At 48.8% G+C, this 58,841-nt stretch overlaps 1 protein-coding gene across 1 annotated transcript; it reads right to left on the bottom strand.

The window, feature by feature from the left end:
• Positions 1-32,026: 32,026 nt before the first annotated feature.
• On the bottom strand, positions 32,027-35,409 carry LOC136498547 (probable WRKY transcription factor 14). Its single transcript, XM_066494453.1, has 3 exons — positions 34,611-35,409; positions 33,712-33,852; positions 32,027-32,865 (listed from the first exon to the last, which is right to left on the bottom strand). The coding sequence occupies exons 1-3, from the start codon at positions 35,249-35,251 to the stop codon at positions 32,175-32,177; spliced, it is 1,473 nt and encodes a 490-aa protein (XP_066350550.1). The 5' UTR covers positions 35,252-35,409; the 3' UTR covers positions 32,027-32,174.
• Positions 35,410-58,841: the final 23,432 nt, after the last annotated feature.

Raw genomic sequence — 58,841 nt, 5'->3', positions numbered from 1 at the left:
TCGGCTAAGTACCAGCAGGCGTTGCGATGGTACCACAGCTGACGGGTGCGGGGTAGAGCCTTCAACGTCAGGGACCTCATCCTCCGCCTTGTATAGAGCAACAAGGACCGCCACAAACTCTCACCGCCCTAGGAGGGGCCCTACATCGTCGCGGAAGTACTTCACCCGGGCGCCTACAGGTTGAAAACCATCAACAGCGAGGTCTTCACCAACGCCTGGAACATTGAGCAGCTACGTCGTTTTTCCCTTAATTAAACGCATGTTTCTTCCTTATCAGTTTTTGTCATTACGAAACCTCGATCCTTAGTGACATCCGACCCCTGCAGATTGCGAGGGGTCAGGCCTCACTCGGGGGCTGACATGAATAATACAAGTATGCTTGCAAAAACTTCATGTGTTGTATTTGCAAACATTCTCTAAGTTTTCCATTCTTCTCGTAAAAAAGTCCTAAGGACTAAGATTTTAGGAACAAATTCTGAATATAACTGGTAGGACTGCGGGAGATCCATGCCCCAGAGGCTGCGACCTCTTTGCTCACCAGCGCGATCAGAATTAATTCGCCCGCACTCCTAGTTTCTTACGACTTAAACCATGGGAAGGGTCGGAGGACACGAAAACCTTTTTTACAGAAAGAGGAAAGGCTGTTTGCCGTAACAAAAGATGAAAATTTATTCATTTTTGCACAAATTCGCCACTTACAAAGTGATTTCATTACAAAAAGGACTAATATACTTGTAAATTCAGAGGACTATTTACTTAGGGGCTCCACCACAAATTCATTCAATTACAGTCTCTGCCTAGCTTTACTACAAGTATTGCTGCGGTCGTCGCGCCATGCTCTCCATCGGCAACGCCCGGGGCATGTACATGGGCCAGTGCGTCTACTGTGGCCGCCGCACCACGCTCTCCATCGGCGGCATCCTACCACTTTGCGGGGTCCTCGAAGGTGCCATCACCTACAGTGTCGAGCTCCACACAGGCAAATGCAGCGCCTCCACCAGGGCGTCCAGGGACCACGACATCATTGTCAGCCGCAACCTCGACAGTGACACCTCCACTGGGGCGTCCAGGGACTACGACATCGTTGTCAGCTGCAACCCCAATAGCGACGCCTCCACCGGGGCATCTAGGGACTACGCCATCATCGTCAGCCACAACCCTGACAACGGCGTCAGGGTAGGAAACGCCTCCTACCAAAGGAGGGACACAGCGAACGATGGCAAAGTCAATGACGTACGGCGCCCTCCAGCGCTCCCTCTCCTTCGGTAGCAGTGACTCCTCAGCAAGGGCAGCTCGCACCATCTCATCTACGTTGGATGACCTTCGGCTCAACATCACGCTCCAGATTCATGAGCAGATCTATGAGTTTTCTCTCCCCCTGGCATCACCCTCTCTTACTTAGGAACCGAGGCATTTGGTGGAAAGGAACGAGGAAAAGGGGTGGCGGCTCAGAGGTTGGCAAGGAGGTGGGATGAAAACTCTCCCCCCCTATTTAAAGAAGGGGCTCAGCAGCTGAGGAAAGGCAAAAGGTTCGGCCGAAAAGATCTCTGCCTTCCCCTATTCAATACAAATGTGAAATCAATGCCGACAGGAATCTGAGGTGACGCGCTAGAAACGACGGGACACGCTCAGATCGATGGGATGCCGCCTGGTAAGCCAGAACATCACCCGGGCATGGCCCACCACTAACGTGCCCTGGACGCAAGAGCTGGGGCACACTCACCTATAAGCGACTCTCCGCTTCCCCAGGCAGGACTAGGGACGATCCAACAATGGAACCTCCATCCAGAGGGAGGCCCAACGGCCCCCCTGGGTCGATCGGTCGGCCCAAACAAAACAACGAACGACCAGCCGTAAGATAAGCACCCTTGTTTATTTACTTTGAGTATTGAATTTTTTGCCAAGCTTCTGACCCTAGCAATGGCAGGGACACGGACATCGCTCGGGGGCTGTCGAGGGTGCATGTTTGTTTAAACACCCTCTTAGCCCGATCTCTCCTTACATTTGGGAAATCAATGGGGCATGGTGTGTGGGAATTTAATGGTGAATGCAACTGGGCAAACCACTAGGCCCTACGCTCCGTTGGCTGTAGAGTCTTTTTGGTTCACTAGCATAATCGCGTTCATAGTTCCACATACTGCTAGCTTTGGCTCCCACCTTCCCAAAAGGACTCTAGAGGGGTCCACCTGTAGAGTCCCTTCCTTCAGGGGAAGCTGGTAGGTCACTTAAAAATCAATCGCAAAAACAGAACTAGTAGTACTTATGTAGTTTATGCCGGCCTCGTCGGAAACATCAGACCCAGAAACCTGTGTCGAACACATCTGGTAGGAGCTTCCCATCACTCGTGCTACCAAGGTAACGTTACTGACCCTGCCTTTATTTCGATTAAATTATACATTCAAACATTACATATGCAAAACGTTGCATCCCAATGCTTCATGTCACGTCATGAAACAGCCGTCGCCTCATTCGATATGGGTGGCAACAGGTCGAGGTTTGAAGGCTGGCCCGCGAAGGGCTCGAGGCCGCCTCATGCCAAACAGAGCTAAGGAGAAATAACTGAGATGAGCCCAGCGGCCCTACCCGACCCCGCTTAGAAGCGGACAGGGACGTCTCAACCTTTTCTCATTCGATTCTAACCCCGAGCCAAACCCACAGAATCTCCATCGAGTAGAGGCCATCGGGCCACCTGAGCCTATCGAACGGCTCAGGCATCTGCCGGGAGGCGGGTTAAGAAGTTGTGGACTGCCACCAGAAGGCTATGCCGACCCCATCAGTAATTGATGGACCCAGATTCCACATGAACGTACCCATTAGCGAGCTCATTGAGCGCGATACTCGAGCCGTCGAGGCAAGTGTCGCTTACTCAGCCCCTTTAATTGTGAAAATCGAGGATGAGGTAACGCAAATTGTGGTCGACCCCTATCAGACCCTGACAAGGCTCGGGGGCTCGAGCTGCTCAATACAGGGACACAGGTTCGAAGGCCCTCCCTTGCTGAGCCCATAGAATCCCATTTGGGGAGTTCTATTGGAAGGCAGGGCGGGGAATAGTGTGACACCATCCAAGGACTTCGCTGACCCTATCACAAAAACCACGGAATGGGATTCCATCTGAATGTTCTGGTCTCTAGTAACACCCGACCCCAGCAAATGCAGGGGGTCGGACCTTACTCGGGGGCTGGTTAAGGTACGACTACCTCCCTTCCTCTTTTCGAAACAATCATTACATCAGATTCCCTCCTTGCGTCAAGACCAGCGGCAAGATTTGGAGGAACAGATTGGTAAGACCGCAAAAACCAAACGACTAGACGGCTACGAGAAGGTGAAATCAAACAAAATTAAATTACGAAGCAAAATCACGAAACTGCGTCTAGATTCGAAAATACCGACACTTGTTCACATATTACATATAAGTTGTGCTCAAAATTATTCGACTAACTACTCTCACAAAGGGAGAACCATTTCTTTCAGATTATCTGCTAGGTTTTTCGCAAGGGCAGCCACCACCTTCTCAATTGCCTCTAGCTCATCATCCTCATAGGTAGGCGGGAAACCTTCGCTCATCACCTCTAGGTTGATCTCCTTCTCGTAATGAGCATGGGCGACGGTGAAGGCCTAGGTGATCCCGGCGTGAAAAGCACTTTCCTCAAGCTGGCCCACCCGATCCATGATACTAGCGGCATGGGTCGCAAGCGAGCTGGTCCCCTCCTCTTGTGCCACCTGTAGGTTGTCGTAGACCGCCAGAACGGCGAGGGACAGGAGATCATATTCATCACCTTTGACTTGAAGAAGCTGCCGCGCCTTGGCAAGATTGGTGCGCAAACTGGTAGAAACCTCTTCAGCATCCAACCGTCGGGTCACCTCGACTCCAAGATCCGTGTGGCATGCCTTGGACTCCCGACATGCTTCGTCGCACTCTTGGGTCGTCCGCTCAATCACTGCGGCATCCTGGTTTGCCTTCTCCTGCAACATCGTGGACCTCTCCTCAGCCTTTAGCTTGAGGTCCCGCTCTATCTGTAGCTCTGCTAGGAGCTCGCTGGCTTTCTCACTAGCCACGGCATTCTTCTGCAGCAGCTCGTCTCACTCCTTTTGGAGCCTAGCGATCTCCTCCTCATCCAGCTTTGTCCTCGCCGACAAGTCCTCAAACATCCCGTGGGCATCCTCCACATCCTAACACGCCTGGACCTCCCGCTGCTGGGCGGCAGCAAGCTGCGCACCCACATCTCCTCGCAGCTAAGCCTCCTTGGCAAGGCGATCCCATTCCACCTTCTGTTCACGAAGGAACTGGGATTTGCTCCGACTACGAGCAACGATGACCTAAAAAGAAGACTAGTATAAAAATACGAAAACACAAAAGTACTTGAAGGAGGAAAACAAGGAAGAACAAGCAGATACCTGGCTAGTAGGAACGACAATTTCACGCAGGGCCCCTCTATCCTGGTCCAGGGCATTCATCATTGTCAAAAACCCAAAGTCGAGACTTTCCCGCTCCATGCTCTCGGAATGGTTGTCGAGCGTGAAAAGGGCCGACGTTGGGTTCTGAGCGTCCATCCACTGAAGCAGCGGCTCGCCCCACATAGGGTGCGGCTGCCTCCCGACAAAGGGGCTAGAGGTAACTCCCTCCTGGTCCTTCGCACCACCGCCATGACGCCTGAGGGCCCTCCGATTGGATCCTCCTCCTAGGCCGCTTCGAGCGCCACGGGCGGATCCACATGGGCCCCCGATGGCGCAGATTGCACTACGCCCTCGAGCGCCACCGTGGCTATGCCCGGCTGATCCTGGCTTAGCGCGGTCATGACCACCTCCACCGGCGATATGCGACCCTCGATCGACTATACCACGCCTGCCACAGAGGATGCCGCCTGCTTGGCAACCACTGAGGGCGCGGGCGCCACCATAGGTGCCATCGGATCGGCCAACACAGCTCCAACATCGGCACCACTCCTACCCGAAACAGGGGCGACGCCAGGTGGCGCCATCCGTCCCACTTGAATGGTGAGGCTCTTCTTAGGCGCCAGCCCCAGGGAGTGACCCGTCCGCAAGAACCTACACAAAGGTAAAAGCCATTAGGTCAAAATAGAAAGGAAAAAAAGATGAAAATAGGGGAATCAGCGGCTTACGCTGATGCCTTCGGTCGGTGGAAGCATTTTGGGGACGGACCCCTAGATCCCTGCCCCGACTTGTCTGGGCGGGACCGTTTCGAGCCTGCCCCCTGCTCTGAGGCAGGGGGGCTCATCTCCCTTACCTCATGGGGTGTGGCACCAGAGCCACTCCCCTCCACCATCTCATGGGGCGTGGCACCAGAGCCACTTCCCTCCACCACCACCTCGGGGTCGACGGCGGTAGGCCTACCTTCCCCCATCCACCGATCCTCGGCCAGCACGCCATGCGAAGCGGCAGACTCTCCGGCCTCCACCGACCTCACCGACTCACTGCCCTTCGCGTGGAACAGGAAGGGTCCCTGCATGGACGGGTGGGCACTCGTCAGCGTGTCCTCATCCTCCAGAATGTCCCAATCCACATCGACGGCTACCTCGTCATCATCGTCGTTGTCATCATCACTGCTCACGTCCTCTCTCCGATCCCATGTTTCCTACTTCAGTAGTCTCTTCTTCTTCATCTGCTCCCTTGCATTCTTGTCCTGCTCGGCCGTGAGTCAATTCGGCGCCGCCATGGCCTTGTCCTTTGGCAGCGGAACCAGACTGTCTTTGAAGACTAGCCCCCCTAGCTGGTACTGATGTCGTAAAAACGAGTATAAAAATGGAGATTCAGGAAAAAGAAAGAGCACGGGAGAAGAAGGCTTATGAATTCAAAGAACCCAGGTTCCAGCCGCATTGGGAGATGTCCGGGCACTGGATACATAATGTTGAGGACACCGCTTGCGGAATCCTTCATCAGCTCCATCGCCTCCTTAATGCGCCGTGCCACTTCCGAGAAAGGGAGCACCTCGTCAACAAGCACCATCCCCTCGAACGACATCCCGGGCATCATCCGATGCAGGGGTAGCGCACGCGCCATCAGCAGCGCCACCCTCCTCGCATGATAGGCGCCGATAATCCTCACCCCCTTTACGCCCCATTCCTTCAGGACTTGGAGGGTGGAAAGAAGGTCGGAAAGGTGTTTCTTGTCTTTGAACTGGATGCCCCAAGCCCATGACTCCGAAGCCTCTTCAATAAGGCACCCGGTGTACCTCGGCAGGGTGGCACTCACATCATCCCTGACATAAAACCACTGTGAGTGCCATCCCTTGTTAGGGGTCACCAGATGCATGAATGGGTAGCCCCTCGAGTAGGTATGGCGTAGATAAATGCTGGCACATCCCATCGGCACATTCACCTCCTTCCCCCTGATCCACCTCTTCGACAAACTGACGGTAAAGAAATACCGCCATAGATCAAAATGGGGATCGATCCCCAGGAAACCCTCACACAGGGCAACAAACGCCACCATATGTTGAACCCTGTTGGGAGTTAGATGCTGCAGCTCCACCTCATAATAATCCAGTAGCCCCCGAAGGAATCTATGCGCGGGTATCGCAAATCCCCGCTCATGGAAGATGGCGAAAGATACGACATACCCTTCGGGCGGTGCCGGCTCACCCTCGTTACTAGGTAGCAGCCACTCCTGGATAGTAGATAGTGGATGGAGAAGGCCATGGCAGACGAGGCCCTCCAAATGCTGAGAGGTGATGCTAGATCTGCCCCACAACTCTATTAAAGCGATTGGGGAGAAAGGTGGGCGCGAGCTCGACGGCGGCTACAAGGCAGGCACAAGCTTGACGGTGGTTGCAACACGGATGCAAGCCGGTCGATGGAGGCGGTGCGGGCACAGGAGGCTAGGGCGATTGGCGGTGGGTGTTTTAGACGCAAAGGCAAGGGAGCAAAGTATGGAACCTTGGGGGCGAACCCCGTGGTTTTATAGGGGCGACAGACGCGAGAAGGGCAACCATTCGCCTCGATCTCTGAGCCAGCCACGCGCACCGCCGCGTCATGTCGTGGGACACACGCCCATAGTCCCTATCCTCTCCCACCAAAAATCACGGTGGACGATTCGCCTTCCCCAGGCGAATTCGGACTCTCTACCCACTTGGGAAACGTAGGTCACAAAGATTTTTTTCTCTTTGGCCCACCTAGGGCCTAGAAGCTTGGTGACCAGCCCAACTGAGGATGGGTCCATGAATGATCCGAAATCAAGGGCGCAAGTATTACTAGGATCTCGGTCCACGGTCAAGCCCTAGTTAGGTCAGCCCTGAATGAGATCCCCGCGAACAAGATACCACGACCCCCTCAAAAAAATATCCAGTTGACGAAAAACTAAGTCCTTCAGCCTTACCCATGAAGGGTCCAATACAACCCCCCGGGCGACCCTACTCAAATCACCCAAGGGCTCGGGGGCAACACCCATCGGGTGCGCTCGCGCACACCCTCTGGCAAAGTAACTCCGACGAAATCAAAAACACACTCTAGGCGGTTCTATCCGAATCACCTAGAGGCTCAGGGGCTACTATTGGGAGACCTAATACTGGGGTACCCCAGGAGGTGGAACCAATAACCATCGAATGTTAAAAACTTCTGGACGGACAAGGATGCCGCTATGTTCCTTGCCCGAATGATGGAGGTTTGGTCCCGTCTCGCCCGACGCCTTTGGGCCAGCCCTGCCTCGCCTAAGGGCTAAGGGCTAGTCTCCTGCCTCACTCGACATCTTTAGGCCAGCCTTGCCTCGCCCGAGGGCTAAGGGCTAGCCTCCATTCCACCCGACGCCTTTGGGACAGCTCCGCCTCGCTCGATGGCTGAAGGCCAGTCTTCGCCTTACCCGACACCTTTGGGACAGCTCCGCCTCGCCCAAGGGTTGAGGGATAGATTCCGCCTCACCCAACCCCTAGGAGGTGGGCTCGGTCACGCCCAAGGGATAAGGACTGGACTCTGTCTCGCCTAACGACCGAGGACGAACCTCGCCCCATTCGATGTCCAAAGACTGGTTTCATCTTACCTGATAAACTCTCCCTCGTCCCCTCATGATGATGGGTACAGAGCAAGACAAGACGTTTGGGTCAACCACGGCTTCAAGGACCATACCCTACACCCCGGTAGGAAAGGTACTGCCAGGGAGCGACTGGATGGGTGCTTTAGACCCTTCTAGGCACCGCAGAGCCCAAAAGGTATTGCAGGCACGTGCTCCTCCCCCTATAGAGTTGTAGGCGCCGCCTTCAGCTCTGGGACACGGAACCCAATGAAGATATACGACAACCGCTATGCTCTAGAAAAGGATTTGTGATCTCCACAAAGGACGGACATGCCGTCACCACGTTATGGACCCTAAGGGAGTGGCACCCGCTTCCCGACCCCTCGGGTGCACCCAATCAAAGGACCTTGCCCACAGCGCTACTCCAGACCCTGACCCCATGTCCCTTCGATAGAGACTCATAGGAGCTAGATGGCGTGCGAAGCAAGGCTGGGCACGGTTCATAAGTCAAAACCACTAGTACTGTAACCCATACCCTGAGTAGGGCAGTATTCTGCAAACATCCTGACATTCTATAGGGGCATCAACAGTATTGTAGGCGCTTATCATCCTTTCACACCCATTAGAATGGGTAACCGAGCTAGGTAGATGTGAGCCACAAGGCTAGGTGGAGTACGCATCCTAAGTCCTCACCCTTGTAAAGCCGTCCCCTTCATCTATAAAAGGGGATGCGCTTCCTCCAACAAGGAGAGACCGAATGACAGGAGACACACATAGAGTCAAGCTGCTACCAAGCTCTTGGCCTCCTTTCGACCCTTCCATCAGAGACTTGTGACCTGTCCCTCTCTCGATCGTTTGTATCCCCTACTATGAACCATTCATGGTGCTAATAACACGAGCAGCAACAAACTAGACGTAGGGATATTCAGCCCGAACCAGTATAAATCTTGTGTCCTTTAGCGCACCATCCGAGCCTAACGCGCATTACTATAAATTTACTTGCCGGTGCTTGTATGAAACATTGACAGTAGTTGAGTCCTATAAATAGGGAACACTTGTAACAGTACGGGAGGTTGGAGCATGAATTAATGAAACCCTAGTTTTCCGTGTCATTTCCCTACACGCCCACCTATCATGCCTATCCCCCGAGCCTTCGCCTGAGGGTGATGCCTAGCGGGTGGAGGCCCCTATCTCCCCCGCACTGTCTGAAACCGCTAGTCTCAACATTGGCACCCACCGTGGTTTTGCCAAGGCAAACCAACGATGGCAGGGAAAAGAAAAACCACCACCAAAGCAGCAACGACCACAGGTTAGAGAGGAAGGCCTAGGCGCACCACTCGTAGCACTTACGCAACCTCGCCAGCAGAGGATGACATCAGAGCAGACACCTAGGGTCAACCACCGGAGCCCCAAGAACCAGAGATTCAAGATCCGGAGGCCCAACCAAATTCAGGCACAACACTCAAGCAAGAACTACAATAGCTGCGAGCACAGTTGCAAAGAGCACAACAAGAGAGGGACAGGATGGCAGCAGCATTCACAGCTAATCAGCAAACTACTCAAGCGTCAGCCCAAGCAGCAGAAATAAGGTAGCAGTTGGCAGTCCTACATTCTGAGATGCTAAGTATGCAGCATGCAGTACGAGCGTCAACCTCCGCAATCCCAGCCTCCGCAGCAACAACTCCGCTAGCGATCAGCTCGACCATGATGCCATCTCAAGTGATGTAGAGGCCTATCAATCCCAAGTCCCCACTCTCTGAAGGCATACAACAGTCGCCATGGCCAACGGCGTACAAGCCAATCACACTACCAAAGTTTAACGGCAAGACAGACCCCCATCAGTTTATTATGAGTTACGAGGCAGCAGTAGCCTCCGCCGACGGAGACGACGCCATCTTGGCAAAGTCATTTGTCATTGTAGCCGAAGGCGATGTGTTGGCTTGGTATTCTATGCTAAAACCAAGCATAGTCTACTCTTGGGAAAACCTCTAGGACAAGATATTGGCAAATTTTAAGGGGCTAACAGCACAGTCGTTGACTTCCATAGATCTGTTCTAGTGCAAGTAAATGTAGGGAAAGACACTACATGACTACTTCTAGAAATTCGTGCAACTAAAGACGAAGGCACCAGATGTCCCAGACAAGATTACCATCGAAGCAGTGATCAAAGGCCTCCGAATTGGGCCATTCGCAGCACACCTAGCAAGAAAGAAACCAACTTCCATACAACAGTTATATGACGAGTTCAAGAAATACTACAGATCAGACAATGACCTCCGGAAAAGGCTAGAGGAGCAGGGTCTTAACAGACAGCAAAACAGCAGCAAAAACACCCAGTAAACCTATAATAACCAGAATGCATCAAATCAAAAAAATAGAAAAAGGATCACCTCCGCCTGGTAAACAACGTAGCAGTCCAAGGCCCAGCGAAATACACAGATTGGTCCAGAGTCCCAATCACCTTCACAAAAGAAGATCTCCAGCTAGAGAGCTACCCTCACACAGATGCAATGGTAATCAAGACCAATATAGTAGCATGGGAGATAAGCAGAGTACTGATTGACACTGGTAGTTCAGCAGATATCATCTTTGTAAATACCTTTAACCAAATGAAGCTCAGCAGAAATCAACTACAGCCCTCTGAATCCCCTTTGATAGGATTCAGAGGTAAGCAGACATAAGCATTAGGAAAAATCTCACTCCCAGTGTCGTTTGGAACCCAAGCAAACACTAGAACCGAGTACATAACCTTTGACGTTGTCGATCTGTATTACCCATACAATGCTATCTTGGGCAGAGGATTCACAACCAAATTCAATGTAGCCCTGCATATGGCCTACCTGTGCATGAAAATACCAGCACTCCATGGTATTATCATAGTCTAAGGCAGCCAGAAAGAAGCAAGAAACATAGAAAAAGCAATCTACAGAGCACAAAGAAACATCAATGCAGTCGACTCGGCACACAAAGAACTAGAGCCTTCGGATATGCCCAGAGGAAAAACAGATATGGTAGGTCAAGAAGAGACAAAGGTGACCCTCTAGATTTGTTCAAGTCTTTGTCAAGGTTGAAGGCTAGTTTGGCCATGTTTTTTTGTGCCTTGATGCCTGAATTTGGGCAGGTCTTTGTCAAGGTCGAAGGCCAGTTTGGCCATGTTTTTTGTGCCTTGATGCCTGAATTTGGGCAGGTCTTTGTCAAGGTCGGAGGCCTATTTGGCCATAGAGGTCATTTTAAATTGCCAATGCCTGTGGCCGGCGCTCTGAAAGGACCTATGTTTATTTTTGTTCATCGAATATTGCGGCGCCAGAGCTGGCCGCTTTCGGTTTTGAACTTTTCTAGCGTTCTTTTGGGGAATTACCTCCTTATACTTCTAGAGGATTTTTACATTGAGCCTCCCTCATTAAAAACCTCAATCCCGCTTGGAGTTCCCCTGTGAGGAAAAGAGTACAAGCTCTTTTACATTTTTTAGGTTTAAGGAAAAAACTAAAAGGTAAATGAACGTTGGGGCCTCCGCTTATTATTTGCAGAGGTTGCCCTTTGGTACATTACCTAGATGTAGTATCTGTAGAGGCTATCAATATTCCATGTGTGGGTTGTCGTGACACCTTCGCTGTCGATCAAGTGGAAAGAACCAGGGCGGCCTACTGCCGTTGCTGTGTATGGGCCTTCCCATTTCGGTTGTAGTTTGCCAACAAGTTGTGCGTTGGGTTTTCTTCTGAGTACGAGGTCTCCATGTTTTATGTCTTTCCTTAACACCTAAGAGTCTCTCCACTTCTTGGTTTGGGACTGATATTTTGCAATGTTTTTTACTGCTTCCAGTCTTATTGCTTCTATTGTTTCTTTTGCATATTCTTCATCTTGTAACATTAGCTGTCTCGTTGTGCGGAGGCTTTCGTGCTTGATTTCTTCTGGCATCATGGCCTCTTCTCCATAGAGCAGTTTGAATGGTGTGAATCCTATTGTTCTTGAGATAGATGTATTGTATGACCAAATCACTCTAGGTAATTCATCTACTCATTTTCCTTTGTGTAGGCCCAGCAATGTTTTTGATATTACTGAAAACACTATTCTGTTTACTCTTTCCACAGCACCATTGGACTCTGGGTGGTATACTAAGGTGAAGGCTAGTTTTGTCCTAATGCTTTTGTAGAATTCTTTGAAGTTCTCTGAATCGAATTATTTTCCATTGTCCACTGTCAGAATCCTCGATACACCGAATCTGCAAATGATGTTTTGCCAGAAGAATTTTCTGATAGTTTCTGAGGTTATCTTCATCAGCGGCTTTGCTTCTATCCATCTTGTAAAATATTCTATTGCCACTACTGTGAATCTGTTTCCTCCTTGGGATGGTGGTAATGGGCTGACCAGGTCCATACCCCATCTTTGTAGCGGCCATGTTGGAGGTATAAGCTGGGTCTTCGACGATGGTATTGACTACCTAGGAGAGAATGTTTAGCACGCTTTGCATGTTCTAACTGTCTGCTCTGCATCTTGTATGTGTGTTGGCCAATAAAAGCCTTGCCTTATTGCCTTTGCTGATAATGCTCTAGAGCCAATGTGCGCCCCGTAAATTCCTGAGTGTATTTCTTGAAGCAACTCTATGCCTTCGCTCTGCGATATGCATTTGAGGAGAGGCTAGACTACTCCTTTCTTGTATAGTACACCATCTATGATTATGTAATTTCTTGCCCTGGCCTATATTCTTACTGCTTTTGCTTCATCTTCTTCGGTGGTTTTGCCTTCCAAGAATTCTATTATCGCCTTTCTCCAATCTTCATTTTGCAGGTGTAGTATGGGCTTACGTGCCTTAGATGTCTCCGCGGTTGCCAGAGACTTCAAGATCTAGTAAAAAGTGTTTGGTGGCAGTGGCAGGTTGTTTGCTGTAGCTTTTGGTAGTTTATCTGCCTCTACATTTTCTGATCTTGGGATGTGCTTCAGGGTGAAGCCCTCGAATCTCTGCTCCAAATTTCTGACAATGGATAGGTATTTGATGAGTTCTGGCTCTCTTGCCATTTATTCTTTTTCTACTTGGCCAGTAACCACTTGAGAATCTATTTTGACTGTCAATGTTTTTGCCCTTAGGGCCTTTGCTTTACTAAGCGCTAGGATCAGGCCTTCATATTCTACTATGTTGTTTGTTGATTTGAATTCTAGCCTTGCCGTGTATTTCAGTCTGACGCTGGAGGGTGCCGTTAGGATGGTGGAGGCTCCTACTCTGGCTTGGCCCTAGGCTCCATCCGTGAATGCTATCCAGCCTTGACAAGTTGGTTGTACCTTTGGCTCTGTCAGAGGTGTCTAATCTGCTACAAAATCGGCTAGTGCTTGTGATTTGATTGATGTTCTGGGGACATACGAGATACCAAACTGTGATAGCTCTGTAGCCCATTTGCCTATTCTATAGAAAGCTTCTTTGTTTCTGAGCAAGTCTTGTAGTGGCAGCAATGTTGGAACTGAGATTTTGTGGGCTTGGAAATAATGCTTTAGTTTTCTTGATGCCGTCAGTACTACGTAGGCAACTTTTTCTACCTTAGTGTAGTTTAGCTTGGCTCCGGACAGTGCTTCTAAGATAAAATAAACTAGCTTTTGAGTTTTGCCTGATTCTTTTTCCAGCTCATGAACTAAGACTGTGCTGACTGCATGGTCGGAGGCCGCCACATATAGCAATAGGTGGCTGTCTGATTCTGGGACGGAGACCACTAGTGAGTTTGCCAGATACTCTTTCAATTTTTGAAATGCCTCCGACTGCTTGGACCCCCACTCGAAGTTGTCGCCGACCCTCAAGGCTTGGAAAAAGGGTAGGTTGCGTTCTGCTGATTTTGAGATGAATCTGTTGAGCACTGCTATTCTTCCCATTAGCTTTTGCACTTCTTTCTTGTTTTTGGGTTCTGCCATTATCATTATTGCTCTGGTTTTGTCTGGGTTCACTTTGATGCCTTTGGTGCTTATGATGTATCCGAGCATCTTCCCTTTTGTGACTCCAAATATACATTTTTCTGGGTTGAGGCGGAGGCCAGCTGTCCTGAGGTTGGCGAAGGTTTCCTGTAAGTCAGAGACAAGATCATCCTTATTCTTGCTCATGACCACTATGTCGTCGACGTAGGCTATGGTGTTTCTATCTAGTTGTGAGCCCAAAACTTCCTTTGTCATTCTAGCAAAGGTTGCTCCAACATTCTTGAGGCCCTCCGGCATTCTGGTGTAGCAATATGTCCCAAATGGAGTGGTGAAACTTGTCTTGTCTTCGTCTTCTTTTTTCATCCAGATTTGGTGATACCCAAAGAAATAGTCGAGGAGAGAGAACCTCTGGCATCTGGCTGCCTGGTCGACGAAGACATCTATTCTTGGCAATGGGAAAGGGTCTTTTTTGCAAGCATTATTCAGATCTGTGAAATCTATGCACATTCTCATTTTGCCATTCTTCTTTGGCACCAGTACTACGTTTGCGAGTCATTCTGAATACTTTACTTCTCTGATGACTTTTGCGTCTAGCAACGTTTGCACCTTCGCCTTTGCTGCTAGGATTCTGTCCTTCGACATTATTCTCTGTTTCTGCTTTCTTGGCCTCATGTTTTGATTGATATTCAGTTCATGCTGTATGATGTCCCTACTGCCTCCCTGTAGGTCAGAGGCTGACCAGGCAAAGATGTCTTTGTTTTTTACTAGAGTTTCCATGAGCTCTTCCTCCTCTGTTTTGCTCAACTCTAAGCTGATTATTACTTTTCTATCTGGTAACTTCTTTTCTAGAGGGGTCACCTTTGTCTCTTCTTGACCTACCATATCTGTTTTTCCTCTGGGCATATCCAGAGGCTCTAGTTCTTTGTGTGCCGAGTCGACTGCATTGATGTTTCTTTGTGCTCTATAGATTGCTTTTTCTATGTTTCTTGCTTCTTTCTGGCTGCCTCAGACTGTGATAATACCATGGAGTGCTGGTATTTTCATGCACAGGTAGGCCATATGTAGGGCTGCATTAAATTTGGTTATGAATCCTCTGCCCAAGATAGCATTGTATGGGTAATACAGATTGACGACGTCGAAGGTTATGTACTCGGTTCTAGCGTTTGCTTGGGTTCCAAATGACACTGGGAGTGAGATTTTTTCTAATGCTTGTATCTGCTTGCCTCTGAATCCTATCAAAGAGGATTCGAAGGGCTATAGTTGATTTCTACTGAGCTTCATTTGGTCGAAGGTATTTGCGAAGATGATATCTGCTGAACTGCCAGTGTCAATCAGTACTCTGCTTTTCTCCCATGCTGCTATATTGGTCTTGATTACCATTGTGTCTATGTGAGGGTAGCTCTCTAGCTAGAGATCTTCTTCTATGAAGATGATTGGGACTCTGGACCAATTTATGTATTTCGTTGGGCCTTGGACTGCTATGTTCTTTACCAGGCGGAGGTGATCCTTTTTCTGTTTTTTTGTTTGAAACTCCATTGATGATCCTTCAGTGATTGGTAGTATCATGCCTATTGTTGGTAGCGGTCCATGGAGGTTGACTTGGTTTTCTGGGTTTGGCTCATTTTTTGGTGCTGGTGGTTGGTTATGAGGTGGCGGTGGAGGCAGTTGCTGCATGTGGTGCTATTGCGGCTGAGGCTTGAACCTGATTTGGTTTTGTGCTGGTGGGTTTGTTTCGAGGTAGGTTATATGGGGAGATTTTGGGTTTATATAGGTCAGGCTTGCCTCCGACCTGTAGTTACCCACCGAAGGCTGCTGCGAAGGCGCTGATCGCCATGCTGGCAGGAAGTTTGGGTAATAGGTAGAGGCTAGTGTGGAGGGATGTATTTGGGTTGCGTTTAGCGATGGGTACATTGGGCAGTACTACTGGTGGCCAGTTGTGTAGGTGGTGTTGACCTCTCTTGCGCTCTGCTGTGTCGGAGGTTGGGCAGTCTGCTTGTTCTTCATCCTTTCTTGTGTCTCTTTTGTCTCCAGACAATCTTTGGTGCTGTGCCCTGCATTTTCGTCGTGAAAAACGCAATATGGCCTATGTTGTTTCTGGCTATGGTTTTTGTTCCAGTTTTTGCCTTGGTAACCTTGCCGACCTTGGTTCGTGGTCTGGGTCACCGGCCATGCTGGCGCTTCCAGTTGCCCTTGCTCGGGGTGAGGTTGACCCTCGATGTTGGGCACTTGCCCCTGGCTTGGTTTTTGATCTGATGCATTCTGGTTATTATAGGTTTACTGGGTGTTTTTGCTGCTGTTTTGCTATCTGTTAAGACCCTGCTCCTCCAGCCTTTTTCGAAGGTCATTGTCTGATCTGCAGTATTTCTCGAACTTGTCATATAACTATTGTATGGAAGTTGGTTTCTTTCTTGCTAGGTGTGCTGCAAATGGCCCGATTCGGAGGCCTTTGATCGCTGCTTTGATGGCGATCTCGTCTAGGACATCTGGTGCCTTTGCCTTTAGTTGCACAAATTTCTAGAAGTAGTCGCGTAGTGTCTCTCCCTACATTTGCTTGCACTAGAATAGATCTGTGGAAGTCAGCGACAGTGCTGTTAGCCCCTTGAAATTTGCCAATATCTTGTCCCAGAGGTTTTCCTAAGAGTAGACTGTGCTTGGTTTTAGCATAGAATACCAAGCCAACGCATCGCCTTCGGCTGCAATGACAAATGACTTTGCCAAGATGGCGTCGTCTCCACCGGTGGAGGCTACTGCTACCTCGTAACTCATAATAAAATGATGGGGGTCTGTCTTGCCATTGAACTTTGGTAGTGCGATTGGCTTGTACGCCGTTGGCCATGGCTACTGTTGTATGCCTTCACAGAGTGGGGACTTGGGATCGATAGACCTCTGCATCACCTGAGATGGCATCACCTTTGATCGTTGGCGGAGTTGTTGCTGCGGAGGCTAGGATTGCGGAGGTTGATGCTGGTACTGCATGCTGCATACTTAGCATCTCAGCATGTAGGACTACCAACCGCTGCCTTATTTCTGCTACTTGGGCTGACGCTTGAGTAGCTTGCTGATTAGCTACAAATGCTGCTGCCATCCTATCCCTCTCTTATTGCGCTCTTTGCAGCTATGCTTGCAGCTGTTGCAGTTCTTGCTTGAGTGTTGTGCCTACATTTGGTTGGGCCTCTCGATCTTGAATCTTTGGTTCTTTGGGCTCCGGCGGTTGACCCTGGGTGTCTGCTCTAGTGTCATCCTTCGCTGGCAAGGTTGCGTAAGTGCTACGAGCGATGCGCCTAGGCCTTCCTCTCTGGCCCGTGGTCGTTGCTGCTCTAGTGGTGGTTTTTCTTTTCCCTACCATCGTTGGTTTGCCTTGGCCAAACCATGGTGGGCGCAAATGTTGAGACTAGCGGTCTCAGACAGTGCGAGGGAGACAGGGGCCTCCACCCGCCAGGCGTCGCCCTTAGGCGAAGGCTCGGGGGATAGGCACGATAGGTGGGCATGTAGGGAAATGGCACGGAAAACTAAGGTTTTATAAATTAATGCTCCAACCTCCCGTACTGTTATAAGTGTTCACTATTTATAGGACTCAACTACCTCTTGACAAAATTTATTACAATACCCCTCAACTGCTACAGTACATTCCTAGAATATTCCGCCACCAGTTCTCTCATTTATGGGGCAATCTTGCCACATCGTCTTCAAGTAATGGGCCTCCATAACTGGCCGGCCCACCATGCTTCGGTCTTTGGCCTAGAGGCCTGGGTTCCCGACGCTGGCCTCCGTCTTCAGGGTGCACAGCTGCCTACGCGAGTCTCCGCCGGTCCTGGTCGGAGACCTTGTCTGTAAGTCTCCGCTCGGACGCGCGGGGGCTAAGCTGGCACGCTTGCACGGACCACGGGCACCTGCACTTAGGTACATGCACACACTTAGGCAAGGTTGCTTGTTTGATTAGTTCGGGGATAGGGCGGCCTCCGCCTTCCTCGCCAGAGACGCCCAACAGTCGAAGCGGGGCGGCGTCCGCCTGAGCGGCTGGAGATGTCCACGCTCTAAGCCTCGTGTAGTGCCCTGTGAGCATAGCCAGGAAAGTTCCTTTAGTCAGTGCCAGGTCTCCACCCTAAGACGGTCAAAGATGCCTTGGTGACACTACGCCATCGGAGGCCTTCGCCACCCGCCGAGGCCGAGTTACAACAGTTCCACCCTTTTGAGACCATGGTTCGCCTGAGCATGCCATGAGCTCAAAATGCCTTGACCAAAGGCGTTCGTGGGGGCGGAGGCCACACGCATTGGCATCTCCGAGCGAGGCCCTGCTACTTCCCCCCTGACCCGCTCTAGCGTGGCCGTTGGTCTCGTTGAGAGTAGCCAGTTCGACAGCAAATCTAGCCATTGTCCTACGCTGTGGCCGTTTACGCTGTATTGCTTGCCGTTGTATTCCTTGCGACTCCTTCAGAGATGACCGTTGTGCGGTAGGCGAATTTTCTGGAGATGACCGTTGTGCGGCAAGCGAATTTTCAAGAGATGACCATTGTATGGTGGGAGCTGGACCGCCTGCCCGAGGCCTATATAAGGGCGGGGTTGGTGGCGGGGTCCCCCACCACATTGCGCATTCGCTTTCCTTGCCTCTGAGAAATCGCTCTCTGCTCTCTTCGCTTTCGCCTTTGCTACCTTCGCGCGTTCCATCTTTTCACCTGCGTCTTGCGCCTAGGCTGCCGCCGCGGTGGCTTTCTTTTCTGCCTCCACCCATACTCGCTGGCCTGCCTTCTTTGGACCCTATCGCCTCCTTCTCGGCATTAGGGCCACTGGCTGGGGTGCACGTTTTGAGGAGTGCATGCTTGCCTCTACCTCCGCGTTGGAGTTTGAAAAGCTAGTGGAGGAGGATTTGGGGAGTGTCTCTGTGTCCGTCAGAGACCTGATCGCTGCGGATTCTAGAGACATGGCGATAAAGTCATGGGATTTTGGCCCCTCCTCCATTACTGAAGAGGCAATCATAGAGATGTCGAAGGAATCATGTTTTCCTTCTTCGAGGGTAAAAATCCCTCCGCCCGGCCAGACCATTCCGGAACCGGAGGAGGGATATGCGGTGGTGTTTTGGGACTTCTTCACCTACGGCCTCCACCTTCCTTACATCCCCTTCCTTCACCGGTTGTTGGAGACCTTCAATGTCTAGCTCCATCATCTGACTCCTACTGCCTTCCTCATGCTTAGCAAATTCTGCTGGGTGTGTGTTTCTTATGGTGCCGAGCCAGATGTGGACACCTTCTGTGCGTACTATGAGCTACAGAAGCAGCCGAAGAAGAAGAAGGAGGTGCGGGAGGGCAAGGAGGTGGAGGTGACCTACTAGTATGGTAGTTGCACCTTTATGTCGAAGAGGAACCAAGGCGTATTGCGCCTAGAGATTTCTTTTTGCCAGAAGGGCAAGTGGGACCGTGGCTGGGTTGAGCAATGGTTCTACGTGAAGACCTATGGGATCCGCGGCACTACCGAGGATGGTGTGGAGGTCGCAGAGTATCCACTGACTTCAAGAATGGAGGAAATGGCGCCGCATACGCGCGTGGATCCGCCAGAGGAGATGTCTTCGGCGAGGAAAGCTTGCGACCGGGCTTTTGTGGCAGCGTGCCGCCACTCCTAGGGGCCACAACCTGGTGGAGGAGATTATGGCCTCCAACTACTAGCCCCTAGGCAGAGACAATCCAACCTTTTGGCTAGAACAGGTAAAGGTTCCCGTTTTTGGGCCGGAGGCTGGGATTCCGTTCCCTCGGTTCGGGCAGTCTTTGGGGGAGGGGGTGATGGAGGACAGTTTCATCTCCGAGGTTGAGGAAGCCACCGTCGGGTTGGTTGGCAAAATTTCCGAGCGTGAGTACATGTCTCGGAGAGCCGTGGCAGGCACCATGCCGTGGCTCAACCGAGTTTTTGAGGATGTCGGGATCGTCTACCGGGAGCACGAGGTTCCTGCCGAGGTCCTGGCTTCAATTGAGAAGAAGAAGAAGAAGGCCTTCACGAAGAATGTTACGGCAGTGACCGAGTCCAAGAAGAGGAAGGGTGTCGCTATTGCTTGGGCGCCTGCAAAAAAGAAGAAGAAGAGCGGCGCTCTGGTGATCGCGCCGGTCACGTCTTCGGCCGGTAGTGCAGGCGTTGGCTCCACCGATAGTGAAGACGTTCAGAGCTCCTCCATCCCATCAATAGACGTGCGGGTCATGAGCGGAGAGGATCGCGACTCTCCTAGAGCTCCGGTGTGCCCTTTGAGCGGCGCCGTAAGCGGTGCTGGGCGTCCGGAGGGCAGCGCCGCTCCGGCGCGCACCTCGCATGGTGCTCTGAACGTCGCCAAACAGCCGGAGGCTAGCGCCGCCGATCCAATGCCTGACATTTTTGGTAGGCTATATTCAAGTTCTGAAGAGGGCGCGGAGGCTGCCTTGCAGCATGCTTCTTCGTCTCCCGCCGGTGTTGCGCCTTCGCCCTGCGCTAGCGGCCGACGTCGGGTAGCCGGAGGCCGTGCTGGCTGAGTAGGCCTCGACGGCTCGGTCTTCTTTGAGCCCTTCGTCTGCGAGGCCATTAGCTGAGGAGGTCCGACCCTTTGGTCCTTTGCCGCATGGTATGGTGGAGACTTCTGCCTAGGGGGCTCAGCAGGTAGCCCAGCCTAGGCTTTTTATGAGTAAGTTTGTTTGGTGCCCATTTTTATGTTTACTATCTTCGCCTAGTTTGTTTGTTTATGTATTGTACCAAGTGCTGATACCGTGTACTTGTTGCTTTGTAGGTGATGTAATGGTCGAGCTCCTTACCTCGGAGGAGCAGGCGGCCGCTGCCGGCGTCAGGTTTGGTCCAGGGCAGCCGGTGCTGATGGCGCCGGGTCCGAGTGAGTATAGAGTGTTTTTATCTTACATGTCTTTTGGCCTGTTGTTATTGTCTATTTCTGATCAGCTCTCTGACCTGAGTTGTTGTTGTTGTTGTGTGTTTTTTTACGTAGGCTCCTCCAAGCTCAGGTTGGGAAGAGTGCTATCTTGGGATTCTTGGAGACGTCGGAGGTGGTCTCTGGCAGTTGGTGTTTGTATTCTGAGATTTGATTTTCTCACCTTATGGTCTTGTGTTTGTTTGTTCTTCTTTGAACAAATCACTTCAAACAGCGTTTGAGGGACATGGATTTCTTCCAACTTCTCTGTGTTCATCTGGAACACTAGAGCTTGGTGCATTTTCGGCGGTTTGCCTTTTTTTGGTGTACGTTCACCTTTGGACTTGTTTTTGTTTCTATTGCTGATCGCCTTGGTTTTCTTCTTTTATAATCACAGGGGTATCACACGGCTATTGTTATGGAAGAGCGCTTCACTCGTGAGGTCTCCGACCGAGATACTGCGATTGAAGCGCTGAAGGCGGAGATCGACCACCTGGAAGGGGAAAAAGGGGGTTTGTCCAACTCCCTCGTAGCTCTCCACCTTTCTCTGGCGGAGAAGGAATAAGAAAAGGAGGCTTTGAGGGATGATCTCGCCAAGGCCCGGGATGCGGAAGCCTTGTCTGCCGAGCAAGCCCGCAAGGCGAACAAGTTGGTCGAGGGTCTCCGGTGAGAGCTGGCCTCTGAGAAGGAATCCACGGCTATGGTGGGGGAGCAGCTGTCTTTGACGACGAGGCATTTGGACTCGGTCAAAGGGGTCCTTGCTTCAACCGTTGGCCAATACCGGGCCATCGTCGCCGAGTTCGGAGGTGAAACCTCTGCTCCTCCGGAGGAGGACAGCGTCTACGCCCTCGCCTCCTGGCTGAAGCATCACCTTGTGAAGCTCCCTAGTTTGATCAATGGCTGCATGGACTTCGGGGTGCTGGCGGGAGTAGTGAATTACGCCAAGCTTTTGGTGCGCGGCGGGTGTACACATACCGAAAGTATTCCGAAGGGAGTGTTGCCGGGTCCAGAGGAGCTTGGTGAGACTTCTCTTGGAACTGGTGGAGGAAAAGAGGGCAAAGGTATTTCTATTCTTTGTAGCCGCTATTTTTGTCTCCTTGCTTTTTGTGAAGCTGCGAAGGCTTTCGTTGCCTGTGCCCCTGATACTTTAGCCTTTGCTATAGGATGTGCAGAAGAGTTTTACGGGCAGGCCTCCGTCAGTTCCGCGCTCGACGACCGCGGGCGGTGCCTCTGCCACCATTGGCGCTCCGGTGGGCGCTACTGATTGGTGGTGGTGATGGTCTGAGGCCACAGGCGCCGTGCCCGCCCACAGTTGATGCGGGCTCCATTCCAGGGACTTCTGCTGTGGCCGATGCGCCAGAGGTCTAGGCTCTTTGTAGCACTTAGTTGTTTTGACTTGTGTATTGTAGTCCACTTGGACTCTTGTAAATAAAGTTTCTTTTATTCTGAATTGTTTTGTGGGAAATTTTAACCTTGCGCAGGTTTCGAATTAGGAGCCTGCACAAGATATTGTGCCTTTGACTCTCTACAATGACAGGTATTTATGTGAGCGGAGAGCTTTGGGAGTATTGGCGTTCGGCCTTTCCTCGGCAGTGTTGCGCGCAACGTGTTTGAGTCAGTTAAGTTTGACATAAACGACAAGCGTGCTGGGTTTACTCGTGCGCTTGCTTGGCGCGGACCTCCGCCACAATAGTTAGGATTTTATTGTAAGTTTGTGTCCTGTAAGAAGGCTACTTGACATTTTATGGAATACAAAGCAGGTTCAGTTTCTTGATTGTTTGTGCGGGGGCTTATGTCTGTTGTTCTAGTTCACATATCTCATCTAGTCCCGAGCTGGCGCACCGTTGTCCTTTGATTGGGTGAACGTGCGCGATACAGAGGTGGTGGCCAGGACCTTCGCCCCATGTTCTCTCCTTTTCTGTGCTTGCTTGATGGCCGGGGTAGAAGTGTTGGCAGTTTTTTGGCCGGCGGAGGCGTACTTGAAGTCCGCCTAGCGAGGCTTGCTGAATCAGTGTGTGAACCGATAGGAGGTTTAGCGTAGCTTGTACAGATAGCGGAGACTTTTGGTATTTCTTTAGCTAGGTGTTTTAGCTGTGTGGTTGTATGGGCCTCCGATGCTGCACACCCGTGGGACATGTTTCATTTGTGGAGATGGCAGGTTAGGTCTCCGGCGTCAGGGGGATGTTATGAGATTTCGTGCGATATCCCCCTTCTTCCGTAGGCCTGCGCTGATCATCACCGTGATGTGGCTCCTGTCTCTTTTCCCACTGTCTCCGACCATCTACTGATCCCTCCGACTTTATGAGTTTTCGTATAATATCTACGACCGACTTAGATATCTAAGGAGACCCCTGCCTCCATGGCCGTTGTTGTGGCTTGTGCTTGTGCTCTGCCTTCTTCCCCCCTTGTGCCTTGTGCTGACTGAGGTTTTAAGGGTGTGGGGGGAACCCGTTTTATAGCGGGGTTGTGGCTTTTGGTTATTAAATTTTTGGTACGTTGTTTGTTGGAACGTATCTTGGCTTTAATGGCCTATATCTTGCTTGAATTATTCGTGTCTTTTGAGATCTTTTGAAGTAAATAGGCCTAGTGCCTAAGTGACAGGGTTTTGTCAGACCTTTTCCTCATTTTGTTGTTTTCGATGGCGGAGACCTTCTTTCTAGTTCTAGCGCCATAATGGTGTTGCCCCTGATGCTTGGGTTTTTTTAGGGTTGGAGGCCTGTTTGGCCAAGGTTGTTTTTGCCTTGATGCCTGAATTTGCTCAGGTCTTCGTCGAGGTCAGAGGCCTGTTTGGCCAAGTTCTTTTGTGCCTTGATGCCTGAATTTGGATAGGTCTTTGTTAAGGTCAGAGGCCTATTTGGTCAAGGTTGTTTTTGCCTTGATGCCTAAATTTGGGTAGGTCTTTGTTAAGGTCAGAGGCTTATTTGGCCATAGAGGTCATTTCAAATTGCCAATGCCTATGGCTGGCGCTTTGAAAGGACCTATGTTTATTTTTGTTCACCGAATATTGCGGCGCCAGAGCTGGCCGCTTTCGGTTTTGAACTTTTCTAGCGTTCTTTTGGGGAATTACCTCCTTATACTTCTAGAGGATTTTTACATTGAGCCTGCCTCGTTAAAAACCTCACCCCCGCTTGGAGTTCCCCTGTGAGGAAAAGAGTACAAGCTCTTTTACCACCTCTGTATCACGCACGTTCACCCAATCAAAGGACAACGGTGCTCCAGCTCAGGACTAGACGAGATATGTGAACTAGAACAATAGACATAAGCCCCCGCACAAACAATCAAGAAAGTGAACCTGCTTTGTATTCCATAAAATGTCAAGCGGCCTTCTTACAGGACACAGACTTATAATAAAATCCTAACTATTGTGGCGGAGGTCCGCGCCAAGCAAGCGCACGAGTAAACCCAGCACGCTCGTTGTCTATGTCAAACTTAACTGACTCAAACACGTCGCGCGCAACACTGCGGTGAAAGGCCAAACGCCAATACTCCCAAAGCTCTTCGCTCACATAAATACCGTCGTTGTAGAGAGTCAAAGGCGCAACATCTTGCGCAGGCTCCCGATTCGGAACCTGCGCAAGGTTAAAATTTCCCACAAAACAATTCAGAATAAAAGAAACTTTATTTACAAGAGTCCAACTGGACTACAATACACAAGTCAAAACAACTAAGTGCTACAAAGAGCCTAGACCTCTGGCGCATCGGCCATAGCAGAAGTCCCTAGAACAAAGCCCACATCAACTATGGGTGGGCACGGTGCCTGCGGTCTCCGACCATCACCACCACCGATCGTAGCTCCCAATGGAGCGCCAACAGTGGTGGAGGCACCACCCGCGGTCGCCGAGCATGGAACTGATGGAGGCCTACCCGCAAGACTCTTCTACGCATCCTATAGCAAAGGCTAAAGTATCAAGGGCACAGGCAACAAAAGCCTTCGTAGCTTCGCAAAAAGCAAGGAGACAAAAATAACGGCTACAAAGAATAGAAATACCTTCGCCCTCTTTTTCTCCGCCAGTTTTCGGACGGCAGGTCTCCCAAATGGAGCCCAAAAGTACCTAATGAAATTTCTCAAGGCTTTTTGCAAACCAAGAGAAGTCTCACCAAGCTCCTCCGGACCCGGCAACGCTCCCTCCGGAATACTTTCGGTATGCGTACACCCGCCGCGCACCAAAAGCTTGGCGTAATTCGCTACTCCCGCTAGCGCCCCATAGTCCGTGCAGCCATTGATCAGACCGGGGAGCATCACAAGGTGACGCTTTAGCCAGGAGGCGAGGGCGTAGACGTTGTCCTCCTCTGGAGGAGCGGAGGTTTCACCTCCAAACTCGGTGACGATGGCCCGGTATTGGCCAACGGTTGAAGCAAGGACCCCTTTGACCGAGTCCAAATGCCTCATCGTCAAAGACAGTTGCTCCCCCACCACAGCCGCGGATTCCTTCTCAGAGGCCAGCTCTCGCCGGAGACCCTCAGTCAACTCGTTCACCTTGCAGGCCTGCTCGGTGGACAAGGCTTTCATATCCCGGGCCTTGGCGAGATCGGCCCTCAAAGCCTCCTTTTCTTGTTCTTTCTCCACCAGAGAAAGGCGGAGAGCTGCGAGGGAGTTGGACAAACCCCCTTTTTCACCTTCCAGGCGCTCGATCTCCGCCTTCAGTGCTTCAATCATAGTACTCGGTCAGAGACCTCGTGAGTGCAGCGCTCTTCCATAACAACGGCCATGTGATACCCCTGCGATTATAAAAGAAGAAGACCAAGGCGATCAGCAATAGAAACAAAACCAAGTCCAAAGGCGAATGTACACCAAAAAAAGGCAAACCGCCAAAAACGCACCAAGCTCTGGTGTTCCAGATGAACAAGGAGAAGTTGGAAGAAATCCATGTCCCTCAGACGCTGTTTGTAGCAATCTGTTCAAAGAAGAACAAACAAACACAAGACCATAAGGTGAGAAAATCAAATCTCACAATACATACACCAACTGCTAGAGACCACCTCCGACGTCTCCAAGAACCCCAAGATAGCACTCTTCCCAACCTAAGATAGAAGTGTTGGAGGAGCCTGCGTAAAAAAAATAACAACAACAACAACTCAGGTCAGAGAGCCGATCAGAAATAGACAATAACAACATGCCAAAAGATGAGTAAGATAAAAACACTCTATACTCACTTGGACCCGGCGCCATTAGCTGCCTTGGACCAAACCTGACGCCGGCAACGGCCGCCCGCTCCTCCGAGGTGAGGAGCCCAGCCATTACATCACCTACAAAGCAACAACTACACGGTATCAGCACTTGGTACAATACATAAACAAACAAACTGGGCGAAGACAGTAAACATAAAAATGGGCACCAAACAAACTTACTCATAAAAAGCCCAGGCTGGGCTACCTGCCGAGCCCCCTGGGCAGAAGTCTCTGCCATACCATGCGGCGAAGGACCAAAGGGTCGGACCTCCTCAGCCAACGGCCTGGTGGACGGAGGGCTCAAAGAAGATTGAGCCGCCGGGGCCTGCTCAGCAAGCACGGCCTCCGGCTACCCGACGTCGGTCGCTGGCGTGGGCGAAGGCGCGACAACAGCAGGAGACGAAGAAGCGTGCTGCAAGGCGGCCTCCGCTGCCCTCTTCAGAACTTGAATACAGCCCACCAAAAATGTCGGGCATTGGATCGGCGACGCTAGCCTCCGGCTGTTCGACGATGTTCGGAGCACCATGCGAGGTGCACGCCAGAGCGGTGCTGTCCTCTGGATGCCCAGCACCGCTTACGGCGCCGCTCAAAGGGCACACCAGAGCTCCAGGAGAGTCGCGATCCTCTCCACTCGCGACCCACACGTCCACTGATGGGACGGAGGAGCTCTGAACGTCTTCACTGCCGGCGGAGGCAACGCCTGCACTACCGGCCAAAGACGCGGCCGGCGCGATCACCAGAGCGCCGCTCTTCTTCTTTTTCACAGGCGCCCGAGCAACAGCGGTGCCCTTCCTCTTCTTGGACTCGGCCTCTGCTATAACATTCTTCGTGATGGCCTTCTTCTTCTTCTTCTCAATTGAAGCCAGGACCTCAGCAGGAACCTCGCGCTCCCGGTAGACGATCCCAACCTCCTCAAAAACTCGGTTGAGCCGCAGCATGGTGCCTGCCACGGCTCTTCGAGATGCGTACTCACGCTCGGACATTATGCCAACCAACCCGATGGTGGCTTCCTCAACCTCGGAGATGAAACTGTCCTCCGTCACCGCCTCCCCCAAAGACTGCCCGAACCGGAGGAATGGAATCCCAGCCTCCGGCCCAAAAACAGGAACCTTTACCTGTTCCAGCCGAAAGGTTGGGTTGTCTCTGCCCAGGGGCCAGTAGTTGGAGGCCATAATCTTCTCCACCAGGTCGCAGCCCCCAGAGTAGCGGCACGCTGCCGCAAAATCCCTGTTGCAAGCTTTCCTCGCTGGAGACATCTCCTCTGGCGGATCCATGCGCGTATGCGGCGCCATTTCCTCCATTCTTGAAGTCAGTGGATACTCCGTGACCTCCACACCATCCTCGGTAGTGCCGCGGACCCCATAGGTCTTCACGTAGAACCATTGCTCAAGCCAGCCGTGGTCCCACTTGCCCTTCTGACAAAAAGAAATCTCTAGGCGGTCTACACCTTGGTTCCTCTTCGATATAAAGGTGCAACTACCATACTGGTAGGTCACCTCCACCTCCTTGCCCTCCCGCACCTCCTTCTTCTTCTTCGGCTACTTCTGCAGCTCGTAGTACGCGCAGAAGGTGTCCACATCTGGCTCGACACCATAAGAAACACACGCCCAGCAGAATTTGCTAAGCGTGAGGAAGGCAGTAGGAGTCAGATGATGGAGCTAGACATTGAAGGTCTCCAACACCTGGTGAAGGAAGGGGATGTAAGGAAGGCGGAGGCCGCAGGTGAAGAAGTCCCTAAAATACCACCGCATATCCCTCCTCCGGTTCCGGAACGGTCTGGCCGGGCGGAGGGATTTTTACCCTCGAAGAAGGAAAACATGATTCCTTCAACATCTCCACGACTGCCTCTTCAGTAATGGAGGAGGGGCCGAAATCCCACGACTTTATCGCCATGTCCTTGGAATCCGTAGCGATCAAGTCTCCGACGGACGCAGAGACACTCCCCAAATCCTCCTCCACTAGCTTTTCAAACTCCAACGCGGAGGCAGAGGCAAGCATCCACTCCACAAAATGCACACCCTAGCCGGTGACCCTAACGCCGAGAAGGAGGCGATAGGGTCCGGAGAAGGCGGGCCGGCGAGTATGGGCGGAGGCGGAAAAGAAAGCCACCACGGCGGCAGCCTAGGCGCAAGACGCAGGCGAAAAGACAGAACGCGCGAAGACAGCAAAGGCGAAAGCGAAGAGAGCTGAGAGCGATTTCTTAGAGGCAAGGAAAGCGAATGCGCAATGCACAATGCGGTGGGGGACCCCGCCACCAACCCCGCCCTTATATAGGCCGTGGGCAGGCGGTCCGGCTCCCACCATACAACGGTCATCTCTGAAAAATTCGCCTGCCGCACAACGGTCATCTCCGGAAAGTTCGCCTGCCGCACAACGGTCATCTCCGAAGGAGTCGCAAGGAATACAATGGAAAGCGATACGGCGTAAACGTCCACAGCGTAGGACAACAGCTAGATTTGCTGTCCAACGGCTACTCTCAATGAGACCAACGGCCGCGCTAGAGCGGGCCAGGGGGGAAGTAGCGGGGCCTCGCTTGGAGACGCCAATGCGTGTGGCCTCCACCCCTGCGGACGCCTTTGGTCAAGGCGTTTTGAGCTCACGGCACGCTCAGGCGAACCGTGGTCTCAAAAGGGGGAACTGTTGTAACACGGCCTCGGCGGGTGGCGAAGGCCTTCGACGGCGTGGTGTCACCAAGGCGTCTTCGACCGTCTTAGGGCGGAGACCTGGCACTGACTAAAGGAACTTTCCTAACTATGCTCGCAGGGCGCTGCACGAGGCTCAGAGCGCGGACATCTCCGGCCGCTCAGGCGGACGCCGCCCCGCTTCGGCTGACGGGCGTCTCCGGCGAGGAAGGCGGAGGCCGCCCTATCCCCGAACTAATCATACAAGCAACCTTGCCTAAGTGTGTGCAGGTACCTAAGCGCAGGCGCCCGTGGTCCGCGCGAGCGTGCCAGCTTAGCCCCTGCGCGGCCGGGCGAAGACTTACGGACGAGGTCTCCGACCAGGACCGGCGGAGACTTGCGTAGGCAGTTGTGCGCCCCTGAAGACGGAGGCTAGCGTCGGGAACCCAGGCCTCTGGGCCGAAGACCGAAGCACGGTGGGCCGGCCGCTTATGGAGGCCCATTACTTGAAGACGGTGTGGCAAGATTGTCCCGCAAACGAGAGAACTGGTGGCGGAATATTCCAAAAATGTACTGTAGCAGTTGAAGAGCATTATAATAAAATATGTCAATAGGTAGTTGAGTCCTATAAATAGGGAACACTTGTAACAGTACGGGAGGTTGGAGCATGAATTAATAAAACCCTAGTTTTCCGTGTCATTTTCCTACACGCCCACCCGTCGTACCTATTCCCCGAGCCTTCGTCTGAGGGCAACGTCTGACAGGCGGAGGCCCCTGCCTCCCCCGCACTGTCTGAGACCGCTAGTCTCAACATGGAACACAGCAGTTTAGGCGAGGTCCGAGCGCCACGCAGCGATGACAGGCTGGTAAGCGTGAGCAGATGGCATCGCGGCTACACTGGGCAAGATTTGAGGAACAGTTGGAAGTGGCCGCGGCTACATTGCCTCTCAAAAATAGCACGTCTCCTAGGCACTGATGAGGGTGTGAGATGCAGGCGCGAGTAAAACAACAGGAACAGGACTAGTAACAGCAGTCAAGATTGGAGAATCCGATTCCAGCTGCGCTGGGCTTTCGGAGGGGCCCAACAAAACAAAGGTTGGCTGGGTCCCCGTTGGTCTAACGCCAATCCATTCTTTGGGCCGGAGGCAAAGGAATCAGTAGCCCTTCTCGCTTTTATTGGACCAGGGTGGCGGGCAGCACGGTAATTGTGCCTCGGCAGGTAATTGTGCTCACCTCTTCTTTTTCTTTGTTCGTTCATTTAATTTAGGACAAGGTAATTGTGCTCACTGACCGTAAAAGGAGAGCATAAAAGGGATGTCCCGGGAAATGCCTCTGCCACGCCCCTGCGGCGGGATCCCACGGCACAGCACCTGCGTTAAACACGTCACAGGGCTTAGCCAGCGAAGAAAGACGCACTGCAACAACTCTGCATCTGCGAACGGCATGCATGCATGCGCCACCTCTGAACATTCAAATGTGCCGGTACAGGGGGCCGCGCGCGCCCGGCTCCATCCTTGGACTAAACATTCAATTCCGGGCCTGCCTGCCTGCCTGGCGGTAGCTCCCAATAGGCAAATAGTGGAATAGTGACACGCACGCACGCGCGAGCGAGCGTGACCACGGTGACCACCCCTCGGTCCGTCGTCGTCGCCCACCATGGCTCGATCGATCTCTCTCCTATGTACAGTGCGTGCCGGCCAGGGCCATCGGACGACGGACGCCCGGCCGGACAGGTATGCCCCAGCCGCTTGAATGCCTAATTATTGGGCCCATCACCACCCAATCTCCAGTCGTCGTGGACGCTGTGAGGATCGCACAGGAGCTCCGCGTACGGCGGCCACATACACCGTCCGGCCGGGTGCTTTGCATCATCTTGCGATGCGTACGTGATCGGTTTGCGTGCGGAGACTTGCCAGCAGCCCGATCATCAGCGATCGCTCACGCGGCAAGCCGGCAGCCGCGCGGGCGCGGGCGCGTGCGACGCACGAACGAAGTCGCTGAGCGGCCGAGCGCCACCGACGACGACCTCGATCTCTGCAGCTGGATCGGAGGCCTGGCGCGAGTGGTGTGGTGCGCCGTGCGCGCGAGGCGGCAGCCTTGCACCTACCAGTGAGGAGATGACGGTCGTTGCTTAACATAATAAATGCCCAACTGATAGCCGCCGGCTTATATATTAGTACTCCGTACTTATATATTGTGTCCTCCAATAATCAACAGCAGCAAAAAAAAAAACGTCAGCTCGATCATTTGGGAATCTGGGATTCATTCGCTCCTCGACCTGTCTTATTGACAAACCTGCTCGCTCGTTCATCATGCACGCTACAATTTTTTACCTTTTCATGGAAGAAAAAAATATGCATTGTCCGGCCGGAAAAGTGCGTTGTACTTTTAGACGGCCGGCCGGCAGAGTAGTGTTCTGTGTTCGTTGATGGATGCACGTACATAAATATATGTGTGTGTAAACAAACATAATCATGGTGCATAGCACTGAAGAGGACTACACGACTGACAAAAACTTACAGTTATGCACTGTGTTGATACGATGCATCGATCTCTGGCTGGCCGCCGTGAGACACGTGCACGTGGCCAATGCTGCTACAACGACAGAGGCACTACTCACCGCTCACGCACGCATGCACGCATTGCTCCTTATTGAACGCATCATTGTGCACGCATACGTGTACATGCATCAGCGCTGCGCTGCGACGACACAAGCTAGATACATATGCAGACGACCGTCCCTGCATACTTGCTGTACACACTGCAGGTATACATAGACGACACAAGCTGCAGGACGCTGCATACGTACGTGCGACGCGGCACACACCTTGTACTCACTTCACTACTTATATACACAGACGCCGTTACCTGTCAGGCACAGCGGCAGAGCTAGCTCTAGCTAGGGCACGTACAGAGATAGATGCTGAACAGATCGATGCGCTGCGCTGTATATCACATGTACTAATGTACAGGGGACCTGAGTAATACTCCTGCCTTGGAGCAGTGGCTGGTGTTTAGATCAGGGGCAGGTATAAAGAAGGGTTCGTGCATTTTCCTTGGTGCACAGACAAAAATATTAAATATGTACCGTTCACAGAATCCGAACATAGGCGCCCAGCAGGCCCCAGCTCCAGCTGCATGCAAAAGCTGAAAAAGCAAGAGGCCAGCTCTTTGTAACAACATCTTCCGTTGCAACGGCGCCCTGCCCTGCTTTCTGTCACATCACCTTCAAGATGTGGGTCTCCTTTTCTTCTATTCCTCCATCTATCACATTCACATCACCCCTGGCCCGGCTCCAATCTATCCTCCATTTTTTTTATGTCCTCTTCTTGAAGCACATAGAATGTTAACGTTCATAAACTCTCCATGCCATGCCAATAATGGAGAGTGCACACACTCGAGACTCGAGAGAGAGAAGAATCCTCAGTGGGCTATTCATCTCATGCATATAAGTACACCAAGCTGACACAAACCTTAAGAACAAAAAATTCCAATCGCTCTCACACAATGATAATAAGAAGCAAAGAACCAAAGAGGAAAAGAAAGCGAAAAAAAGGAAAACTCTCTCATCTTAATTTCCTTGCTGACCTTGTGGTAATCTTAATTTCTGGTTATCATTATTAGCTGCTGATCAAATGTATGTGTGCACATATGCCAATGGATTAGCCTCTCTTCCCTTGCTCAAATGAGCTCCCTGCTGATGAAGAATTAGTAGACCAATCTAGCATGTCAAACAAGGGATCCAAGTCCTTGGACATTGCTTTCTCCTGATGGTGGCCACGATCACCACCGCTTGGTTTCGCTTCCATGTACTCTTTGGAGAAGATTAGGCTCATGGGATCTGACTCCAGCTCCGCGAGGTCGGAGAAGAAGTCGTCAGAGTGGCCGGCTGCCGGTATCATCGGCTTGTAGCTCTCGATGAAGAACTGGTCCATGAGTTCAATGTTGTGGTCTACTGCTGCTGTATCCATGACTTGCCCCAATGCTTCTGAAGATCCAGCTGCCAGCGTCTCCTCTTTCACAACCGCTGCCGGAGAATTACTAGTAGTTGTAGTAATCGTGCTAATGGTTGTCGTCATGGCCGCCGGATCCTTGGGCTCTTCCTTGACGTTGTTCGATTGCTGTTGCTGTTGCTGTTGCTTCTCGTTCTGTGAGCTCTTGGAACCTGAGCTGCCGCCGCTGTTCTTGCCGTAGTGATTCCGAGTTGACCCGGCCAGGGCGTTGCGCTGAGTCGGCCATGGATGGTTGTGCTCAGAGGTGTAGGTGATGACGAGCATGTTGGGGTCATTCCGACTGCGCTCCACTTGCTTCCGTGCTGAGCATCCTTTTGAGCTGCTGCATCTGTAGTACCCTCTGGATATCGTGCATTTCATGGACAAGAACATTATTAAAGTTAGCAAGCATGCACCTTTTCATCACTTGCTGTGATATATTGCAACCAGCGTATGTAAGGTAAATCGCACTTCATATGCCGATATATATACATATATCTTGGTTCAGTTTATATATGCTTTATTTGCTAAATAAAAACCATAGTTTTACATTGTTTCCACTTTAATAATCTTGACATATCACATGTATATAAAAACTGTGCAAAGAGATCCTAAAAATCAATCCAGCTGGGTGTAATGAGCAACCTACACTCGGCATAGAACAGAATTAAAATCTGGAAATATGAACAATTGTATTGATAATGTGTATATGCCTTGGAACATGGATCCTACATTAACCCAGGAATATTTTAGTTACATAACAGTTATCTGTTGCTGATAATGTAACCATATCTGTAATTAGGATGACGCTGTGCATTCCAAAAAAATGCCAAAATGTATCATATATAGAGTGATAAAAAACTAGTAATTATATTGGACACATGAGGAATCACAAGCATCCCCCCATAAGTCTTGCTACCTAGATAGCTAGGTAACCATTAAATTATCTTTCAGCTAATTAATTCAAACTGCATCGATCATGCAGACACAAATTAAGAATCGTGGAGCTGAGAATTCTATAGTTATGGACCATATATAGAGAAGATAGTTTTGTTTACTCTTTGCAATTGGTAAAGCTAGCTGCACCTCCAATTTGTCACCAGCAGATTGTTCAGCTTAATAAGCTTAATAGAGCCACATTAACCATTTCTCTTGAAACATAATCCCAGCTAATTAGTGGATGTGCTAAATTAACACATAGTAGTACCTTGGATAAGGAGAACCCTTGATAGGCTTCTGGCCGTACTTCCTCCAGGCCCAGAGATCAGAAGGAACCACCTCTCCAGTTGGTCTCCCCCCTGCTGCTGTCGGCGCCGGGATGCATACCACCTTCCTTGCTTGGTTCTTCCTGTGCAGCAGATGAATTTTTGGCAAGTGTTAATATTTGATGATGAACAGCTGTAATCACGTGATAATTTACAGAACTGCAAGTGCACGCATAGGCCCCGTTCGGCTTACCCCATATTCGGCTTGTTTGGCTTGTTTTTTTTCAGCCAGAACAGTATTTTTCTCTCACAACAATTCAGCTGGAACCGTGTTTTTCATCCAGTTTCAGCCAAGATTCAGACCAGCGAACGGGGCTATAATCTCATAATACAAAGTTATTGGTTTTTTAACTAATTGAAGCTTATTACTAGGGTTTCACAAATCAGCTTTGGAAGATTCAAAAGCCGGCCTTTCCGGGGGAGAAAACCAGCTAGGTCTAGATGCACATAACCCTATGTGTAGGCACATCGTTTTCCGATTCAGAAATATCCCCACCGATCACTCCATGTGTTCATGATGACTCTCTTGCCTAAAATTTCGAGCTGTAGGCAACACTTACGACCTTGCCAATTCCTGGCACAGCCCGAGGAATCCTTGGAATCCTCCCTCAATTCTTAACTTTTTTTCCATGGATGGATGTGCAGTGCAGACTGCAGAGCACAAAAGGAGGAGAAGCAAAAGGAACAGAAAAAAAAAGAGATCGCAGAACCTTCCCTAAAAATCATGACGAGATATAGCTAGCAAACACACACCTTGTATGTAAGGATAAGTATGTACATGCAAGATAAGATGATGAAACGAAGCTAGCAGATGTGTTGGATCCACGCGGATCTGCCCAACCTGCGCTTGACCCCGCCCGCGGCGCGAGGTGAAGACATCTGCATGCCGACGACGGCGGCGTCGATGGCGCACCCGGCCACCTGCCCGGCCGTGATTCCGAGCTTGACCATGTCGCCGGTTAACGGGGGGTACGATCGTATCTCTCTCGGCGACAACGGCGACGGCAACACCAGCCTCGGCGACAGCACCCCAACCGCCGGCATCTGCATCCCCCGCGGCAAGAGGGGCTGCTTCCGGCTCATGTCTATCAGCTGGCCTCCGCCTCCTCCCCCTCCTCCGCTGCCGCCACCGATAGCCGTGTCGAAGCCGACCTTGGCCATCGCGTCCGGCATGGCGTCCAAGAAGTCAGCGCCTGAGGAGTAGTCGGTACTGAACGGGTCCACGAGGCCGGAGAAAGGGTCGGCGCCGACGAAGACGTCGGCGCCGGTGCCCCCGGCGGAGCAGGCTGCTTCCGATGTCGTCGACGAGGGAAGCGGCGGGAAGAGCATCGGGTCCCCCTGGAGCTGCCACTCTTCCGCGGCGGCCGTGGACGGCATCTCGGCGGCGTTGCCAGGGATGGCTCCGCCGGACCGCACGATGTCGGTAAGGTCGCCGCCGCCGGCCTGGTCGCCCTCCATCCTCGGAAGGAAGTAGTCGCACATGGCTGTACCGAGGGGCAGCTAGAGGTAGCTAGAGGGCGCCCTTTGCCGATCCCTCGCTCCCGCTAGTCGCTGCCTGCCTCGCTCTATAGTGGATGCGCGCAAGCGCGCGGCTGATGCCAACCGCTAGCTCAATAATTCTCTGGTCTCGCTCCTTTGCAATCAACTGGAACCAAGCTAATAAGGCTAGCTAGCCAAGAAGAGCCGTGTGATGCACAGGAAGCAGCAGCTTGGGTGCATGCATGTGTTGGCACGAAGGAGAACGAAGAAGGAGGCTTGCTAGGGCAGCAGGACAGCGATCTCTTGAAGTTGCAGGTTGGCTCGATCTGCTTGGAGGTAGTAAGCTAGTAGCAAGCAATCCAGCAAGCTTGTTTTGCTTTTGTGGGGGCAGAAAAGGAGGTAGGGTGGAGGGGAAGCAGGATGTGAGAGATGGGGCTGTGGAAAGTGAGCTATCTTTTCTTTACACCAAGCAAGCAACAGGAGAGGAGAGGAGAGAATACACAAGGAGAGGAGAGGAGAGGAGAGGAGAGAGATGGGTAACTTGAGTTGGCTTCCAACAGAGGACAATAAAGAAGTATGTGAAGGCAGATGAGAGAGAGGGAGAGAGACAGGCATATCAAGAGAGGGACAGGAGGGCGAGAGTGATGGGTTGTGTGGTTTTTGTATTGTTTTCTTCTGCCGATGTGTGTGTGCATGCATATGCATATGCTGGCCCTCGCCCTCCTCCTGCGGCGGACGATTGATCGACGGACGGACGGATGGAGGCTGACCTTTTCAAGGGCAGACGGCCAGACGGCAGGGGGCGGGCGCGGGCGAGGTGGGGGAGGCCGCGGCCGGTGTGCCACCTCCATACGCAAGGCGGCATGGCCGCGTCGGGCTCTTGTCTGCCTGCCGCCTGGTAAAAAGGGAGTAGTGCCACTGCGTAGTGCGTCCGCATGCAATGCTACCATGCACGGTGAAAAAACTGGAACCGGCCCTAGCCGGCCCCCGGCCTTCCCTCGCTCGTCGGACGCCTGTCGTCTCTGTCTCCTCTTCTTCCTTATTAACCCACTGACAGACGGAATGTGACCGAGTCCGCCGCACACGCAACATACTTGCACCACTTCGTTATTCAGGCTCAGGCTCAGGCAGGCCTTCTTCATGGCGACCCGATCGATTTGATCGTCACGACGCTCTCTCTGGATCGATCTCTGCACACATGCAAGAATTTACATCATATTTACGTTATGTGCCTGTACCATGTATACCATCAATAGAGCAGTTACTTACTCCTGTTTATTCATGTGTAAATAGTCCATGATTATATGCATGGTTGTGCGTCATTGTGTCTATCAGCATCAGCATCAGGGCCGGGACGCCGGCCGGGTGTATGAGTTAATTAATTACTGGACGAAATGCGTGCCATATGCGGCGGCTACAGTGTGGCGCATAGTCGTGTGTACTTTTGGTCGTTTCACCGCACATATACCAGCGCATGCATGTGTGCCGATCGAGTACTATGATATCTGAAATGGCATGGCTTTGTCTTCTATGAACCGAGGCGCCCAGCCGGGTGTGGTACTAATATATATGCCTAATGATACCGTGAGTGCTTGTGAATAATTGCAGCGCCCCAAACCGATCATGGATATTGTTTTTAGATAATGGAACAAAGGTCGGCTCTTTGCATTGCTAGCTTAGCGCGTTCAGTATATATCTGTGTTTTGTAGGTAGGGGTTGAAAATGGTAGGGATAAATCCCATCCTGTCCCGATGATTTTTACATCTAACCCATTCAAGTCCATGTTGATAATCGTCCCAATTGTTTTCTTTTTTTTTTTGTTTTAGTAAATATGAAACGGGACGAAAACACTATATATGGTTTTTTTTTTGGCTATTTTTGCCTTTTCTCTCTTTTTTTTGGTCTGGGTTATACCGTTTTTACCCACATAGGATATCTTGTTTTAGGTAGTGCAATAATGTTGTTGCGGGCCATGCCACACCATAGTAGCTCTGTTCATGGTAGACTCTTGCTTAATTTGTTACAGAGTAATGGTCCTGTACTCTTTATTATATACTTGTCATCTTATGAACCTTATCGCATGAGTTAGAATTATTTATATGTTGGCAATGTCGTCATGCCAAGTCAATTAGGTTAGTATATATGAAGTCACGTCTCTTATAGTTCTATGCATTGATGTTCCTGTTTATTTTTTCGCGCGCACCTCGACCATTATCGACATGTTTCCTTTCGAATTGATCCATTTTTTATTTCTAGTGAATCTCATTTTTCATTCCCATTTTTTTGCCATTTCAATTTCGGTTTCGTTTCCCTAATAAAATATAAAAGCGAAAACAGACGAGAGTTTATCACGACCGATCCCGTTCGTTTTTTTATCTCTGCTTGAAGTTTCAAAATTTTATATGAAAAAACTACTACCTGTCCCAGCTAGCTAGGAGATATTTGAAAGTGGGAGAGATGCATGCGATGTGTGTTTTCTTAAAAATAAATGGAATCTCTTTTATTTAACTTTATCATCTCTATCTCCTTATCGTTTGAGATCAGGTACATATATATGGACGCGCTGGTTGGATTTCAAACATGTAAAGCATAACAACGTGATGATTGCCTGCAGAAAAATAAGATCCGGCCGGCCTGCAGGCACCGGCAGCTAGCTGGCCTACTGCAGGTTTATCACATATACACGCAAAACTATCTTATATATGATGCCATGCATGATAAATTATAAACTGTTTCCGAATGGACAAAAGATCTAGCCAATGAGACTGAAAATGACAGTAATATCTCATCAGAGACTAGTTAAACAAGGCGTATGCACCACATGAACTCATTAGATATATATATTACAGGAAGTATATTATTATACATTTGGTTTAGCAAAGTGGCTCAAGTAAATGACACAAACGGCGGCAACGATAATGCAACAGTCAGTCGTATGCAAATTCCTTTGGTTTAGCAACTCGAGACACATATCTCACTATGATCACGCACAAAGATTTCGTGACATAAAATGGTCATTTTGGAGTTGATTTTCACAGATAGCGCTTGCTGTCCACAATTATATTTATGCATCAAAGGGGAGGTGGTTCTTGAAGGTGACGCTGCAAGGGATTAAACAAAAGGCGAGTCGCTTTCTTCTGGAAGCTTCTTTGAATCCAATGACATCCATGAGCGGGGATCTCATGTGACGAGAATCCTGTAGCCTTGTGCTGTGAAGCTTGGACTCAGCGCGCAGAAGATCCTGGCCCCGCGTTTTTGAAGGCGTTTTCGGCGCACAGGACATGCTTCGGGTGATAGGGTTTCTCGATATTATCTCTTCCTGCAACTAATAACAATACAATATCAGCCCAGCAGCAGCCACTGATGCCGATTCATCAGCTTAAGGCTCCGTTGGTTTACGCCATTCCCGGCCAGGAACGGCCAGGAATAGTTCGGGCGTTATAGAAAATGCTGAAGAAACGGCATGCCAGGATTGAATCCAGGCCAGGTTGGTCCACAACCGAAGGGAGCCTAAAAAATTAGCATGCAATCGATCGTTCGTCATCACAGTCGTGTACGTTTGAATAGTTAAAAATATATAGTACTCCTCCGCCTTTGTGATTCCGCATATATTGCTGTCCAAAGTGTAGCCCCTGCAGGCTGCAGCTAGCTGAAATAGCAGTTTGTTCAGCCGTGTTTAGTTCCCATCCAAATTTCTAAAAAGTGCTACAATACTCATCACATCGAATCTTGCGATACGTGTATGGAGCATTAAATGTAGACGAAAAAAACTAATTGCACAGTTTGGTTGGAAATTGCGAGACGAACGTTTTGAGTCTAATTAGTCTATGATTGAACACTAATTGCCAAATAAAAACGAAAGTGCTACAGTAACCCAGATTCCAAACTTCAACCAACTAAACACGCTGTCAGTTGATCTAATAATTTTAATCGAACCTGTGCATATAACATGGTCCAGGTTTAGAGATATGGGAACAGTATCTTTCAGATATATGTAATCATGTAGAGTACTACTACTCTTGTTATTAATTATTTGTCCATTTAATTTCTTTGGTATATATATACCAGAATAATGTGTCAGTCAAAATTTTCCTAAAAAAAGCTGTCTGTCAAAATTGTCTTATGCATGCATTTTTAGATAGTTCTGTGGGAATATAAAATGTACAATTAAGGCATATACTTTGATGTGCCTCTTATTGCCTTGTTGTTTATTGCTACCTGATGGCAAAGTACTTAATTTTTTGTGAGAGTGGTAAATGAATGAAAGGGCTAGCTTATGTCCTCCCCAGAAAAGTATGACGACGACTATGCATCTTGGACTACATACTACTCACTGGTAGAGAACCGAGCTTTACTCCCGGTGGGGAACCCCCTCTAGTCCCGGTTCCCCACCCGGGAGCAAGCATCCGGGACTAAAGGGGGGGTCCTTTAGTCCCGGGTCAGGAACCAGGACTAAAGGAGGACTTTTAGTCCCGGTGGGTAACACCAACCGGGACTAAAGGTGCCTCCTGACATGCCACGATGGCCGGCACCTTTAGTCCCGGTTGGTAATACGAACCGGGACTAAAGGTTTTTTTCTTTTTTGTTTTCTTTTCATTTTTTTGTTTTCTTTTCAAAATAGGTTTTCGAAGTCGTATTGTACGCTGCTAATTATACATTTATACGCGCATATAGTATGTTTCGGTTCAAGCACAATGAACGTATTAAATCACACAATTCAAGCATAGAAATATATATATATATATATATATATATATATATATATATATATATATATATATATATATATATGCATGCATCATATATATATTTACATGCATGCATGCATATGTGTATTTTACATTATATTATTTCATGTGCATATATTACAAAAGATTGCATTATAGTTGTTGTGACATAACAAGTTTCTTCTCATCCTCTAGCTTGGCTTCAATGGCAGTGTTGGGTCGAAGTAGAACTCGCCCTTGGAATCGATGACCTGCTCATTAAAAAATCCGGCTATAGACTCTTGAATTGCTTTGATTTGGTCTTGCCGTATGACCTTTTCCTCCAACCATCGAGTCTACAGGTTTGAATTAAAGGAAAATAAATTAATATATGTACATATATATATATAAAGACATAGTAACACAATCAATAATAATAATTAAATGAATATATAGTGTATTTTTAACGTACTTTGAGTCTCTCTGTAGGAGTTCTTTGGGAGAGCACCTTGATAAACTTGCAAACATAGTAACCACAGTAGTTGTTCCCCTGTTCCTGCCTCAGACACCACTTTACGAGAAAAAGATTTGTCATCCAATCTGGTGATCCGGTGAAAGCTATATGTTTAATTAATAAAGATGATGCGATTCAGGGGACTTACTTTCAATGGGATTACATTCAGTGGCGCTTTGCATTTTTCCATGTGTTGCTTCTCAATAAAGGTTTTCCAAACACTGCCCAATAAAAAATTTGCCACGTCATCAGATATAGTTAATCATCATGTTTGTGTGTATATATAGTTGCTAGAGATCCCGAAATTACCTCTGGATAATATCTATCATATCTTGGTAGTCTTGTTGTGGTTTTCTCATCGAGTCATAGATTATCAAGTGACTTTTCACCAGATCGATGTCCATCAATATTCAGTGATTGCTGCATGTGTTTATAGGATATAACGCATAACACTCATTAATTAACTAGAATCAACATATGAGCCATTAAGGCTATGATCGACATGATTAACACTCACTTGAAGTTATAGGGAAAGAGTATATCCTTCTTGTGGCGTTGGTTCACTAAGAAGTTCATGAGGTTACTCTCTGACTCAGACTTCCAATTAGTCATTGGAGTAATTGGGTCTTTGAATACTATATGGGGATCAACAAAACCAATTTCATTGCAGCCTTCCTTTCTGAGCTCTGTCATTGTAAATCTGCATATATATAGTACTTGTTAGGATAATTGTAGAAGATACGATCCGGACACTTGTAGAAGATACGATCCTTGTTGGGACCCTCCTTCACTCGGTACTCCATCACAATCTTCATCTCATCACGACACTTGCCGCATGGAATGAGAGGAAGGCCCGGCCTAAGTCGCTTTGGAAACCCATGAGAGGCCGAGGACCCGGAAGCAGTTGCCATCTACTCTCTATACTCATTTTTTAATACACTATAAATTTCTTCTTTTATAAACAAATAAAATTAACAAACTATAAAATTATCTAGATCTCTAAACAATGATATTTTTAATGGTCATTGTGTTCTCGTCTTTTACTGCGGCAGGTAAGTAATTCATATGATATTTCCGCAAATTAACAGAAGAATGGGAATGTACACACATAACAGACTACTACGACGATATCGGGACGTGTGAATAAATAACCATCCGTACTAGTTGACCTTGCTTACGTGATCATCTCGGCGAGCATTTCTCCACCGAACAGCACCGTACTTGGTCAAGGAAGAGCTCCGATTCTATGAGGAAGGGAACACGGTCTCCCATGACCGTTGTCGCTCTCCCTCGTAGAATCAAAGCTCCTCCTTGATGTCCGTTACCGCTCGACAAAGAACATGCTTGCCGAGCTGAACACGGTCCGCAAGTTCAACTAGTACGGATTTTCTATAATTTTCTAACTATTTTCTAAGTTTTTATTTATATATACTACGTTTAGGTACGGTGATTGACAGACTACTACGACGATATCGGGACATGTGAATAAATAACCATCCGTACTAGTTGACCTTGCTTACGTGATCAGCTCGGCGAGGATTTCTCCACCGGACGGCACCGTACTTGGTCAAGGAAGAGCTCCGATTCTACGAGGAAGGGAACACGGTCTTCCACGACCGTTATCGCTCTCCCTCGTAGAATCAAAGCTCCTCCTTGACGTCCGTTACCGCTCGGCAGAGAACATCCTCGCCGACCTGAACACGGTCCGCAAGTTCAACTAGTAAGGATTTGCTATAATTTTCTAACTATTTTCTAACTTTATATTTATATATACTTTAACCTTCTTTCATGTAAATATGCAAGCTTAAAGTGATTTTGAGCTCAAATTGCTTACAAATGAAAAAAAACCACAATAAAGAACCATAAATATATATAGTGAATAAAATGGCATAAGAAAATGGTAAAAAATGAGAGTATGAGATTGGTAACCTTTACAACTGAAGAATCGACGGAGGAATCGAAGAATGGATGGAGGAACAATGGAGGGAGGGAGGAAGCAAGAACACTACTGCAGTGAGCTTCAAAATGTGCTGAGCTCGGGCTCGGGGAGGAAGGAGGAGACGGCCGATTTATAAAGGGAGAACATTTAGTCCCGGTTGATAGATCCAATCGGGACTAAAGGTAACTTTCCAACCCCGGGCGCAGCCACGGCCCGGGAGTAGACCTTTACTCCCGGTTGGAGCCACCAACCGGGAGTAAACGTATACCTTTAGTCCCGGTTGGTGGCTCCAACCGGGACTAAAGGTCCCTGCCACCTCTGTCTGGCGCAGTAGCCGTTGGGCAGGGACCTTTAGTCCCGGTTGGAGCCACCAACCGGGACTAAAGGTATTTCTAGTCCCGGGGGCAAAAAATTCCGGGACTAGAGCCCATTTTGGCCGAGGATCAAAGGTCTGTTCTCTACTAGTGACTATACTAGGATACTACTGCGATCGATCCCTCCGGGTAGTATGATATACTACGGTATTGTTCGAAATAAACTCCATTTTGATGAAACATAGTGCAACTCATCAACATTCTTATGACATCAATAAACATGTGACATGATGCTCGAGTTACAGAACTTATAAAAAACAGTGATTATTTTTTTTTTTTTAAAAATGCATGTGTGAATTTTACTAGCTGTCTAGCTTCTCGTAGCCAACGTACTGGTCAAACCATATTCAACCTGCGGCTTCTAATCTTTTACTCAGAGCGGAATCTATTTCACACGTAGGCATCAGATGCATAGCTTCATAGACTAATTAAGAAACTATATGAACTTATTGTCTGATCAGTTTGACTTAGCAACATGGAGTTGAGTCAAGACAAAGAGTCTTGTCATCACTTAACCACTCTCCAAGCATGGAGTATTTTTTGGTGTGTGTGCACCTTGTTTCTTTTCTACTGACAACTGCACATTGGGCCAGTTAGGTAGGGTTCAATTCCTTCATATTTTTCTCTCCGGCCCTCTCTCTGGATTCGAAACTGCAGTCCCCACTGGTCTCTCCCTTATATTACCACACTTTGGAACTGGATTGACTTCTTGACTCGCGATACTGTCCAAAAGGCGATTAATGCCTGATCTCTACTCCACAGAGCACTAAGAGGAATTGTTTGGAGTTAATTAGTAACGGAGAACTGTCTCTGAATTGGAATTTGAGGGCAGCCTGTCATGATGAGGACATTATAAAATACACGTACTGACCCGTTCACAATTGTTTAGAGGTACACGGCTATTATCTTAAACAAATGGGATTAGGTGGCATTCTAGATGATATGGATTTGTCCTTTGTGTGTCATGCTGTGATTAAGGCGATATGTTTGCTTTAACAAAGGCTAGAGAATCTTCCTTTCAAGGAGTGGGCTTATTTTATTAGCTAGATAATTAAGTATCTCATAGTAATTGAAGAATGTCAGCATGCAAGCTTGTATTATTATATGGCTGAACTTCATTTGTATTTAAAAACAATTGGGAACCTTTTGCTGTTGTTGGACATGTAACCTATTCCTTTCATTCCAAATTATACACCATTTTGGCTTTTCTAAGTATATATTTTTTTTGCTACGTATCTAAATATACGTTATGTCTAGATATATAGTTTTTATTGTGCACTAGAGAAGTCAAAGCGACTTATAGTTTGGAACATGGGTATTATTTTGAGTAGTGATGTAAGGTCTACAAGAGAGACATGTATGGTTGAACAAATTAAGATTATTTATTTATTTATCCTTTTTTCTAGCACGATTCATAAGAATTAACATGGAGGCCACATACCCCTATTGAAGTAAAGATTAAGATTTGTTGTTACTAACATGTGATTTGGACTGCAAAGAGAAAGTTAACAACCATTGTTGTCACTGTGTAAGCATGTGAGTTTTCTAAAAAGTTAAATCAGATGCTAATCGGCCTGTTCGCTGGTTGGTTTCTGGGCTAATAAGCCCGGCTGGTGATGATTTGTTGTGAGAGAAAAATACTGTTGGCTGACTGATAAGTCCTGACTGAAACCAACAAGCGAACAGGCTGAATGTGTAAACCTAATTTGCACTCCCCTCTGCTTGGCAAATCACATTACGTGGCCTATTCAGAAACTTGTATTTTTAAAACAACAAACAGAGGGCCAATATTGATGCAGCATTCACTCGCGAATCCCATATTCTAGTATTCCTGGTACGGTAACCGATGGTGCCATAATTTTGATGCTCGTTACTAGGGCCTTGTTTAGATGTCATCCAAATTCTAAGTTTTTTCACTCTCTCTCTATCACATCAATTTTTAGCCGCTTGTATGGAGTATTAAATGTAGGTAAAAAAAAACTAATTACATAGTTTAGTTGGAAATCACGAGATGAATTTTTTGAGGCTAGTTGGTCCACGATTGGACAATATTTGCCAAATAAGACAAAAGTGGTACTATTCATCGGATTGAAATTTTTTCGCAATCTAAACGAGGCCTAGTTACATAAACGTCGAGTGCTACAGAAATTTGAGTGATCCCCACCAACCTTCACATCATCGTATGATTTTGGATTTTGTCCAGCTCAGGCCATCAATTCGTTACCTCCTCCAACTCCCACGTTCGCCCGTGAGCCGGGATTTAAAAATTGGCGACCACTATCAAATCGATCTGAGCATCTCTCTTGTTCTTGGGGCACAAAACGAGGGCGCCCTAGCAGCTGCTCCAGTACCAGTATCCCCACACACTTCTCTCTCTGCAAGACTGCATCGCATCTCTCGACCTCGATCTCTGATGCGTGCATACGCATATATGGCATGCATATGTATGTGCTGCATGCTGGGGATTCTCTGCTGCTATAGTAGCTAGCCATGCTTGCGCGTCCAATGCATGCATAGGATATGGGCTAGTGTAAGAGAGAATGAGAAGCATCCGGCCATGTGACGTGACGCCCGAGCATATATATTCTAGTGCAACAAGCCAATATGTATCAAGAACCTCCATGTATCACTCTCACTCACATTCGAGAGAATGAGAAGCATCCGGCCATGTGACGTGACGCCCGAGCATATATATTCTAGTGCAACAAGCCAATATGTATCAAGAACCTCCATGTATCACCCTCACTCACATTCTCCATTCCTGTGTAGATAGACGATGAGCTATAGAGCAACTCCACCAGATTGAGAAAATAGATCCTCTTTCCCCATACATTCTTGCATAAAGGGGATTGAGGTGCAAAAACACAGTTCCACTTTCTCATCCCCCTTTTCCTAGCTAAAGGGTTAATTGGATCTGTGCCATTATAACTTTGTCGTTTCTGAAGAACGCAATTACTATTCGTCTATTTTGAAGCATGCCATTACAACTCTTTGTTTTCCACAAATATGCCACCGAATACGTATGGACACAACATGAGCCCAGCTGCAGGCGTATACGAAGACGTATACTTCATCTCCCCTATCACTGACACGCGGGCCCTATATGTCATCTTCTTCCTCCTCTTCTCCGAATCTCTCTCTCCGGTTCTCTCTCTTCATCCCGAGTGCCAGGCCGCCGCGGGTCGTGCCATGGCGATGTCCGGCGCCGCCGCTGCGGGTCGCTGCCTCCTCCTATCCCGCCCGTCTGCTTTCCCGCTCCGCCTCCTCCGCGCCGCCCTCTCCACCGCCGCCCCCACCCTTGGCCCCACCTCCACTCCCGCTCCCCCTCCGCGGCACGAGCTCCTCCTCGAGCGCCTTCGCCTCTGCCACCTCAAGGATGACTCGTCCCCTGGCGTCCCGAGGCCCGCTGAAAGGTCCTTGTTTGGTTTTGGTAATTGAGTGACAACCTAGGTGGACTAATTGTGTTTATGTGAGATACACAGGTGATTAGTCCACAGGTACATGTGTGTGAGCAACATATGCCATGAAGGTGAAAATGGCTTGGAAATGTTGCAAAGCTCACACATGTGATGATGAAGGAGCTTAAATGCACATGAGACATGACATTGAGTCATGTGATCAAGGTGGAGAAGATCAAGACAAGACTTGGCTTGATGGACCGGTTGCAAGCGTGAAGGGCAAGTCGAAGGCTTTGGAGTGATGGACCGCGTGGCGGTGAAGCTTGAGCAAGACTTGGCGCCAATGGACGATGGCAACGATGAAGAGCAAGTAAAGTCAAGATCGATGAACCAATATGATCACGTGATGATATGAAGTGGATCATATCATTGTTGATCGTGTTCGTGCATGTGTTGCATCAACATTGGAGGAGATGGAATGGAATGCGCAAGGCAAAGGTATAACCTAGGGCATTTCATTTCACCGGTCATAGGTGTGTAGAGAAGTATATGACCGGGTTTAGGATAGATGGCCGTACTATCAAGAGGAGCAAACTTGTTTGCATATCGGTCATCTAGTGCCACTCGAGTGATCTAACTTTGCATCGTCGCTAGGATCGAGTGACGTGGCAAGTTGAGTGGCTAACATCCTTTGGGAAATGATTGTGAAAAGCTAACACACATACACATGGTGGTGTACACTTGGTGGTGTTGGCACATCTACAAAGGAGGTGGTGTTTGTAGGGTTGAGATGGGTTTGGGTCCCGATTCGGTGCTTTTGGGAAAATGGAATGCCTATTTTCTATTGCACCGGATGCAAATTCTTGTGGTTGGCACATTGGAGCAAGGGTGAAGAAGTTAGAAGTGAAAACGAGTTGATCGCGAAGACGCTGGCGTCGGTCAACTGACCGGACGCTGGGTCTGAAAGCACCGAACCCTGGCAGCGTGCGTTCGGTCAAACTGACGGGTCTGCACAGTACCGAGGGTGAAGGGACTGTGACGCCTAAGAGGGGGGGGGGTGAATTAGGCAACATAAAATACTAACTCAAATCTATGGCCTCTTTTTCTAACCCTAGCAAAACCTATGCAATAGATAAGCTATCTAGATGTGCAACTATGGTTTTGCTAGTGTGTTGCTATCCCTACCGCAAACGTAGTAAAGTAAGCAATGTAAATGCGGAAGCTAAAGAGTAAGGTAGAGATATGCAAACTCCCGTCGATGACTCCGGTATTTTTACCGAGGTATCGAGAAGTGCGCAAGCTTCCCCCTAGTCCTCATTGGAGCCCCTCGCAAGGAATCCCTCGCAAGGGCCAAGCTCCTGGTCGGGTAACTCCGTGGATAGCCTCGAGCCTTCCCCACGCGCAAGTGGGTCTTCGACGTGTCTTCCGGCAAGCCTCTCCTGGATGCTCCCCGCCGTCTTCACTATCAAGCTTCCGGTCGAAACGCCGCGGGCCTTGTTCCCTCCGGTACACGGTGGCGGCCACACCACAAACGCGGTTGGTGTGATCTCGCAAGACTTCAAGCCCCTCCAATGTACAACACTTGTGCTCGCAAGCACAAGGTGGCAAGAGGTATGCAAACCTCACTTAAACACTAGGCAAATACCTAGAGCAAGCGCATAAGCAGTGATCTAATCAACCTAAGCACTTCGCAAAGCACTTATGCTAATCACCTAATAAAACACTAAGCACTATGCATATGGAGATCACTCAAATGGTGTATCAACACTCTTGGTATGTTTCCTCAGCTCCACACTTCTCAAATGGCTGGTTGGGGTTGTATTTATAAGCCTCACTGAGAAAGTAGCTGTTGGGGTCGAACTCCTGCAATTCTGCTACTGACCAGACACTAAATTGTCCTGACCGGACGCGTCCGGTCGTCCCGACTGTTGAGCCGACAGTATGCTGATCGAACGCTGGCCAGCGCCCGGTCGCCTGCCACCAGACGTGTCCGGTCACAGACATGCCACTCTAGAACCTTTCTGTACTCGATCGGACACTATGTTCATGCGTCCGGTCGGTTGCCGCCAGTGTCTGGTCCTCGCGTCTGGTCACCTGTCTGCCGAGCCACCGGTCCAGCGTCCGGTCGCGCTTCTAGCGTCCGGTCCTTGCGTCTGGCCGTATCTGCGAGCTCGTTTCTTCATGATCTTGCGTACGCCTTGGTTCCTATCTTCATGCTTGGACTTTGCTTGATATCTTGGGTCTTTTCTTGTGCTCCTAAGGTCTTGCTTAAGGTGTTGATCATCGGATCATCACATCGCCTTCATCCAAGTCACGTCTTGCACCCTGTTGGACTATAGAACAAACACTTGCAAATTCATTAGTCCAATTTGGTTGTGTTGGTCATAAAATACCAAAATCCAAAGTAAATGGGCTTAGGGTCCATTTTCCTTACAATCTCCCCCTTTTTGGTGATTGATGACAACACGACCAAAGCAATCAAATGATAGAGATTTTGAAATTTAAAAAACTACCTACTTGCTAGGATGCAATGCAAAGAGCAAGGTTATATGATGCTAGAAAATCCTACTCAGATACCAAACGAAGACCATCTTGCCCTTACAAAAGTCCCTATGTGTCATTATGGATTCCTACAAATTTAATCATTACTTAGTCTAATCCATAATCCACTTTCCTCCCTTTCTTGAACCATTACCACTTGTAGACATCAACTTGATGCTTGCCTTTGGTCCTTCAAATTCTCCCCCTTTGGCATCAAACACCGAAAAGGAAGACATTAGTAGCACAAGGGAGGGTCAAATTTCATGATCCTTTGTGTATAGAATGAAATGGATCACAAAATTTGACTCTCACATTATATAGACTAAGCTCCCCCTAAATGTATGCATATATATAGTAGAAAGCAAAGCATATGCATAATTAGCAATTTATTGCACAAGAGAGTTTAAACTATATAATGCATGGAGAAAGTATATAAATATGAAATGAAAACAACATGATAATGCCAATTAAAGAATGATGCTTAACTCTAGGGACTCCAATTTCCTTACAATGAGACTACTACACATGAGATAAGTTTAAAAAAATTTGATAGCATTTGAAAAAGTGTTAGTCTCAAAGCATCCAAGTTGTAGATTAAGCTCCCCCTAAATTTGTGCACACAAGTGTTGAATACTTGTAAAATTTGTGCACATTGATTTAAGTATCAAAATACCACTTGAAAAATGATATTTGGGAGAGATTATCTACAATTTTGGACTTTGGTACATATTAGATAGTTAATTGTAAAACAAGCTATGTGCCGTGCTCCTAAACAATTTTAAACCATGTAGGTTTGCTCCAAGGGTTGATAATGAAACCGAGCAAGCCTACCATATGATATACCTATTGAATGTATGACAAAATATTTAAGCATGTAAATGCAAGCATTAGGCATAAAAGATAACTAGATGCTTTAAGAGTATACCAATTGAAAGACAATACCAATTGAAACAAATGCTAATTGAAAGTAATGACATCTAGTTACCTAACATAGGAAGGGGAATTTTGGTCCATAGTATTCACTAACCTACTTGGCAATGACTTTGTCCATCATGATGCACCCCATGTAATGCACCCAAACTTTGCCAAGTCTCCAAATTCCCCGATGTCCAACGAACTTCTCACTTCCCTTTCGGGATCCAAACCTTTTTGGTGCTCTTCATATTTGAAATGATTTCTGAAAGGTCCTTGTTTAGTTTTGGTAATTGAGTGACAACTTAGGTGGACTAATTGTGTTTATGTGAGATACACAGGTGATTAGTCCACAGGTACATGTGTGTGAGCAACATATGCCATGAAGGTGAAAATGGCTTGGAGATGTTGCAAAGCTCACACATGTGATGATGAAGGAGCTTATTGCACATGAGACATGACATTGAGTTGTGTGATCAAGGTGGAGAAGATCAAGACAAGACTTGGCTTGATGGACCGGTTGCAAGCGTGAAGGGCAAGTCGAAGGCTTTGGAGTGATGGACCGCGTGGCGGTGAAGCTTGAGCGAGACTTGGCGCCGATGGACGATGGCAACGGTGAAGAGCAAGTAGAGTCAAGATCGATGAACCAATATGATCATGTGATGATATAGAGTGGATCATATCATTGTTGATCGTGGAAAATGGAATGTCTATTTTCTATTGCGCTTTCGGGAAAATGGAATGTCTATTTTCTATTGCGCCGAATGCAAATTCTTGTGGTTAGCACACTTGAGCAAGGGTGAAGAAAATGGAGAAGATGCTGGCGTCGGTCAACTGACCGGATGCTGGATCTAAATGCACCGGACGCTGGCAGGCTGCGTCCGGTCACGCTGACATGGAGTGTAGCAGTCGCTGGAGTGTGACCGGACGCTGGCTGCGTCCGATCGCGTTCGACCGGACGCGTCCGGTCATGCTCGGGAGCTTACTGGAAACGACCGGACGCTGGGGTTCAGCGTCCGGTCAGTTGAAGCTGGAGCGTCCGGTCAGGTCAAGTGACCGTTGGAACCGGGACACGTGGTCGTCTGTGGGCGACCGGACGCTGAGGTCCAGCGTCCGGTCAACACGACCGGAGCGTCCGGTCGTCCCGACCGTTGCCCAGTGAAGGGGTAACGGCTAGTTTAGCCCTTGGGGCTATAAATAGAAGTGGCCCTCGGCCATGGCTGGTGCTGAGCACCTTGGGGGACTTAGTGTCCATGCTTGTGAGTGCTTGGGAGCCCTCCATCACACATATACTTGATAGTGATCATTCGATTGTGTGAGTGAGCGATTCTAGTGTGATTGCATCGTGAGGTTGCATCGAGTGGCACTAGGTGATCGAGTTGCAAGCCGGTGGTGCTTGTTACTCTTGGAGGTTGCCACCTCCTAGACGGCTTGGTGGTGGTCTCTGTGGAAGCCCGCAAGAAGCTTGTGCGGCGCTCCGGAGAAGTGCTTGTGAGGGGCATTGTGCTCGCCCCGCGGGAGCCGCGAAGAGCAACTCTAGTAAAGCGTGTCATTGAGCTACCCTCACTCAAGGGGTAGGTTCTTACGGCGCCCGACGTGCGGGCTTAGCGGGTGATGCTAATTAGCCACCGAACCACCAAGTGAGCGGTCGACACAACGGGGACTAGCGTGTTGGCAAACACGTGAACCTCGGGAGAAAAATCATCGTGTCAACCTTGTTCTTCCCGTTGGTTTGCATCCCCATTACACAAGCTTGCAATTACTTTTATACATATTAAGCTTGTGTAGTTGCTCTTGTAATTAGATAGCTTGTGTAGCTTGCTAATTACCTTCTTGCTTGTGTAGCATAGAAGTAGCTCCCTTGCGTGGCTAATTTGGTTTTAGTAACCTTGTTAGTCACATTGCTTAGTTTGTGTAGCTAAGTATTTGCGCTCTCTAATTAGGCATTGGTTGCCTTGTTATTGAGCATTGCTAGTGAGCTTAGTTAGCTTTGTGCTTTTGCTTACTAGCATGTGTAGGAGCTCCCTTGTCGCTTAAAGTACTAGTGGCATAGGTTTGTGTAACCTTGCTCCTAGAATTGTTTAGGAGAGCTCTAGCTAGTCCGGCACCTTTGTTGCATAATTGTTATCTTTGCAAGGTGCTAGTGAACATATATATAGCGGGATATAGTCTTGGCTAGACCGATAGTTTCATTTCCGCATTTGTATCGGTTAGCCGACGCGATTAAGTTTTAGAAAAGACTATTCACCCCCCCTCTAGTCGCCATCTCGACCCTTCAATTTCCTTTGGCACCCAAAAGCGTTTGACCCCATTGTTGGCTTGCTTGTTCACTTTGATGGCCACCACCTTGTCATTTTTCCTCTTCTTTAAGAGATAAGGTGTGGAGGCCTTCTTGTCCACCTTGTTGGTGTAGGTATTGGAGAGCTTGCTTGTTTGCTTTTTCTCCTTCTTCTTTGCTCCTCTCCCATTCTTCACCTTGCACTCATAGGACTTGTGACCTTCCTTGTGGCACACGTAACAAACTACGGTTTGTCCGTCATCAAGCTTCTTCACTCCCTTGACAGTATTATCTTGATGAGGTTGGGTTTGCTTCGCCTTGCCTTTTACTTGAGTCAAGTCCTTGGTGAGGCGAGCTACTTCTTGCTTGAGTTGCTCATTCTCCTTTGCAACCTCTTGTGTGCATGTATCTACAATAACTTTCTCAACACAAATTTGGTTGCACAAAGGTGAGTCTAAACATAAATTATTATAAGAAGTAGAGGCATCCCTTTTTGACATGTTAAAGATAGAACTTTTCTTTTTAGATGCCTTAGTGGGGTTTGTGCTAACGGCTTGAAGGTTAGCAACTTTATTAGTTAGCTTATCACAATGTTTGCACATGATTTCTATTTTAGCAAGCAAACTATTATAAGCTTCTTGTGAGCTAGCTAACTTTTCTTTTAATTTTTCATTTTTCTTTAAAAGTTGCTCATCCTTGATTATGCATGCATTTGTTGTTGCACTAGCCTCAAGTTGCTCAATTTTAGTGGATAGTTCAACATTGAGATTTGCAAAGTTTTCATATTATTCAAGCAAATTTTTGTATGCTTCTTGTGAACTACCTAGCTCTTCTTTTAATTTTTTGAGCTTCTTTTGTTGACTAGTGCAAACTTTAGCATATTTAAGATTTTGTTGCACAATTGTATTATAAGAAGGCAAATCATCATCACTATCGCTCTCACTAGAGGATGAGCTTTCATTACCTCGTGCCATAAGGCACACATGAGAAGAGCTTGATGATGAGTGCTTGCGCCCTTGCCTCTTGTGAGGATCTTCTTCACTTGAAGAATCATCCCAAGACCTTATTGATGTGAGGGCTTTGTTCTTGCATGCCTTCTTCTTTGCCTTGGGTGTGGGCTTGTTTGGACAAACTTCCACAAAGTGCCCCAACTCACCGCATCCATAGCATCCTCTCTTTCTTTGCTCGTTTCTTTGATTAGTGAAAACGAGGTCTTGAATTTGGATGGGCACACCCTTGACATTGAGCCTTACAATCATCTTCTTCACCTTTTTGATAAGTTTGATTGATTTTTCATCAAGGTCGGAGGTGGAGGAGGAAGATTGATCATCATCACTTGATTCTTGTTCATCATCATCATCATCCTCATCTTCTTCTTCTTCTTCACTTGAGGAGCTTGAGCTTGAGCTTGACTCAACTTTCTTGCCCTTCATCTTTTTCTTCTCGCTACAAGCGAGAGCTTTGCCTTTGCTTGATGAGGATGCTTCTCCTTGACCCATCTTACGTGACATTTCAAATGCCACTAGCTTGCCACTGACAATGCCTGGGGTCATGGTGCTCAAGTTCTCCATGTTGTGAAGGATGGTGATGATGCTTGCATATTTCTTTTGTGGTAGAATGGAGATGATCTTCCTCACGATGTCCGCATCATCTAGCTTTAATAATCCTATTGAATGGAGCTCATTGATAATTAGATTCAATCGAGAATACATATCGCGAACAAGCTCATCATCATTCATAGCAAAGGAATCATAATTTTGCTTAGCTAGACAATGTTTTTGCTCACGGACATTACTTGTGCTGTCATGGAGCTCTTGGAGTTTTAACCAAATTTCATGTGTCGTATTTAAGGTGAACACTTGGTTAAACATATCCATGCTAAATGATTCAAATAAGCAATTTTTAACTCTAGCATTGAAATGCATTTCTTTTTTGTCACTCTTTGTGGGTTTTTTGGGATTCTTGATGGGTTTCATCCCGTCACAAGTGACTCTCCATACACCCAAATCAATCGCCTCAAGATGGCAAGCCATTCTAGCTTTATAGTATGGGAAGTTAGTGCCATCAAATTGTGGAGGCCTAGCGGTATCCATCCCAACCACTCTACAATAGCGTCGGCTCAACGGCGGTTAAGCCAAGGGTCCAAATATAAGCCCACCGGCTCTGATACCAATTGAAGGGACCGTGACGCCTAAGAGGGGGGGTGAATTAGGCAACTTAAAATACTAACTCAAATCTATGGCCTCTTTTTCTAACCCTAGCAAAACATATGCAATAGATAAGCTATCTAGATGTGCAACTATGGTTTTGCTAGTGTGTTGCTATCTCTACCGCAAACATAGTAAAGTAAGCAATGTAAATGCGGAAGCTAAAGAGTAAGGTAGAGATATGCAAACTCCCATTGACGACTCCGGTATTTTTACCGAGGTATCGAGAAGCGCACAAGCTTCTCCCTAGTCCTCATTGGAGCCCCTCGCAAGGAATCCCTCGCAAGGGCCAAGCTCCTGGTCGGGTAACTCCATGGATAGCCTCGGGCATTCCCCATGCGCAAGTGGGTCTCTGACGTGCCTTCCGATAAGCCTCTCCCGGATGCTCCCTGCCGTCTTCACTATCAAGCTTCTGGCCAAAACGCCGCGGGCCTTGTTCCCTCCGGTACACAGTGGCGGCCACACCACAAACGTGGTTGGTGTGATCTCGCAAGACTTCAAGCCCCTCCGATGTACAACACTTATGCTCACAAGCACAAGGTGGCAAGAGGTATGCAAACCTCACTTAAACACTAGGCAAACACCTAGAGCAAGCGCATAAGCGGTGGTCTAATCAACCTAAGCACTTCGCAAAGCACTTATGCTAATCACCTAATAAAACACTAAGCACTATGCATGTGGAGATCACTCAAATGGTGTATCAACACTCTTGGTATGTTTCCTCAGCTCCACACTTCTCAAATGGCCGGTTGGGGGTTGTATTTATAAGCCCCACTGAGAAAGTAGCCGTTGGGGTCGAACTCCCGCAATTTTGCTACTGACCAGGCGCCGAATCGTCCTGACCAGATGCGTCCGGTCGTCCCAACCATTGAGCCAGCAGAATGCTAATCGGACGCTGGCCAGCATTCGGTCGCCTGCCATCGGACACGTCCGGTCGCAGACATGCCACTCTAGAACCTTTCTGTACTCGATCGGACGCTGCGTTCCTGTGTCCGGTCGGTTGCCGCTAGCGTTCGGTCCTTGCGTCCGGTCGCCTGTCTACCGAGCCACCAGTCCAGTGTCCGGGTCGCGCTTCTAGCGTCCAGTCCTTGCGTCCGGCCGCATCTACGAGCTCGTTTCTTTGTGATCTTGCGTACGGCTTGGTTTCTATCTTCATGCTTGGACTTTGCTTGATATCTTGGGTCTTTTCTTGTGCTCCTAAGGTCTTGCTTAAGGTGTTGATCATCGGATCATCACGTCGCCTTTGTCCAAGTCACGTCTTGCACCCTATTGGACTACAGAACAAACACTTACAAATTCATTGGTCCAATTTGGTTGTGTTGGTCATCAAACACCAAAATCCAAAGTAAATGGGCTTAGGGTCCATTTTCCTTACAGAGGGTATTGCACCAGACACTGGTCTATGTCTGGTCAAGGTGGACTGGACGCGTCCGGTCGAAGAAATACGCCTTGGGGAGCTTACTAGAAACGACCAGACGCTGAGGATTCTGCGTCCGATCAGTTGAAGCTGCTGCGTCCAGTCAGGTCAAGTGACACGTGAACCTCGGGAGAAAAATCATCGTGTCAACCTTGTTCTTCCCGTTGGTTTGCATCCCCATTACACAAGCTTGTAATTACTTTTATACATATTAAGCTTGTGTAGTTGCTCCTGTAATTAGATAGCTTGTGTAGCTTGCTAATTACCTTCTTGCTTGTGTAGCATAGAAGTAGCTCCCTTGCGTGGCTAATTTGGTTTTAGTAACCTTGTTAGTCACATTGCTTAGTTTGTGTAGCTAAGTATTTGCGCTCTCTAATTAGGCATTGGTTGCCTTGTTATTGAGCATTGCTAGTGAGCTTAGTTAGCCTTTTGCTTTTGCTTACTAGCATGTGTAAGAGCTCCCTTGTTGCTTAAAGTACTAGTGGCATAGGTTTGTGTAACATTGCTCCTAGAATTGTTTAGGAGAGCTCTAGCTAGCCCGGCACCTTAGTTGCATGATTAGTATCTTTGCAAGGTGCTAGTGAACATATATAGAGGGGTGTAGTCTTGGCTAGACCTATAGTTTTAATTCCGCACTTGTTTCGGTTAGCCAACGTGATTAAGTTTCAAAAATGACTATTCACCCCCTCTCTAGTCGCCATCTCGACCCTTTCACCGCCTTGAGGGTGAAAGGTCCTAATATGGCTAGAGGGGGGGTGAATAGCCTATTTAAAAATCTACAAATTAACTAGAGCAATTTGATTAGTATGACAAATAGCGTAATGCAAACTTGCTCTAGCTCTACAAGGGTTGCAAGCCACCTATCCAACAATTCTAGTTGCAATGATTACTTAGGCACACAAACTTGCTACTCCAAAGAGCTCAACTAGATGAATGTAAATAATAAAGCAAGCTCTCAATTCTAATTACACTAAAGAGCTTGTATCAACTAGTTTACAAGAATGTAAATAAGTAAGTAGGGTGATTATACCGCCGTGTAGGGGATGAACCAATCACAAGATGAAGATCAAGCCAATCACCGGGAGAATGCAAATGACAAGAGACAACCGATTTTTCTCCCGAGGTTCACGTGCTTGCCAACACGCTAGTCCCCGTTGTATCGACCAACACTTGGTGGTTCGGCGGCTAAGAGGTGTTTCACAAACCTCGTCCACACGATAGGACACCGCAAGAACCGACCCACAAGTGAGGTAACTCAATGACACGAGCAATTTACTAGAGTTACCTTTCGGCACTCCGCTGGGGAAGGTACAACTCCCCTCACAATCACCGAAGGCGGCCACAAACAATCACCAACTCGTGCCGATCCTTCACCGCTGCTCCAACCGTCTAGGTGGTGGCAACCACCAAGAGAAACAAGCGAAATCCGCAGCGCAACACGAATACCAAGTGCCGCTAGATGCAATCACTCAAGCAATGCACTTGGATTCTCTCCCAATCTCACAATGATGATGGATCAATGATGGAGATGAGTGGGAGGGCTTTGGCTAAGCTCACAAGGTTGCTATGCCAATGAAAATGTGCAAGAGTTATCCTTTGAGCTGGCCATGGGGCTATAAATAGAGCCCCCATCAAATAGAGCCGTTATACCCCTTCACTGGGCAAAACGCGCTCTGACCGGACGCTCCAGTCATACTGACCGGACGCTGAAGCCCCAACGTCCGGTCGTTTCCAGTAAGCTCCCCGAGGCATGTTTTTTCGACCGGACGCGTCTGGTCCACCTTGACCGGACGCAGCCAGCGTCCGGTGCTCAACCCTTAGCCACTGTACAGACCAGTCAGTTTGACCGGACGCAGAAACCAGCGTCCGGTGCATCACAGGTCCAGCGTCCGGTGCAACATCGAAACTGGCGACTTCTCTGCCAGCTCGATCGGACGCAGCCTTTCAGCGTCCGGTTGCTGAGTGACCCAGCGTCCGGTCAGTAGACCGACGCCAGCATCATTTCGACCAACTCCATTTCAACTCTAACTTCTTCACCCTTACTCAAATGTGCCAACCACCAAGAATTTTGCATCCGACGCAATAGAAAATAGACATTTCATTTTCCCGAAAGCGCCGAATCCCGCCTCGCAAGCTCGGCGGGAGGGAGAGAGGGACCCAAACCCATCTCAACCCTGCAAATACCTTGTGCACATGTGTTAGCATATTTTCACAAATATTATCAAGGGTGTTAGCACTCCACTAGATCCTAAATGCATATGCAATGAGTTAGAGCATCTAGTGGCACTTTGATAACCGCATTCCGATACGAGTTTCACTCCTCTTAATAGTACGGCTATCTATTCTAAATGTGATCACACTCACTAAGTGTCTTGATCACTAAAACAAAATGGCTCCTACATTTTATACCTTTGCCTTGAGCCTTTTGTTTTTCTCTTTCTTCTTTTCCAAGTTCAAGCATTTGATCATCACCATGCTATCACCATTGTCATGATCTTCGTCATTGCTTCATCACTTGGAGTAGTGCTACCTATCTTATAATCACTTTGATAAACTAGGTTAGCACTTAGGGTTTCATCAATTAACCAAAACCAAACTAGAGCTTTTAGAGGGCCGCGGAGCGAAGCTCGCAGCAGGGGAAGGGGAAGAGGGTCGAGGCCGCCGAGAGCTTCGAGGAGCTCGGCCTCACGGAGGAGGTGATGGCCGCGCTCGGGGAGATGGGCATCTCCAAGTCACGAGCAGCAGCAGCAGCAGCACAAGCCCTCCTTGCTCCAGCGCCTCCACCAAGCACCGCCGCCGCCATTGTCGGGGTCGACCCGAGCTCGTCGATCTCCTCGCACAAGCCATCTTGCGCCCTTCCGCTGCTTCCATCGGCTTCGCAAGCGCATGAGGAGGCCATCTCGCTACATCTCGTGGCTAACCTGAGCTGGAAACCTCGTCTCCCATGGACGCCGGCGGACCTTGGGCCATCCTCACTGATGCCGGCCTCACCTGATCCACTCTCACCGACGAGGGCACCCTCGGTGTGTTTGTAGGGCCACCCTCGACCTCCTCCGTCGTCCACTAGCCCTCCACGGTCGCTGGAGCGCCATGCCAGCATCTCACGACAGCCATGGATGGAAGGTGGGAGCAAGAGGAAGGTGACGAGGAGAGGGGGAAGAAGAAGATGACATGTGGGGCCCACGTGTCAGTGATAGGGGAGATGAAGTATATGTCTTCGTATATGCTTGTAGCTGGGACCAGACTGTGTCCATACGTATTCAGTGGCATATTTATGGGAAACGAAGAATTGTAATGGCATGCTTCA

This window comes from Miscanthus floridulus, chromosome 12, assembly GCF_019320115.1.
Source record: "Miscanthus floridulus cultivar M001 chromosome 12, ASM1932011v1, whole genome shotgun sequence".
In the NCBI taxonomy this organism is placed as follows: Eukaryota; Viridiplantae; Streptophyta; class Magnoliopsida; order Poales; family Poaceae; genus Miscanthus; species Miscanthus floridulus.
The sequence above is the reverse complement of the archived record's forward strand: the minus strand, read 5'-3'. Positions and strand labels throughout refer to the sequence as shown.

Bases quoted from the DNA above. Each gene is read 5' to 3' on its own strand.
- LOC136498547 (XM_066494453.1), bottom strand. From the start codon at position 35,251: ATGTGCGACTACTTCCTTCCGAGGATGGAGGGCGACCAGGCCGGCGGC. The intron at 33,853-34,610 runs GTTGGGCAGATC...TCTGCTGCACAG, and splicing joins GCGGGCGGGGTCAAGCGCAG to GAAGAACCAAGCAAGGAAGG. The intron at 32,866-33,711 runs GTACTACTATGT...CACGATATCCAG, and splicing joins AAGGGTTCTCCTTATCCAAG to AGGGTACTACAGATGCAGCA.